This window comes from Ambystoma mexicanum, chromosome 2p (genome assembly GCF_040938575.1).
Source record: "Ambystoma mexicanum isolate Mex_15411 chromosome 2p, UKY_AmexF1_1, whole genome shotgun sequence".
NCBI lineage: Eukaryota > Metazoa > Chordata > Amphibia > Caudata > Ambystomatidae > Ambystoma > Ambystoma mexicanum.
In genome coordinates, this window is record NC_090923.1 from 909,999,195 (window position 1) to 910,071,283 (window position 72,089).

Genomic DNA, 72,089 nt, shown 5'->3' on the forward strand with positions numbered 1-72,089 from the left:
AAGCAAAGTGCAGGGGAAATGCCAGGGAACTGGAGTTCGCTTTGGGGGTTCTAACGTGGATGGAGCACTCACCCAACTGACTGCTGACATCATCTGTGACCCGGGGCGGGGGCAATTGGGGAGCCAATGTTAGAGATCCTCACCACCCACAGCATTCATGGGGAGCTTTTTCCACAACCACTTAGGACTACCCAAGGACCTCTTTCAAACACCCTTCCTGGTACCACCCAGCCCAGCATATCCATAGATGATCATGTGCCCAATGTTATTCTCCTAACCCCTGGGGGGGGTCTTGTTCACTGATATTCGTGACACTCTGGGCAATGGCTGTGAGAGGATTATTCTGGGCATTGCAAAACTCACTGGAGGTTGTGATCCCTCGGCCTCATCTTTTTGCACCGGCTTCACCTCTTTCATCTCTTGGTCCTCTATCAAGGCCCAGACCCGGTACGACCTGTTTGGTCTCAGACCCATGGATGGCACCGGCTGCTGAGGCAGCTCTTCTTCCATCTCCTTCCGTCCCCCCAGCAGTGGATCCAATGGACTTGGGCTCGGATGGATCTTGTGTTGGAAAACAGTCCAGTCCTCCCTTTAGTACATGGTGCGAGTCCATGACAGCTGTACTCTCAGGCGCTAGCTCCTTCCTACGTCCAAGCCCACTTTGAGTGTCCAAGCCCCCTACCCAAGCTAATCAATGCCTGCCAACCTCATCATCAAATGTCGGGCTGCTCCTGTCAACATATGCTCTCTGAACTGGCTGGCATTAAAAATCTATTACTGGTTTTGATTAAGGGGGTCGAAGGGGCTAAGGGGGATGGAAGGGCGGGGAAGGCTGGAGGGGACCCACCAGGGGATGGGTTCAAGGGCCTGAGACCAGCGGTTGATATAGGGTCACATCCCCTGTATCACTGCCCCCTCTTGCCTCTGGTGACCCGATTGTTCCAACTACGAAGAGACAACCAGAAGTGGACCAACACCCAATTCCAAACAGAACGAGAGAGCCCAGAAAGATCCCTGCCATGGGGTCTGAGCCCACACCACTGGTGAACCTGGCCCGAGGGTCCCGGGAAACAAGTACACAGCTGGGTGGGTAACCAATGCACCAAACACCTGCCCTGGGAGGCCTCTCCAGAGGCACTACGCCCATGAAGGGCTTAGAAGTTCCACAGTGTTCCTCCACAGGGTCCCAATATTGCCTATCGATAGAAGAGAACCAAGGGACACCCTTCTGAACAAATGCATGTCTGACGGTTTTGTTGCTGTTAAACTGGTCTTTAGGGATGACCAAATGGCAAGGGATGTTCTGGAAAAATGTAATTGCTATGGGCGGACTCGAAAAAGTGGGATTATAGCCAGCTCTTCCCCCCAACCCAGACCTTGTGGCCCTCCTTGGTGACTCCAACAGTAATAGAAATCTTTCCGGGGCGAATCTCACTCCATTCGTCCTGAGGCGTTTCGGAAGTTAAAAGGGGTGTGGGGTTGGTGGTATTGAATCTTTAACAGAGATCTGTCTGGTGGGACTTAAGGAGGGTGCTGCCTTTTTCTTTGTTTTGTTTTTTCTTTTTCTGAGAATTGATGTAATAACACACCAGAAATGTATTGCCAGGATGTACCTGATGGACTAACATGCCGAATAAAGTTGTTCACTCACTCACTCACCAATACTGAAGGAAGGATTGCTCGAACAAGTCTAGAAAAAGACCAAAGAGGTTAAAGACACCAAAATTAATGTGAGCTAAAATCCTAATAAAAGCCAAGCAGAATAATTTATAACGTGGTCTTCACACACATACCTATGATGGGAGTACAGTGTCCATTCATTAAGCTGCAGGCAGGTAGACACCTGCCGCAACTCCCCATACATTCCCAGAACGAGAGTTCCCGTACAAGGCCAAGTTCAAAGTTAGATACCCTGGTGTGGGGCCTAGGAAATCAGGGAGGGTTGCTTATTTACTTGGGGGACGCAGTTCCTTGATGTTGCTCCACCTACCACTATTTTTGCTCATTTGCTGATGACCTGGTTAATGTTCAAGGTTTGTAATACCTATTCCAACCCATCGCTGCTCCCCAAATAATGCTGCCATTTAACTGTAGCATTAGCTAATTACCTGTTGGTAAGATGATGTCTTTCTTATTCTATCATTTTAGGGGTGGGCTTCGGTGGGGCCATCAAATAGATATGTCCAATGAAAAGACTCACTCCGATGTTTCCCTCAGGTAGACAATTCCCCTAACCAATCCCCCGATCCCGTAGAATTTTGTAACTAAAATTGTGGTGTTGCATCAGCTATGACACATCTTTCATTTATAACTCATTGTTCTGTATTGTAACTCTTGAGAGCTCTTGAGACTTAGGTGCTTATTGCTGTCCGTGTTTTATATTAATTGTTAATAAAACAGGTCTTTGCTATTTACCTTGACTATTTCCATGATTGGGTGTGGGATTTCCCGGCCTCTCTGTTCCGCTAGACCTGGGACTTTCCATAGTGTTAGCTTTTCACTTCTTAAATATCATTCTTTGCCCATTGTGTTCAATGTGGAGAATGTTCAATTACACTACTTAAAGCCTTACTAAGAGTTTGGCGGTATGACCTGTGGTAAAATGGTCAAACAGAATTTCTGCTACTTCATACGTTAAGCACATGGTAACAGGAATGGTCAGCATGATTTAGTCATGTAAACCTTTCAGTTATTCCCTATTTTGTAGTCCAGTTGGACTCCAAGCGGATCAGAAAGTATGTGGTAATTACCAGTAATTACTGCATGTGGTAATGGTGTTGTGTGGAGGAAAAATCCTAAACACAAACCACATGTTGGTCCTGAGTTTCAGGACTGAAACTCTGAATTTGGCAGTTCAGTAAAGTGGAGGTAATCTCGTTACTGTCACTTTTCTCCTGCACCAACAAACGCTTAATGAAGTCCTTAGCTTGCAAAGTAGTAAATGCCAACCTAAGACCTACATGTTGTAAAAATCAGAAGAATCACTCAAACAGAGCACAGGACATGAGCATTGTGTGTTAGAAATACATGTAGCTGTGAAGTTGGGAGGGGCCATACACTGAAATTGTGAACTTCTTGGCCTTTTTCACCTTGCAATGGATCATAATATGCACTCTCATGTGTTCATTTTTAATAAATGAGTAACTGGACAGCTATAGCCGTTACGTTTGCACAACAACGCAAACGGCTCACCTCTGCCACATTTTCGTCACTTGCACTTTGGGATGCATATGTAAAGGGTAAAAGGCTGTGTACAAGCGTCTACGCTACCTTTTGCCCTTCACAATTCCACTATGCAGTGCAAAGTGATTAAATGCTGCCTGGAATGACAGGCAGCATTTACTTTACATTTTGAGCACCGCTTGCCGTGCTCGCATGGCAAGCAGTGCTCACAATTGAAATGAAATCCTCCCCGACATGCCCGCATGTCGCGGGGGGTTAATTGTAATTTTACACGCTCTCTGCCATGCTTACATGGCAAGGAGCATGTACAATGGATCCCTATTGGGTCTGTCTGCTTTATGCTGGTACCTAGAGTAGGAGGGATCACAAGCATCTGCACTAGTATGACAAGCCATGAAAATCCACGCTGGCGCAGATGCTGGAACATTTGTATGGCTGAGAGGAAGGGTGGTTGCAGAAATACAAGTTGTGTTCCGCCTTTCCTCTCCCGCTAACACATGGTTGAATATGTGGCGTGGTGTGATTGAAAAGTGTTAGACCACTACAGAACATGAGGTCGTCAATATTTTAAGCATATTTTCTCTTCTACAGGCTATGCATGTTTTGGTAGATTTTGGTTTGTGTCTTTTAATTTCCAGGCAATGGGCCTCATTACACGGTAGGAGGTAACCATGCCGCTATTAGCGGCATGGCCACTCCCTTTCCGTATAACAGGTCCGGGTAGGCGGTATGGGGACTTACCGGGTCATTCTGACCCTGGAGGACCCGGTAAGTCCCCTTTCCAAATACCATTCCCCATTCCCCTTTGAGCCCCCATAGGGCTCAATGGGAATGGGGAAGGAGTTAATAACGGTACCGCAATTTATTTATTTATTTATTTATTTATTTATTTATTTATTTATTTATTTATATATATATTTTTTTTATATAGCGCTTTAAGCCAAAGCGCTTTACAGTATAACAACAGGTACAAAAGTGAGAGAAGCATATTTACAAACATGAAACAAGTCATTAGAACAATATGTAAAACTATTTACAAGGAGGAGAGGGAGAGTGGGGGAAGGGGAGGGGGTGGGTGTAGGTGAGGTGGATTACAGTGTCTGTTTTGAGGTCAGGGGAGTGGGAGGAAGGGGGAGGGGGAGAGATGGGAAGGGAGAGTGATCTGGTGTCCTCAATGCCCCTAAGTGGTGTCAGTGACCAATTTAAGGTCATTAGGGAAGGGGGAAGGAGGGAGGGAGAGGGGGGGAAGCTGAGAAGGGGAGAGGGGTAGGAAGGGGAGTCGGGGGGGTGAAGAAGAAGTGCTTTCAGGGAGGAGTGGAAGGATGAGTAGGTAGGGGTAGAACTGATGGGGAGAGGGAGGGAGTTCCAGTGTAGAGGTCCAAGAGTTGAAAGGAGCGGAAGCGTGAGCAGGCACATGGGGCTGGGGGTACAGTGAGTAATCCCTTAGCACCTACCGTGTAATGAGGCCCATTGCTCGGATGAAACATCTGGAAACGTTGAGCCTCATTACGAGTGTGGCTGTAAGGGATTAACGGCACCGGTAAGGATGCAGGTGCCGTTAACCCCCTACCACCGCATTCCGAGGTCCCTTAGCGGGTCCCACTAAGGCCAGCTGGTTTTACCAGCCGCCCTTAGCGGGAGCTGCTAAGGGACCAGGGAGCTAATAATAGCGGGCCCATTATTAGCTCCTTCCCCATTCCCATTGAGCCCTATGGGGGCTCAATGGGAATGGGGAATGGTTTTCAGAATGGGGACTTACTGGGTCATCCAAGGTCGGAATGACCCGGTAAGTCCCCATTCCGACTACACGGACCAGGACACGGGATTGGAGGCAGCCATGGCGCTAATAGCACCATGGCTACCTCCAAAATCGTAATGAGGCCTGTTGTGTATTAAGCATGTCATTCCTGCTTAGTAAGTCACGTGTTCAATTGCAACACAAGGGTCATGTATCCTTTTGCAGCATTTTATTCTATGTCAGTGAATGAAGTTAAATTGAAGGCGCGAGGTCGTTAGAAGACCTCCGTCTGCTCAGGAGTACAGCAAATTCTTGCAAAAGGAAATGTTTCACAATGTTGCGGAACATCACACCATGGAAAATATTTTAAATCATATAGCATTGTGGAAGAGCTGCTTTAATTAAAAGACATCAACACGTGTATACATGGCATCATTTTCTCATGCAAAAGGACCAGGGTCAATTAGATTTTGATGTCTAAGGAAAGTTTGAAAGTATGTGTACACATTTCCTAAACGTTAATTTCTTGCTCCGGTGATCCAGACTTGTATCTCAAGCAATTAATTGCAGGGGAGCTAATGTTCATCAAAAGTTTAATTTGGTTTAGGGGATCCCTTACTGTTGACATACATGTAGACGGCACCGACAGCCAAATTTTCACCATTTGCACGGCGCAGTGCAAAACTACATTGCAAAAGGTGGCATACACATGTGTATGTCGCCTTTCGCCCTGCACCTTTGTACTCCAGCATGAAAAGTGAGTAAACACTTCCTGGCATGCGAGCATGCCCGTCCAAGTTTACTTTGAATTGTGAACACTGTATTCTCCTGGTTTGAGACTTATTTGTGGTGTTGTTATGCATGTGGATAGGCAACCACATATGTATTTCTGCATGCCGCCATTTCCTCATGGCACATTCCTTTAAAAACACACTATGATTTTTGATATTTTTCGCGACTCTGCCTAACAAATCCCATGTTTTTATTTGATGCACATTATTTTCTTCAACAAAGAGGTGCAGCCTTGAGAATGGATCCGGCGTCATCATACACACATTTAGTGATGGGCTGGCGAGAGCAGGCTCATGTCAAATTTAGAGATGTGATAGTGCGAGTGGGCTCATACACATATTTAGTGATGGGAAGGTGGGAGCAGCTGCAGACCTGGCCACCAGCAAATAGGAAATAAACAACAAATATATCATTGAGGGTACCTTACCTCAATTGACATGGAATGGGACTGGTGAGCTTCTGATAAATTATATTAACAAACTAAATCAGAACTTATTTAATTTTCCGTTTATATATATTGTAAATATAAATATTGTAAAAACTAGGTGTATTTTCTCGATCTATCTGTGAGAGTCAGAAATTGTACATTGGATCAACTGTTTTCAGGAAAATCACACATAACAAGGGCATTTTGCATGCAACCAGCAAACATTCAACACCCCTAAAGTGGAGTATCCCAAACAGGGAGTTTCCTTGCGTTATGCATAATTTCTCTTCAGTATCAGACTTTAAGGAGTAAGCAAGCATAGTTTCTAAATGGGTTCTGTGTAAGAAGTATCCTAAGTGCCTTCTTGAAGAGGCATGTGTGAGGGTTTTGTCACAGACACCAGTGGATCTATCAGTTGTTATAACAGTGCTGTTCATGACATGCTTTGCATACTGCCTCTCATCCTAATTGGTTAATTATGCATCACAGCAGGCACAGATTTGTGTCATGTTTAGAAGGCACAGTAAAGGATGGCGCACCCAGCAGCCCACAAGTTTGCCACTTGTACAGCAAAAACTACTATGCACTGACTTTGCATGGCAAACAAAACACTTTGCACTGTTCCATGAATCAGGGTTTTTGTCAGCAGTGCAAAGTCACTTTTCAGCCCATTCTACTGTGCAAAGAATTCCATAAATTGGGCCAAAAGTCTAGCAGGCCGATTCATGGAATTAATGTGCGCCGAAAAAACGGCGCACGCGTGCGAAAACGCACATAACAAAAGTAGGCATAACACGGGGCGTCACACGCAGAATGGGGAACAACTCGTGAAAATGTGGGCGTCACGGGGGAAGTACAGGAGGCAAGTGCGCAGAACGCCCACACGCTCGCCTACAACACGTATTCATGGAATCGAATAGGGAAAAACAGCGCACGGGCAAAGACGCGCACAGGCCCATACATGTCCGCCACACGAAAGCAGGCGGTCGCGTCCCTGCGCAGGAAAAAAATGTGCGCCAAAGTTCTACACGCGCGAGAAGTTCCACACGCGATCGTACCTGGGGGAGCGTGTGCGTGTATTCCAGAGGTGCGCAAGAAGTTTCACACGCGATCGGGCCTGGGGGAGCATGTGCGTGTATTTCAGAGGTGTGCGAGAAGTTCCACACGCGATCGTGCCTGGGGGAGCGTATGCGTGTATTCCAGAGATGCGCGAGAAGTTTCTCACACGCGATTGGCCTGGGCGCGTGTATTTCAGGGGTGCGCGAGAAGTTCCACACGCGATTGGCCTGGGCGCATGTATTTCAGAGGTGCGCGAGAAGTTTCACACGCGATTGGCCTGGGCGCGTGTATTTCAGAGGTGCGCGAGAAGTTCCACATGCGATTGGCCTGGGCGCGTGTATTTCAGGGGTGCGCGAGAAGTTTCACACGCAATTGTCCTGGGCGCGTGTATTTCAGAGGTTCGCGAGAAGTTCCACACGCGATTGGCCTGGGCGCGTGTATTTCAGAGGTGCGCGAGAAGTTCCACACGCGATTGGCCTGGGCGTGTGTATTTCAGAGGTGCGCGAGAAGTTCCACACGCGATTGGCCTGGGCGCGTGTATTTCAGGGGTGCGCGAGAAGTTTCACACGAGATTGTCCTGGGCGCGTGTATTTCAGAGGTTCGCGAGAAGTTCCACACGCGATTGGCCTGGGCGCGTGTATTTCAGAGGTGCGCGAGAAGTTTCACACGCGATTGGCCTGGGCGCGTGTATTTCAGAGGTGCGCAAGAAGTTCCACACGCGATTGGCCTGGGGGAGCGGGTGCGTGTATTTCAGAGGTGCGCGAGAAGTTTCACACGCGATTGGCCTGGGCGCATGTATTTCAGGGGCTCGCGGGTGGTTTTACAAGCAATCAGGCCTGGGGGAGCTGGGTACGTGTATTTCTGTGGCTCGCGGGTGGTTTCATATAGCGTGTGAACCCCAACACCTGTAAAACACACGCACCGCACCCCACGAAAAGCAACGCCCTTGCGCGATACGTCACAGACGCGCATACACGCTAAGGGCCTTTGGTCCAATGGAATCGCGTATGCGTGCTAACGCGCTTACGCGTTAAGGGCCTTTCCTTGAATTACACGCTGACGTGCAGAATTTTCACGTGCCAAATCACTCCGTATCAAGCTGGCCACGCGTAAGCACACGGAAGACCACGCTCCTGCCCAGAAGGCCGAACTACTGCCCCCCAGAGCCCCGAGCACGCTCCCACCTGCCATCTGCTGCTGCCTGACTGCCTGCTGCCCACGTGCCCTGCCATTTGCTGCCTGCACATCAGCCAGGGTTGCTGTTGCTGTGACCACCCCTGCTGGAACCGAAGACTCCCGACTGGGATTCCATCGCTCCACAGCCCAGCCCCAGGACCCAGTTGCCCTCCCACTCCTGCCTCTGGGGTTGTCATGTCGGGCACCTCAACATCTGGCACCACTGACAACCCCCGGCCAGAGAAGCAGAGGGGCACCAGCTTCAGTGCCACTGAAGTTGGTGTCCCGGTGGAGCAAGTCCTGGGGCAGTATGATGCCCTCTTCGGAAGTTCCCGCACCGACAAGGAAGGACGGACTTGGATCTGGACTGACATCGTGACCGCCATCAATGCGGAGGGGGTGGCAGTCCGCGACTTCCAACATGTCAAGAAGCGCTGGGAGGAATTCAGGTCCAGGACCCTGAACAAGGCCCGGCGCCTCTTGAAGGCAGCGGATGCCAAGGGGCGCCGGGGCCACTTGTCAGAAGATCAGATGAGGGTCCTGGAACGCATATCCCCAGCGCTCCACGTCCAGGTCCTTGAGAGGCAGACCCGTCTGGAGTCGAGCAGTAAGTGTACATGCTTCCTGATTGTGAGCTGTGCGTGTGGTGATGTTTCAGTAGTGTGCAGGTTGCACATCTGTTTGTATGGGGTCGAGTATGGGTGGGGGTGTACAGGGCCGTGGGGCTAACACATGCGAGGGCTGTAATGTGTGAGACATGGATGGTGCTTGTGTGTGTAGGCTTGCATGCCAGATGCAGTTGTGTGGGCACACATGTTTGGATGAATGTGTATGTAAGTAGACATGTCCGTGATGTCACGCATGTATGTTGTTTTCGGCTGCATGTATCAGCAATGTGTACATGGGCATTTGTGTGTATTTGACAAGGGTGCAACAGTGATGCAACATGGATGCATGTGACAGCGGGATGTGGAAGCCTGATTGGCAGATGTGACATGGATGCCCATCTGTACACTGCGACGCTTGGCAGAGGTGTACACATGCATGCAAGTGTGGTGGTGTGTGTACATGTGTGGTGCACTTCCTGTGTTGCATGTGATGTCTGGCTCAGCTTTGCCTGCTCATGCTGTTGTATGGGTATGGATGGTGCTGGCAGTTGCGATATGGCTGTGGTATGGCTCATGTGTGCAAGTTGAAATGACATGTGTGTTGGGGATTGTGATGGCATGTCTGATGTTTGCCAATGCCACTCATGTACAACTGTCATGTGTGTATGCGTCCATTGTACAGTGCCCTGATGCCTGTGTTTTATTTCTCCCTGTCTGCAGCGTCAACTGATGAAGAGGGCGGAGAAGGTGCTGTGGAGCACAGCGGCGGGGATCCCACCGCCAGCCAGAGACGCAAGGCCCGGCTCCCCTCCCATGTTGTCATCTCGTTGGGGAGTGAGGAGTCCGGTGCCGCGTCCCAGGCCGCAGCTGCCGGGGGGAGGTCCAAGAGGCGGAGGTTGGAGTTGGACTCCTCGGCAGCAGAAGGGGCAGCTGGGACCCCACAGGGCCGAACGGGGGAAGATGGCACAGAGTCATCCAGGTTGGTGGGGGGTTTGGTGGAGGAGGAGGCCATGCAAGCAACAGAGACGGGGTCTGGAGGTGGGGATCCCACTGGTGCTAGTGGTGCAGTGCAGGACCAGGGACAGGAGGCAGCACAGGCGACAACTGGCCTTCCTCTGCCTGCGGATGTGGCTATCCGGGTTGAGCCTGTCCTGACTGGTGTGGTGTTGCGTCAACGGGCCATGCGAGGTGACCTGCAGTCTTTTCATGAGGAGACTGCACGTCATCTCGAATGGCTCGTTGACCATGGCAGCCTGCTGGGACAGGTCACCCAGGCCGGATTCCTCCGTTTGATGGGGCTTGCTATGACCCCCTCCTCAACTGAACCCCCTACGCGCCAGTCGTCCTCCGTGCCATCTTCCCACCCATCAGTCACCTGGGTGCCCTGTGGAGCTGCTTCTGACGGTGCGGCCAGGCTGGTGGAGGAGGCATCCCTGCCACAGTCGGGAGTCGGACGTCCAGCAGGGGTGGCCACATCAACAACTGCACCCCAGCCGGAGGAGGATGTGCAGGCAGCAGGAGGCAGTGCACGGGCAGAGGCACAGCAGCAGCAGCAACGTGGTGGGAGCCATGAAGGCTCGGGGCCTTCAACATCGGAGGGGCAGGCATCAGCCGGAGGAGGACCCAGGACAGAGAGTGTCTTCCGTGTGGCAGCGGTTGGGCCACGCCATAGATGCGGAGCGGCAGCGGGCGGAAGAGGCACGGCTCACAATGGTCAGGGCGGAGAAGGCCCTGAGGCGGGCCGAGTGCCTCGAGGCAATCCGCAGGGGGTTGGAGGTGGACACGTCGACGGCCCTGCGGACCCTTGGGGCCATGGAGGAGGACCGCCTCCGGGACATTGAGCAGGTGTTCGATGATGCCCTGGGCCGGGACATCCAAAAGTGAGCCGTCAGACTAGCCCGCTGCCCTTTTACATAGTTATGTAGGTAGTGTTAGGTTTCCTTTGTTTTTTTTATTTATTTTGGACCTTTTGGACATTGGCCACATTTTTGTATATAGTTTATTTTATTAGTTAGTGTTGTTTCATTTCTTTTGTTGGGATAATGGACCCTGGCTTGTTCGTCTGTACATAGTTCACTGTTGGATTTTATTTTTCTTTCACAATTTACCCATGGAGCAATGGCTTTCAATTATTATTTCCCATTGGATTTGCTTTTGTGGACAGTGACTTTGGACACCATTACTTTGGATTAAGATTTTTGCTTTTGCTTTTTTTCACAGACATGCTTCTTTTCATTTTTGTACATTCCCATTTCTGTTTCTTTATTTTTGATTCTATTTATGTTTCCTTTAATACATATTTTTTTATCGAACTTCAATGTGTAGTATCATCTCATTGGTTTCATGCATATCATGATATGGGTTTTGAGATTCACTGACACCCATTGGGTGTATGTGAGGGACATGTGTTTGTTTCGAAACTTGCAATTGGTGTTCTGTCATGTAATTGCCATTTCTGAGTGGGTGGATACAATACTCGGGTGGGTGTTTTGCATTTGGAGGCTGGCCATAGGGACCAGGGATCTAGATTGTGATGACATGTTGGCTGGGGAACATGAGTTGGGGCCAGCTGGCAGGTGCCCCACAGTGCTGGGGGGTGGGGGTGGTGGGAGACATGGGTGGGGGCCTGGTGGAGGGTGCCCCTGCACTGCTGGGGGGTGGGGGTGGTGAGGAACATGAGTTGGACATGGGTGGGGGCCTGCTGGCAGGTGACCCACAGTGCTGGGGGGTGGGGGTGGTGGGATACATGAGTTGGACATAGGTGGGGGCCTGCTGGCAGGTGCCCCACAGTGCTGGGGGGTGCGGGTGGTGGGGAACATGAGTTGGACATGGGTGGGGGCCTGCTGGCAGGTGCCCCACAGTGCTGAGGGGTGGGGGTGGTGGGGACATGAGTGGGACATGAGTGGGGGCCTGCTGGCAGGTGCCCCGCAATGCTGGGGGTGGGGGTGCAGGGGGACATGAGTTGGTGATCATTAGTGCAAGGAGACATGTGCCTTTGCTGGGGGGCATGCCCATGTTAGGTGGGCTGCCTGTGGGACATGACCAGGGATGCAGGGTAGTCCCCTGTGGTGTGGGCTGCCTGCAGGGGCCGTGGAGGGTGTACAGGGAACACCTGGGAGGACCCACACTGCCAAATCACATGTAGCACTCCCCGGCATCCCTGAAATACACGTACCCTGCTGAAATCGCGTGTAAAACTTTCCGCGCACCCCTGGAATACACGCACGCAGCCCAATCGCGTGTGAAACTTCCCGCGCACCCCTGAAATACCCGCACGCAGCCCAATCGCGTGTGGAACTTCCCGCGCAACCCTGAAATACACGCGCCGAGGCCAATCGCATGTGGAACTTCTCACGCACCCCTGAAATACACGCGCCCAGGGCAATCGCAAGTGGAACTTCTCGTGCACCTCTGAAATACACGCGCCCAGGCCAATCGCATGTGAAACTTCTCGCTCACCTCTGATATACACGCACACGCTCCCCCAGGCCAATCGCGTGTGGAACTTCTCGCGCACCTTGGAAATACACTCGCCTAGGCCAATCGCGTGTGGAACTTCTCGTGCACCCCTGAAATACATGCACCCAGGCCATTCGCGTGTAGAACTTCTCACGCACCCCTGAAATACACGCACACGCTCCCCCAGGCGCGATCGCGTGTGAGACTTCTCGCGCACCCCTGAAATACACGCACACGCTCCCCCAGGCCAGATCGCGTGTGGAACTTCTCGCGCACCTCTGAAATACACGCACACGCCCCACCAGGCCAATCGCGTGTGGTACTTCTCGCGCACCCCTGAGATACACACGCCCAGGCCAATCGTGTGTGGAACTTCTCGCGCACCCCTGAAATACATGCGCCAGGGCAATCGCGTGTGGAACTTCTCGCACACCTCTGAAATACACGCGCCCAGGCCAATCGCGTGTGGAACTTCTCGCGCACCCCTGAAATACACGTGCCCAGGCCAATCGCGTGTGGAACTTCTCGCTCACCCCTGAAATACACGCACACGCTCCCCCAGGCCCGATCGCGTGCGAGACTTCTCGCGCACCCCTGAAATACAGGCACACGCTCCCCCAGGCCAGATCGCGTGTGGAACTTCACGATCGCCTGTAGTACTTCTCGCGCACCCCTGGAATACACGGGCCCAGGCCATTCGCGTGTGGAACTTCTCGCGCACCCCTGAAATACACGCACCCAGGCCATTCGCGTGTAATACTTCTCGCGCACCCCTGAAATACACGCACACGCTCCCCCAGGCCAGATCGCGTGTGAAACTTCTCGTGCACGCGTGTTCCCAACACCCGTAACACGCGTTCCCCGCTTTGCGTTTGCTGTTTGCCAGTCCGGTAAACTGGTACAGGGTTGGCGCAGCCCTTTGCAATGGTTTTGCGATCTTGATGGCTTTTCCTTGCGGGAGGGCGTTCTTGGGGGCGTAACTGGCACTGCTGCAGGGTCGCTGCGCCACTCTGCGCCATGTCTGCTTTTGGAGGCGAGAATCCATGAATACGCTGTGCGCAGAAATTGATTTTATCGTACGCGGCTGGCGCAGACATTCGCACGGGCACGCTGTGCGCCAGCCGCGTGCAACACTTTTGTGAGGAATTACATGAATCGGCCTGTAGATCACTAATTGCATGCCTTCTCAGATACCGCAAGGTAGTCAAAATTCTGGAAATGGCTGGCGGATCAGCTGTGCTTCGAAGGGCACAATCTTTTCACGATGTCAGAACTTCTCCAAGCACAGACAGTATTCAAAAGAAAGCAATTTCTCTCCATGCGCCCGGGGCTACGCCCAGAGGGCTGTGATATGTCCTCCTGGTGCCCGCTAAAATGGCAGTTACTACTCCTATGGGCCTCTAAGCATTCTTTGATGATCCTGCTGACTTATGGAGCTTTCTAGAGGCCACTTCAGAGAATCCTACAAATACTAAACCTCCCCACACCGGTGAGGAAGTGTCAAAGGCAGTGGGTGGGGAAAGTGACCAAAATACCAAAGGCATCCATAGGGAAGTCAAAGCTAGACTATCGCGATTTAAGTTTCAGAAGGGCCGACCGGCAGGCCAAGATCTGTGTCTTTACACGGAGCCTTTTATTTATTTATTTTTATTTTATTGGGTTTTTATAATGCACCTATACAGCACAATGGTGTTTCAAGGCGCATCAAGACAAGGGAGGGGTAGGTACAGGTTAAAAAAACAAAAACAATAATGTTCAACTAGGTCTTGAGACATTCGGACCGTGCAAGTGCAGTTACAAAAATGTAGGGGAGTGGGCGAGGAAGGGAAGTTTGGTTTGGGAAGGAACAGGGCAGAACAACAAAACAATAACGTTCCTACTAGGTCTTGAAACAATTCAGAGCATGCAAGTGAGGTAATGGAATTGAGGGGAGAGGGGGAGGAGGGGAGTAAAGGGAGGGAGGAGTAATGATCAGGCGGGAGGGAATAGGAGTGTACCTTAAGTGAAAGTGTATGGGTTCAAACACAGCACAAGGCTGGAATGAAGAAACGACATTGGAGTGGGGGCACAATTTGGAAAATCCTCACCCTATGGTGCAGGGGGCTGCATCAAGTATGCAGGTACAGTAGGTAATGATTGATTCCTGAGGGGAGTAATGGGACAAGGCCAGATCCTTACTAAAATCCAGCAACACAACTAAACTAGATCAGTCTTCCTGATTGGGACCAATCTTTTTTAACAAAAATCACACTCGTCGAGAGGAAATGAGGGAGCAGGAGCACCACCCACCATGTCCATTGCGGAGCAGGAGCACCACCCACCATGTACATTGCAAATTTAACATTTGGAATCGGAGGAGGCCCTCGTGGCAATCCCCCTTCAAACCCATGGCATGCTCTCCACATGAGCTGGAAATGGTCCCAGAGGTAGAGGGGTGATTTTGTGTTGTAAACCACTAAATGCCTCCGGTAGCAACCCCAGGGCAATTGTACGTAGTTGTATGGTTATATCTTTGTGTTGTTCCACATTCTGTTAAACACTTCACACACATCATTCATGCCTACATTTAGGCCTGCATACCTCTGCCCATCTCCATTAAATTGACCCCGATGAACTGCCATCAGATTTCCGTGGTCTCTGACAGACAGCTCAGGAACCATAGTAAGATTCGGCATAGTAACTGCCGTATTGTGCATGAATTCAGATAGGAACTATATGTGAAAAAAAACAATTGTGTTATGGAGTTTGGCTTAGCCTTTGTGGTAGACACCAACATCCTCTATTGCTGTCAATTTTCCCAGCAACCACAAACCACTGATTCAAGGATTTACGCTGACCCAAGCGAAGTAACATTTTGCTTCCCCCCACTCAGACCAGATTTGATTGCTTTTATGGCCAACATTACACTTCCAGTGTTCCTCTGCTGGGATCATCCTTTCAGCTAATTTAAACTGCCTTGCTCTAGCTTCAGTCCTGTCTCTCTGAGCAGATGGAGAGGAAGTGGGGTATACAGAAATGAATGAGGCGAGCTCACTAAGCAAATTGGAATCCATGAACCCCATTGACCAGAGGAGGGGGGTTTTGTGAGAGAGAGAGAGAGAGAGAGAGAGAGAGAAAGAGAAAGAGAGAGAGAGAGAGAGAGAGAGAGAGAGAGGGAGAGAGAGAGAGAGAGATTGCACTTGTTCAGGATAATAAAATCGAAATGACATACACATTTGAGGCAAACCTTTAAAGGTGGGACAGGCCTAGCAATAATGATGTGGTTGTCGTTTTGTAAAAAGTGCACATTTACATACCAAGGGACTTCCAACATTAGCACTTACGTGCTGTTGGGTCCTTTGCATGCAATTTTCAAAATGCACTCTTGTGGTGTAGTGGACCCTATGTGTGTGTTGCCCCTTTAAGGGGATGTGTCCCTCCCCAGTGTATTGCCCTTTTAAGATGGGCCATGACTTTGTCATGGCCCAAGCTAATAAAAGGGAGCCCTGCAGGCACGTGCGTGAGAACGGCTGTAGACTCCTTGAAGGTTGGTCTGAGTCCGTGTCTCATTGATGATGTAGGCCGCAGGCCTACCTGTGGGAGGTACAGGCCTGCAGGCCCTGTTGCCATGGGACTCTCGTGCCAGGACGGTGGCCGAGGTCCGCATGGTCAGGACCCTGACAGGCTGTGCCCCCACCCCGATGGCGCTGGTGTCCCATAGCGCCGCGGGGCCTGCAGGATGGACATAGCAGGCCCCAAACTCCCACAGGCGCTGGGCCTGTTTGGGTGCTGTGAGGAAGCAGCACCCCGGGGTCGCCTGCCGGATGGACATGGCCGGCGACCCCACCACACTGGCGACGAGGAGAAGAACCCAGGGGAGGACTGCGTTTCCCCGTTATTCTAAAGCTTTTCCCTCCCCTTTGCGGGTGCTGCAGGAAGCTGTTTCCCGTTAGGGTGATTGTGCATGTGGCGGTTTCCATCGCCGCAGAAGGAGGAAGGGGAACCCTGCCGGCGATCCTCCCCCGCAAAAAGTGAGAGAGGCATGCTGCCTTTTCCACCATAGTGGAAAGAAAAGAAGTGGAGTGCCAGCCCACACCCGAAGGAGACAACAGTGCGCTGCTGGGAAGTTAGAGTGGGATGCCCGCCACCCCCCCCCTGAAAAGAAAAGGAGGAGATGTGCCTGCAACCCCTGGCCGCGGCCCTCTGAGGAGGGTGCTCGTGCGGCTGGGTGGGAGTCGCCCACAGGCCCTCTGCGCATCGATGCTTTGAAAGTCAAAAGAAAGGAGGTGAAGAACTGAAGCTCCGATGCGGAGCGGAAAGGTGGGTGGGGCCCGCGGGGCCCGTCCCCACATCCGAAGCAGTTGTGGTGATGCGGGAATGCCCCTGCAAGAAGCAGAGCCGAGGGACAACCTACTCACCCTCCCAGTGAGTGGAGAAGAATAAAGCGGCTGTAGCCGCAAGGAGGGGTCAAGTGCCCTTACAAGCCAGACATCAGCAGCACCATCCTGCATTGTGCCGACGCTGGGGCCCCCACTAAGACCGGGGCCCTGCGGCGGTGAAATGAAGCTCCGACATCGAGCTGCAAAAAAAAAAAAAAAAAAAAAAAAAAAAGAAAGTGAGGGTCGGGTCATGCACGGTCCGTTCCCCATGGCATTTCGGGCCCGTCAAGGAAATCCACATCAAAGACCGAGGCTGCCCGCCTGCAGTAGTGATGTGGGCAGCACTCTGGTGCACCGGCAGCCTCTGCTGCTACAAGACCAGGCTGCTGGTGGGGAAAAGCACATGCCTGAGGAGGCACGATCTGTGGCCTCTGCGACTTCGCAAGAGAGGTGACCCGGCTGGGGAGCCTCAAACAAGCTGTAACACCATCTGGCATTGTACTCCAAAGGAAAAGGGCCCCATTGTAGATCCCTGGCCTGGTGGGGATGGCGAGCATTGAGCACATCCTTGCACAGCAGTGCCAGCAAGCCCCATAGTGATCCGGGGGTGTCGGAGGCTGAAGAGCAGCATGTTCCACATCAGAACGTGCATAAGAAGACAGGAGTGGCCCTGGCAGAACCCAGCCATCTGGCAGAGCTGGGTCTCTGCTCACACCACAGGAGCAAGAAAAAAAAAGAAAAGAAAGCGCCCATCCCGCAATGAAGATCCAGGGTCAGTCAGCAGAGTGCGGGCTGGGCTCGGGGAAGTTGGACTCATGTCAGAACAAAGTGGCAGCAGCCAGCGGCGTGATCCTGGGCCAGCTGGCACTGTAGTTCTGTACGCTCCTTGCTGGAGCTGTCCAGAGGAAAGTCATGCGACCTGTGATGCTACAGCAGCAGCCCAGCCCATCCACAGGGTCCACCCTGCAGCTCCCACCGGCACCTGCCCCGGCAGAAGGAAGAACCACCGGAAACCCCCCCCCTAAACCTGCGGAGCGAAGTGGGGAGGTGGGTTGCAACCCCTGCATTGTGGTGCTGCCGGAGCTCATCGGCATGAGCCCGGGCCCGCGACAGAGGACTGGAGATATTCCGGTCGGAGCACATCGGAGAGGTAGGAAGGCGACATCCCCGCCAACATCAGTGTGCCAGAGCCCACATAGAGGGCAGTATCTGCCAGAGGAGTGCCACGCCCACACCAGAGACTTATTGAGATCCCCGGCCCGGTGGTGCCAGTGAGAAAGAAGGCTCCGGGCTAGAGCACTAACGAGGACAGCCCAGTGGGCACCCGGGCCAGGAGGCGGTGAAAAGTGTGGAAATGGTGGCATGCTCTGGTCTGGAGCAGGGCTGTATGGACGGCTCCAGCATCAGAGCGGAAGTGCCCTGCGGTGTATGGCAACTGTGTGTGGCTGGGGCCGTGTACTCACACAGCGGGGAGCAGCTTCCCCTGCGCTCCCAGAGTGTTTGCAAAGCAAAGGGGGCAAGGGTGGTCATTCCAACGGCAGCCCTGCAGGGTGAACAATACAGTGGTCCATGTGGAATACGTGATCTGCGCACCAAAGCAGCCACGTGTCAACGTAGCAGAGTTTGGCAGCAGCACCCATGATGCACCAGAGACACCAATCAATTCCTGCACTGTCTGCCAGGCATCTCCCGGCACCGTGCCATGGAGAAATCAGGACCACCCTACCATAAAAGACAACTTGTCGGCCCTATGTGCACCCTGTGACACCGGTGTCACCCTGCCTGTCCCGAGGGTGGCACCGACACTGAGCCCCGATGAGTGGGCCCCGCCACCATGCCACGAGGATCCCCTACCATATCGTCGGAGGACCAGGGAGCTCATGGCCCTGATGGCCTGTCACTAACATACCTGGCATGCTGCACGGAAAGGACCCGACAAGGGTAATTGGCACGGAGGGTACTAGGCAGAAATGGGACTAGCATTGAACCACAGAGGTTCCCGGACTGCCTGTCAGTAATAATACCCTGCCCACACTGTAGGTGGCCCCAACACCGAGTGACAGCAGCCACCCTACCTGGTTGCCCTACAAGTGGCCCTAACTGACTACTACTAATGACACCCGGCATGTCGTGCCATCAAAGGACCAGGCCAACGTGGGTCCCCCGCACTCCCAGAGTTCAGCCAATACTGGGTGGCTGACCAAACCAGGCAACCCTGCCGCCTGGAAGAAGTGCAGCGGGCAGGGTATGGGTTGCAGCTCACCATGAGTGCTTGTGCGCCCTCCTATGCCCTGGAGGAAGAGATAATCCTGACTGGGGAAGCACCACGAAGGGAGTGAGTGATGTCCTGTCACCCCGTGCCATACCCACAGCGGATGGAGCAGGTGGACGCCCCGAGACCTGCGTTTTGCGGCCCTGCCCTGAATAGCAGTGGACGGTGCTGAGGTGGACCCTGGCATCCGACTTGTGCGGCTTTGCCGGCTGTGAACTGTACCATCAATGGACCTGGACCCGGGAAGTGGCTCTTGAATGGACACTCATGGAGAACGAGTTGGTGTCCTGCAGTCCTCCTTTTGCTTTAAGAGGACTCAGTAAATATGTGTTTTGATGCTGTGAACCTGCATAAGATTGATATGCTTAAAGTGGTCTCAGTAAAGGACAGTAATGTGAAACTGTGTTCCTGCAAGCGGTAGGGGTGCTCTAAATGGTACCAGGGGTCATCCGCGAGCATCATGCAATGGTTGCAATTCCGTACCCCAGGTTAATAAAGGGTCTGTAACATGTGGTACAACTGCTAACCATCCACCGGGGTGTACCCCTGTGACCGTCACCTGAGGGTGATGGGTTGGGGGGTGATAAGTAGATAAGAATGTGTGACCAGAGGTGTGCCAATAGCATATCTTGTGTGAAGTTGGCTCCCCCGAATCTGAAGTAATATCATTCTGTAACAGGTGTGGGAAAATTAGTTATGTTGTATTTTTAGTTGTTTTGTTCCTTATGAAAAAGGAGGGATGTGGTGTAGTGGACCCTATGTGTGTGTTGCCCCTTTAAGGGGATGTGTCCCTCCCCAGTGTATTGCCCTTTTAAGATGGGCCATGACTTTGTCATGGCCCAAGCTAATAAAAGGGAGCCCTGCAGGCACGTGCGTGAGAACGGCTGCAGACTCCGTGGAAGGTTGGTCTGAGTCTGTGTCTCATTGATGATGTAGGCCGCAGGCCTACCTGTGGGAGGTACAGGCCTGCAGGCCCTGTTGCCATGGGACTCTCGTGCCAGGACGGTGGCCGAGGTCCGCATGGTCAGGACCCTGACAGGCTGTGCCCCCACCCCGATGGCGCTGGTGTCCCATAGCGCCGCGGGGCCTGCCGGATGGACATGGCAGGCCCCAAACTCCCACAGGCGCTGGGCCTGTTTGGGTGCTGTGAGGAAGCAGCACCCCGGGGTCGCCTGCCGGATGGACATGGCCGGCGACCCCACCACAACTCTCAGTTCATTTTCAATAAATGAGTAATTTGACGGCGGATAGCCTTTATGTTTGCACAAAAATGTAAACAGCTCCCGCCGCCAAGTTTTCATCATTTGCACTGCGGGGCGCAAATGTAAACGGAAAAAGGCTGAGTGCAATGCCACCTTCGCCCGTCATATTTGCATTCCGCAGTGTTTGCTATTCTTTGTGGGCGATGCATGACATGCTCTCATGGCAAGCAGTGGTCACAATTGAAATTAAATCCTTCCTGACATGCTTACATGTTGGGAGGGTTAGTTTCATTGTAATTGTACTTGCTCCCTGCCATGGCCACATGGCAGGGAGCGTGTTCAATGGATCATTGTGGGGTCCGCCCGCTTTATGCTTCTGCATAAAGCAGGAGGTACAAATAGAGATCTCCAACATCTGCGCCAGCATGAAAATCCATGCGGGCGCGGACGTTGGAGCATTTGTATAGCAGAGAAGAATGGAGGCAGTGGAAATGCAAGTTGGTTCCGCCCCTCCTCTCCACCATGCAAATGATTGGATATGCAGCGTGTGGAGATTGAAAGGCGTTAAAGCCTTACTCAGGCTTTTCCCCCTTTCAATCACGTTACGACACTATAGAATATGAGCTCCTCAATATTTTCAACTTTTTTTCTTTTCTACAGGTTATGCATGTTTTAGTAGAATTAGGATTGTGACTTTTAATTTCCAGGCATAGCCTGGTTAAAAATGGTCATGTCATCTGTGCTTCGTAAGTCACGTGTTAAATTGCAAGGCACTGGACCATGTATCCTTTTGCAGCGTTTCATTCTATGTCAGTGAATGTAGATAAATTGAAGGTGCCATGACACTAGGTCATTAGAAGACATCAGTCAGCTCAGGAGTACAGCGAGTTCTAGGAAAAGGATATGTTTGAGTGTTGCGGCACATTGCAACATGGATTATGTTTTTAATCACATAGCTTATTCAAAGTGCTACTTTAATCAAAAAACGTCAACAACTATATAAATAGCATCATTTTCTAATGCAAAAGGACCAGGGAAATTGGATTTACATACCCAAGGAAAGTTTGAAAGTATGTGTACACAATTTTCAAAAGTCTGTTTTTTGCAATGGTGATCCTGTACCTCAAGCGATTAAATGCAGAGGACCTTATCTTCATCAAAAGTGTATTATGGCGCTGGGGAGCCGTTACCTGTTCATATACAAGTAGGACGCTCTCTGTACCCAAATATTTGTCATTTGTACGGCGTAGAACAAATGTGCAGGGCAAACGATGGCGTACACACATTTGCCTTGAACTTTTGCACTTAGCCGTGCAAAGTCAGTAAACACTTCCTGGCATGCTTGCATGCCTGGCAGCATTTAACTTTAATTGTGAACACTGCTTACCATGCTCACATAGCAAGCAGTGCTCACAATTACAATTAAACCCTGCCCAACAAACTTGCATAACTGGCAGTGGTTAATTTTCATTATGATTACTGCTTACCAAGCAAGCATGGTAAGCGGCACTCATAAGTAAACATCTTCCTCCATTATTCCAAAATGACTCACCTGTGTCCCAAATGGGCCCATTGCTTCCTCCATTTCTCAAGGCAAGGGAGGGAACAAGGGAACATACAATGACATTCTTACAGGCCATGAACAGTAAGGATGTGAAATGATCATACTTGACGACATTGCAGATAGTGCAAGAGCTAAGACATAGATAAGAAGGGGAGGGGGGAGTGGGAAGGAAATGGAAACAGACAAGCGACTACCGTGCTAGGCCTGACGACATTTCTGGTAGAGCCGGAGAAAAACAAAAGGTGAGGGAGATGGGTGCAGAAAGGGAGGGGAGGAACAAAACAAGCAACTTTCATACTAGTCCTGACAACATTTCCTATAGTGTAAGTGCACCAAAGAAAGTAAGGGGAGCAGGGGAGGAGATAGGACAAGGGAGAGGAGGAGAGAACAGAGAGTAAGCAGTCAAAAGAGTGGAGAAGCAAGAGAGGAGAGTGAATACAATTGCAGAAGGCAGTAGTAATACATAATGTTGCAAGTCAGGAAACATTTCTAACTGTGAGCTAATCTCACTTCGAAATGATGTTGTGGGCTTCCAAGGGGTTCCAGAACCCTGAATAACTCTCGTGAGTGGATGCTATGAGTTCCACATTGGTCTCCAAAACTGGTTGCCCAACCTAGACCACAAAGGTTCCCCAAATCAGACTCACCATATCCCCTACAAGCTGAAGGGCTAGATGAGATTCTCGATTGCTGAGATAAAGCAACGGGGAAGGTGTTGCCATTTCCTATCCTAACACACTGGTTGCCATCTGGGCCAGGTACCCTCCATCTAAAAAGCTCTGGGCTTCTCACGCTTGGTTGACCTGCTTCTTCATTAGCCTCCTTTCCTCGGTCTAATTCCTCCTCCCACCAAGCCCACCTATCTTAGGCCAATTCCCTCCTTGATCCTTCCTGATTTGTTTGACTTGGGGTCTGCCCTCCTCCTCTGGTGTTGCTGTTACCTCTGCTGCTACCATACCCCGCTTTGCTGATAGCACCTTCTGCTCTACCACTTCTACCTTTTGTCCCCAAAACCTCTTAACACTCCTTATATCCATAATCAACATTCTCCAAACACCTGCCATAGCCTTCTCCATCAAACCACACTGGCTTACATGCATACCTGAGATTTATATTGCTCTCCATTTGTTGGGATCGTGGTGAGTGGCTCCAACCTGTGACTGCCACTTGAGGCATGGTTGGCATTGACTGCTGCTCCCGGGTTCACCTGGCCTTACTTTTTGCTAAGAAGGCCAGACCAAATCTTCCCGTTGCATCTCTGCCATCTAAAATTATAGTCTAATACGTGTTATTTGGGTCATTTTGCCACAGGGATCAGTAAAAGTAATTGGTGGTATGCCCATTTAACACCAAAACTGTTGGCTTTATCAAAGATGGATATTTCATACATTTTAACGTGTGTAATTGGTTGTAATAGTTTGACGTAGCACACTTTGCCATTAATCAACTACAAATGCCAAATCTTCTGGCTGTGGAAATGTATGTCGTTTTGTACATTTTTCAACATTGATTGGACATAGTAATTGAAGAAATTACCATTTGTTTGTCCATGAACAACAACAACTGGCAAAACGATTTGCTTAGTCAATGCTTATTATTGTTTCACAGTGATTGGTCATAGTAACTGAAACTATAACCATTTGTTAGTCATTGAACAACCGCAAATGTCAAACCTTTTGGATTTGCCAATGCTGGTTATTTTGCACATTTTTACAGAAATGATAATTCTTAGTAATGTAAGTTTGTTTGTCAATGGACAATTAAAAATACCAATATTATTGGCTTTGATAATGATAGTGTTTTTGTACAGTTTGGGCATTATAGGGCAATATTCAGCCACTTGTTTGTCAGTGAACTACCAGTGGGAAAATATGTTGCTTTGGCAATGTTTGTTTTTGCATACATTTTAATACAGCGATTGGTCAACATGATTGAAGCTAGGACCATTAGTTCATCAATGAACAGCCACAAACGCTATGTAAATGTTTCTCATTTCATTCATTTTAACACATGGTTGTTGGAATTGAAATAATTACCATTTGTTTGTCAATGAAAAACTACAAATGCAAAAACTATTGGCTGTAACAACGGTTGTTATTTTATACAATGTTACGCAGTCATTGGTCATAATGATTGAAGATTTTCCCATTTGCTTGCCAAGAGCAACAACACAGACAATCTATTGGCTTTGCCAATTATTGCTATTTCTTAAATTGTTACACAGTGATTGGTTACAGTAATTGAATCTGCAACCATATGCCAGTCACTGAAAATTTACAAAAGACAAAGGTTTAGGCTTTGCCAATTATTTATTATTTATTTATTTATATAGTGATGGTCGCTCACAAGCATATGGCCCCTAACATATAGAAGGTTGGTACAAAACAAGTAATCACAAGACAATTTGCTCAAGTATGTGGTTGGGGTTTTTGTCTGGTACGCAGTGGTTTATTTGGAGGGGTGGGTCTTGAGTTTTTTCCGAATGCTTGATATTTTATAATTAATACAAAAGTGATAGTTCTTAGTGATGGGAGTTTTGACATTCACTTATCTAAGAACTATAAATACCAAAACTATTGGTTTTGACAATGCTTGCTATCTTGTACACAAGTTACTGTTCTTAGTACATTAGGCTGTTTATTGTTTATAAATTAGCAACTACAAAAACAGAACTATTGGCTAGGCCAATGCTTGCTATTTCATACATTTTAATACAAGTGTTTCTTCATAGCAATTGAAGCTATGACCAATCATTTGTCAACAAGCAACTACAAATGGCAAAACATTAGTCTTTGCGAATGCTTGCTATTTTGTACATTTGTGCACGCTTTACTGTAGTAACTGAAACTTGGACCATATGTTGTCAATGAACAGCAAACACCAAAACTGTTAGCTTTACAAGTGCTTGCTGTTTCATACATTTTTACACACGGATTGGTCATAGTAATTGAAGCTATGACGATTTGTTTTTCAACGTACAACCACACATGTTAAGCTCCTGCTTTCCAGAAAAGCTTATCTCAAAGACTCATCCTTGCTACACGAATGCAGTCCTCACTGAATTCATCCTTCCCACAGGAAACAGCGTCTCATTCCTTCCTGCAGGCTGCAACAATTTTGTCACTGTGCACAATTACTTTACTTTGCAACAGTGACTACAGAGTAATTTTGCAAAGTAATGCTGCTAAACCTCTCCAACAGTGCCATCCTAAAAGTACATGTGGCAATATTGCTCCCCCTCAACATTTCAATGGTGGCTGCTCCACTGCTCAGCCCCGTCCTCGCCCCACTACCCCATTAGTAATCCATTACATTAGTGCCACCTCCCTCTCCTTTGTCTTAGTACCCCAAAATGAATCAATTACATTACCTCTACCTCTTTCATCCACAGCCCAGTACTTAAATACCCCACCTCTCTATTTCTCATCCCAGTACTCCAGTATCCCCACCTAACTCTTCCTCATCCCAGTAACCCATTCATGATCTGTTGCATTGCCCCATCTCCCCATTCTTCATCCCAGTACCCCATTAGTAATCCCTTGCAAGTACCCCACATCCCTCTTCCTTGTCCCAGTACCCCAGTAGTAATTCACTACATAATTGCAACCTTGCTCTTCCCTGTACCAGTACTCCATTAGCCCCGCCTCCATCTTCCTTGTCAATGTACCCCATTACTAATTGATTACTTTACCCCACCTCCCATTTTCCTCATCCCAGAACTCCATTAACCCACCTTTGTCTTCCTTGTCTAAGTACTCTGTAACCCTGCATCCCTCTTCCTCGTTCCAGTAGCATAGTCATAATTCATTGCATTACCCCAACCACACTGTTCCTCATCCCAATACTACACCAGTAATCCACTGCATTACACTATTGCCTCTTTTTTTCTCCCAACACCCTAATAGTAATGTTAGCATTACCACTGCATCTCTCTTCCTAGTCCCAGTACCCCATTAGTAATATGTTTCATTGTCGACAACTCCCTCTTCATCATATCAGTTAGCCATTACCAGAGCCTTCCTCCTCGTCCCAGTACACCATTACCACCACATCCCTCTTCCTTGTCACAGTAGCCAATTAGTAATCTGTTACATTACTGCCACCTCCCTCTTCCTCATGCCAGAACCGCAATAGTATGCTGAATTGTTAATCCTACTTCCCTCATCCTCTTCCCAGTAACCCATTAGTAATCAATTTCATTATTGGCACCTGCCTGTTCCTCATTGCATGTATTCCATGACAACCGCTTCTCTTCCTCATCCAAGTTCCCCATTAGTAATCATTGACATTACTGCCACCTCCCTCTTCTTCTTCCCAGTACCCCAATAGCAATCCATTAAAACTCTCCTCCTCTCCTCCTCTACTTTCTCTTCTTCCTCTGTTACCACCCTTGGTACGTCTGAGGCGGTCTCTCCTACTTTCTCCTCCTTTCCCCTGTTCACCCCTGACAATGTTTCTAGACAGGTCTGATCTATGAAAGTCTTGTCAAAGCAGGTTCTCCCCTGCTCATCCACAACCATCAAGGACCACATGTACACCCTTGCTCCACCCTTGGCCAATTTCTGTAATCACTCCTTTGCCACTGGAGATTTCCACTCCTCCTCCAGCACACCCTTGTACACCCCCTACTAAAGAAACGCTTGGTGAATCCTTCCTCTCTAGCTTACTATCGCCTGATCTCCATCACTCCTATCTTGGGAAAAAATCCTTGAAAAGCAGGCCATTTACCAGCTTAATCTGCATACACTGGCGTAATTTTAGGGGGGGACAAGGGGTTTGTCCGCCCCCAACTTTCGTGGCACACCATTTTGTCCCCATTTATTTGGCAGGGGCACCTTTTCCTTTAGATCTCATGTCCCCCCCCCCAACATTTTCAGCAATGTTACTCCACTGTCTGCATACTGTCTTTGTTGGTTGTCTCCATGAGCACCAGTCTGGCTTCAGAGCTGTCAGAAGCAGAGAAACTGCTCTCCTGAACACCTGTGAAGACCTGCTTTCCAATCATGACTCTGATATCCCTTCTGTCCTCATTCTCCTCAATCTATCCTCTGCTTTTGAAATGGTCAACCATGTCATCTGCTCAATTGACTTGTGACAACCTGGGTATTACAGATCAGGCCCTGACCTGGTTGACCTTCTTTCTCACAGACTGCTCTCTCAGGTCCAACTGTGGTCTTTCCTCTCTTCTATCTCTCTCTCTACTTGTGGCGTTCCCCAGTGGTCTAAACTCTCTCCCTGGCTCTACAACCCCTACTTGGCACCTCTTGCCCACCACATTGCTACTTTCTGTACCAATTTTCAGTGTTATGCGGATGACACCCAGCTCTCCTTCAGGCTCCCCTCAGCCACCTCTTCTCCTTCTCTCATACCAGACTTTCTTGCACAATTCTGGAATGGTGTGCCACCAATGATCTTTGCCTTAATGCCAGTAAGACTGAGATCCTCCTCAATGGGATGCCTGCTCCCTCCTTTCCTCTCTCTCTCTGGCCACCCCCCTTGGGCCCTCCTCCTGTTCCTTCCTGTGAGGCTAAGAACTTTTGTGTCATCTTCAACTCTACCCTCTCCTTCTATCTTCACATCTCTGATGTCGCTAAGAAGTCAAACTATCAGCTGCACCTCCTTAGAGGTATTCTTCCTTTTCTCACCTTCCCCCAGAAGCTCACTGTCTCCAGAGCTCTGGTCTTCTCTAGGTTGGACTACTGCAAAAGCCTCTTTCTAAATCTGCCTGCCTCTACTCTTCGACCTTAACAGATTATTCAGAACAGGACTGCAAGCCTTGTCCTTGGTCTCAAGCCCAGGGATCGTATCTCTCCAGCCCTAAAATCTCTTCATTGGCTCCCGGTGGCTGCAAGGATAAAGTTAAAGACCCTCTGCATTATCCACAAGGCTTTCTAGGGTCTGGGACTGCTCTACTTCCAAATATCTCTTCCTAAACATCTTCTTTCTTGGGCTCTCTGCTCTACTGATTGGCGCAACACTTGCATATTGTTGCATACTTGTCGCTTTCTGTGTCTGGCGGCCGGGGACCAACTCCCCTTTCCCACCGCTGATCTCTGTCCATTGGCTGCTTCAGCCGTGTCACCTGTTAAGAGACCACGAATTTGAGCTTTGCAGTTCTGAATCATGAGGATTTCTGGAGCTGGTCCCTTTGTCGTCTGGGGATTGCAATGTTATCTGTTTCTCTTGACCTTGGCTGCGTGTCCTATCTCTCACGTCTTGTTCTCTGTCCAGCCTGAATCAGCTCAGCTCGTCTATTGCTCTGAGGCCTGCTGTAATTTCCCTAAACCTTATAATGCAGTTTCTACAGTGTCCATGCTTAACTACATTTCCATAGGTTAGTCACACTTGGCTCTCTGAGGACCCCTAGGTGCAGGGGAGCGAGTTGGATTGAGCAGAGTAAACAGAGGAGGAAACACGCTTGTAGCTCTCCCATGTGCTGAACGTTGGCCCTGTCGATTAAGGTGACCTTGTTGCCATGTGAGGCTGCTGCTTTGTAGGGCTTGACACCCGCCAAGTGGTTCCAGTCCATCTTCCCTTTGAGTTTGACAGCACGGTCTGCCACTTTCTCCACTAGGTGCGGACCTGTGAATCTTGGCGCATTCCAGTGCGGTGCTAAGTTTCCGAGGAGGACGATGTCCCCCACACTCACAGGGTTTTTGAACTAATAGTCTTGTGGTGCACTGTCGCAGTTGCTCTCTTCTCTGTCTTCTGGAAATCGCCGGTGTCGTTGTATCTGGCGAGAGATAAAAGAAGCTCTAGCCACCAAAGAAGTAACATAGTCATTCATTTCCTGTCCTAACACATCTTCACTATCCTCACAATCCTTCAGTGCTCTTGTGGGAAGAGCCATGGGAAGATGCATGCCCCATCCAGTCACCACCTCACAGGGCATTAAATGGTGGTCGGACCCAGGCTTATTGCGCAATGCATAAAAGCAAGAGGTAAACAGTGCAGCCAGTTCCTTTCGGTACTCTGCTGTGTTTTGGCTATGCACTCTTTCAGGAGGCTGTTCAGGCATTCACACACCCCATTTTCTTGCGAGTGGTACGCACAGGGGAACTTTTGTTGGACACCCAAGAATGCTGTGATCTGCTGAAACACTTTGTTGGCGAAATGAGGCCCATTGTCAGACCACAGGACCTCATACATGCCACATTTTGGGAACACCTCTCTGACGAGGAATTTGCCCACTCTAAGGTCATCAGCCTGTGAAAGGGGCTGGTCTCGATTCATCTAGAGAATGGGCATACAACCACTATCATGTAGCGGTACCCTTAACAGACGTGGATCATGTCTCCATAATCCACATGTAGAGGCTCGAATGGGCGTACTGGTCTTGGTATGGCTGCTATCAAAACTCTCAGAGTATGCCCTGCTGCAAACTGCTGGCAAACCAAACAAATGCTCACACATTCATCCATGTGTTCTGCCAAATTATGACAGAACCAAGTTTCTCCAATGCGTGTATCAATGGCTTCCTTCCTGTGTGTGTTTGATAATGCAATTGTGTCAATGCATTGTTCAATAATGCTAGTGGCATTACCACTTTCCCTGTGTTATCATGCCGCCATAGGGCATCTGTCGGAGACATTGAGCATCCCCTTCTTACCCACAGTTCCTTTTCTTCCCTGGCTGCCTCCAAACTCGGAATGAGGCCCATTGTATGTGAAAGGAACCACTTCCCAAGCTCCAGATAATCCTTGAGTGTTCATGACATCGCCTGACAATCTAAATGTTCCTTCTCTAATGCAGTACCTAGTTGCCCCTTTGTCAACAAGAACGGAAAAGTTTTGTCACTTATCGCCAACCCTATGTGAGGTTCCTTTCCAGGGTTGGGTGTGACTGACAGGATGGGACACATGAAGTTCATCTGTGGGCTTTCCTATTGAGGATACATGGGTATCCCATTCCCTGTAAAGGGGTTGCTCCCCGCCATGGAACTGTCACCACTGTGTCCACGTGTGTTGGTGCGCGATTGTTCTGTATCTGTGCTAATTGCTGTCTGTTTCCTCGAATCTGTGGCACTTGTGCATACTGTGTTACTGGTGCTGGCATTTGCAGTACTTGCAACTCCCGATTAATCAGCTCCACTCAGTGTTTACCCATGTTGGCCTATAATGACTGCCGCAGACAACCAGCAGCAATTGATAGGGTAAGAGTGGTTTGGGTGGGAAGTACAGCCATTACTGTACTCCAGTAAAACCCCTGCACTCTTATTACCTAATATCTACAGGCATTTAGCCTACTTTTGTAAGTTAGTCTTCTTCTGCATTTAGCCTAATTGTGTAAGTTTGCATTACCTTGCTTTAGCCCATTTGTTTAAGGTAGCCATATCTCGCATCTAGCCCAATTATTTAAGTTAGCCCTCTTCTGCACTCCGCCCATTTGTGTAAGGAAGCCCCTTTCTGAATTTAGCCTAATTGTGTAAGTTAGCGTTGCCTTGCTTTTAGCCAATTTGTGTTAGTCAGCCATATCTCGCATTTACCCCAAATGTGCAAGGTAGCAGCCTTACCTTGCTTTTGGCCTTTCTGTTAAAGGTTGCCATATCTCGCTTTTAGCCTGATCCTGTAAGTTAGCCTTACCTTGCAGTTAGCCCATTTGTGTCAGCCATATCCCATATTTAGCCTAATTGCATAAGGTGGCCTTACCTTGATTTTATCTCTTTTGCTGTAGGTAGCCATTTCTCGCATTTAGCCTATGTGTATAAGGCAGCTTTACTTTGCTTTTAGCCCATTTGTGTTAGCCTTAGCCCACATTTAGCCTAACTTTGTAAGGTAGCCTTACCTTACCTTTAGCCCATTTGTGTTAGTAAGCCATATCTCACTTTTAGCCTAAATGTGTATGGTAGCCTTACCTTGTTTTTAGCCCTTTGTTTAAGGTAGCCATATCTCACATTTAGCCTATATGTGTAAGTTAGCCTTACCACGCTTTAGACAATTTGTGTTGGTCAAATATATCTTGCAGTTAGCCTAATCGTGAAGGTTAGCATTACCTTGCTTTAAGCCCATTTGTATTCAGTCATATCTCGCATTTTGCCTAATTGTGTAAGGTAATATGCATTCATCTAGCACTTAGATCGCCTGTGAAAAGTAGTACTGCTCCTTTCACTTAGATGGAACCCAGGAAGTAGACATTGTTGTTGGTACAGCTAACCCTTATCGTCTCTCGCACACCACTCCTTCGCAACTTAGCGGAAGGCACTGGCTCACCTCTGCACACCCTGCACTCACATAAAACACAAACACAACTGCACATCACCTCTGCCATAAGAATGAAGCTACTTTTAATGATACAAATTTGAACTGTAGCATCCCACATGACTCTCTATCTCCTTAAACACAATGCCACCCTTTAGTCCCCGGTATACCTTTGAGGCACCGATACATATTCTACTGAGATGTGGTTGACTAGCAGAATCTTGGCCACCTTCGCATAACTTTAATGGCTGAAATGCACACACGCATAATAGCACCTTCCAAATTCTCCTAAATTTGGGACTCTGGTCCCTTAGAGGGCATTCAACCAAAAGCACGATGCGACCATAATTATGGTGAAAGGCGCATAAATAAATGAATGAATAGCATCACTTTCTTTCTGGTCGGTATAAATTTCATGCCATCTATAGCTTCAGTATAGTTTTTGAAAAGTTTGTGCCATTGTCTCCAAGGAATTGCACACTTACCTGGATCCGGCAAACATGGTGCTGGAGGAGTCACACTCAGCATTCTGTATTTTATTTTCAAAAAGAGAGAATATTACTAACGTTCACACCATCAAAGACTTTCTTAATTTAGTACTTCTGTCCCGACTCCTCACCATTGTGATGGTCTGAAGCACCCTTCGATAAGGTATGACCACTCGGGCCTGGAGGATAGCTCTGGGGTAGCCCACTCTCGTGGGGAACAAAACAATGCCTTGCAAAATGGGTTTGTATGCTGATGAGAAGCTGGAGAACCTGGCAATCAGTGTAATGTAAATCACCCACAAATCATTCCAGAGACTGGATTGCCAAGAACTAAGCTGGTTGTGTTTATCAGTTTCATTATTGATCAGTATCATGCTATGAAGTATATCATTTCATCAGCATGGTGTAATAGTGCGTAGAAAACCACACACGTTCAGAGCCCTGAAGCAGTGCATCTATCTTCTTCCAGGCGTAAGCCTTCTCTGCCTCCCTCCAGTGCTTCCCACTTCCTCCCACAGTGACATCATGCGCTCAGGAGGGGGTGGATAGAAGAAAGACTGAGTGCCACAGGTGCGCAGGAGCTGAGTTGGATACCAGTAATGCTGTTGTCTGTCAGCTTTTCTGCCTTCCACAGCAGTTGCACGACATTGTGACTGTTTATTCGTCCAGGGAAAAGACGCGTTTTGGATGTTGCCTGCCCAAGACACCCCATTATACTAAACCTTTGGGATTAGGTATTAATTTGCACGAAACCACTATATCGTCTCAAAACAGCATCTGTGAGGGGACGCCTATGTTTCCATTCATTACCGATTTTCGTGAGAATTCTGGCTCCCGGTACTGCTTCAACCTCTTCACCGGCCATCTGAGGCCAGTGTCCTACTCTGTGTTGTCCTGATCCAACTGTTCCCGCGTCTCAGCAAGAGTAGCTAACCTTCTGCATTAGTATTGCAACATGTTTCTTTGTTTTTAACTGACTTTCTAACGCAAATACAGGATTCACCATGACTCATCCGGCTGTTTTCCTTTTGTGTCGCCCCCTTTTGTTCTCCTGTAAGACGTACCAGGGATTCATTAGCCTTTAGTAGGAGTTGCTTCATGTTTTTCCTTGCCTGTGCTTGTAAACTCAGTGCTTATATGAATAGGTGTGGGCGTACCTGGATCACCACAGAAAGTGGACCAGCTAATTTATTTTGGGTCTGGAAGCTAATGACTAACTATCACAGATCTCTGCTCATTTCATGGAAGCAATAGCCCCTGATGAAGGCTGTGCCCCTGACTAAACCTTTTCCTTGGGTGATTTGCTAACTAGTAGGCCATTGAAACGACAATGCTTGACACTTCCGAAATAACACAGGATTGTTACAAAACGTGGATGTGTTGATCTTATGTGCTTTTTAAGAATGACTGAATGTGGATTAATTACACTTGGACGTAATCTTCTTGTTCTTGTGTGATTGTAATTTGGATAAATGTGATTGTTATGAATGAGTAATTCTGTTTTTTAATTCGTCCTTTGCAAATGAAAGAAAATGTACCTTTCGGCATGACCTTCTCCGCTTAAATTGTTTGCCTCACAAATCTATAAATGTTTAGAAAAACGGTGCAATTTACTGTATGCTTTTGCAAAAACCTCCCCTATGCTTCAGAACACTAATAAAATACTGATGATTGATTCCCAGTGGATTCTATATTTAACTACATGTCTTATATTTAGGTAGAGGAAACTAAACGGAAAGCGTGACCGCTTATCCGAAGCTAAGAGATCCGCTCACTGGCTTCCGGGTAAGGATAGCATCAATTTGAAGATGTCCATCACACACCACTGCCTCTCCAACAACACACCCTCCTCCCTTGCAAAAAAAATATCTAGACACATTACAAAACGGCCACAACGTACGGCCTACAAACACTGCCTTTTCACCCCCTGGATTTAACCGCAAAAGGAGAGGGGGGAGCTTCCTATCCTGTGCTCCTGCACTCTGGAATGAGCTCCCTGGCCAACTCAGTGACGAACCATCCTAGGGCAACTTCAGAAAGAAGCTCAAAACTTACCTCTTCAACTAAGACTTACTTCTCCCACCCCTTGTGTCCTAGCCCCTTTTTTCTCTTCTCTCCTGTCAGAATATAACCTGCGCCCAGATGCCCTTGGGCTTGGTGCACTTCTATAAATGTCTAAATAAATAAATAAATAAATAAATATACAGCAGCATCTGACCTTTACGCAGTGAATTTTCTTTTATCCTGCTCTGGTTCATCTTCATAGCTGCGTATGAGTACCCCATAATACACCGCTGTATACCACTCAATACATCACAGGATATACCAATGATCTGGTAGTGAAGTGGTCTCCTGAGAGTGATTGGTTTACCAGAACTGCTGCCCGAGGTGTATCTCCTCTACATCCTTAGTTCATCAGGCTGGTACAATTTATACATTTTTTGTGCATACTATTTTCTTAGTCCAAGAAATGGGTTTAATAAATCCTTGTTCAGAGTCAACTTTCCAATAGTATGGTTATCATTCACGTTCATTATTAATTATTTGATGTTATAGTGATTATGGGGCCACATATGTTTGTTAATATGCATATCCAGCATTCTAAGCGCGTGCACAGATACAAGTTGAGAAAGCCCCAACCAGCTAAATATTAGTCCTTTAATGTTGACATGGCTGTGACATAAACAAGTGTAAGTTGCCTCATTATAAAAGAGCTTTAGGAAGATATTTAAATATGCACTCAGCAACATGCACTCAGCAGAAAATATACATGCAGCAAAGTATTGAAACACGCAGGTAGAAAAAGCCTTTAAACATATTAGGGCAGGGCGTTTTACTTTCTTGAAGTAAACATGCCTTTCTCTCTGTGTGCATTTCTTTTAAAAATAAAAGTGCCTTTCTCTCTGTGTGCATTTCTTTTCTTTCCTTTATACGCATAGTGTTATATTAGGTCACAGAGTTGAGACATGACACCATTATGGGGTTTGTGTTTGGGCAGTGTGAGCTGGCCTCGGTCATTGTGAACAAAAGAGAGGCCCTTTTGGTATAACAGCAGGGTTACAGGCCTTAAATGTAACTATGTTATTCTGCTAGGTTGCCTTTCAGAACTAAGGCCCTTTAAGTCTAATTTTATTTTGTGGTCAATGCAAGCGCCTCAAGGTCAGGATGTTTTGGTAGGGAAAGCAGACATTGATTCATTGTTGCAAAGGAATCAGCCCCCATAACTTGAAACCCAATTCTAGACAAGCAGGTGCCGTCCAAGGGAAAAGCAAATAAATACACAAGGATGCAAGGACACGACATGGCATTAGTGCCAATTTATAAAGTAAGAGCGTGAACACAGCGCCCCCAGTGCCACGACAGGCCCAGCTTTTGTGAGGTAACTGCCTTGATAATTTGAAGAAAATAGACAACAGTAAATTCGAATAGCGTTGCCTCAGCTTGGCGATTCATCAAAAAGATAGCGAGAAGGTCATGGTGTACTGGTGTGTTGCTTGTGTCGAGATGGGAGTCTCACGGCGTGCAGATGTACAGCTTGGAAAACAGAGAAACCCAATTATAATGTTCAGGAGCTTCACAACATATCTGTCCTCCCTATTGTTTCCCGCATTCCCATTGGTCAGGGGACGCAAAGGCTCAAAGTTATCTAAAAAGTGTTATAGTCCAATTAGTACAGACCTTTTTTGTTAGGAATACCTCGTACAGGCAAGCCAATAAGTACATGGTCCGAATATAAATGAAGTCATGTTTTGAGGGTGGGGATTTTTGGGGAGGCAACAGTGAATCTGCCAATGAGTGGGCAGGATGTATAGTGTTCTATAAGGGTTTTGTGACACGTAGACAATGATATTATAGGTTTTTAATTATTGTAACACTTGTCAAATAGGCAAAATGTGTGGTTTGCAGCTTTAAATTGTTTAGCGCTGAATGGGCGTATGTGACGGTGTCCAGTTTTTATGCTGTGAGCTCTCTCCCAGCTCTTCCGGAAATAAAGCTGTGATCCTCCTGCCGTTTGTGTGCTCAATTTTTGAGCATTTCTAGTCTCCTAATTTTAAATAGTTTTGGTAGGGACAGTGCCACCTTTACGTTTGGAAGCCCCAGCGAGATCCTCCAGTTGCCTCCGAGGGGCTGAGCTACTGTACCTCAGGCCTGGCAGAAGTGACTTTGGCCTAAAGATACCAGCTTCCTATGCACACATCCTGAAGAGGAGCGCACGCACCCCTTTTATCGAAAAGGCCTGCTCGATCTCTTGAGGCTGAGCAGCTGACAGAGGCAGTGGCGGCAGTTGAGAGGGGGTCTCAGCACTGAGGGCGCTCAGAGGATCTGGAATGACACGGGTACACTTCTGCATGAAGACGCGATAATGTGTATATATTTTGTAGATTACTTTGGTATTTTGTAGTATATTGAGGAGAAAGTGAATCTCCCTTCTACGAAAGGGAAGTGCCACATTGCATAGTAGTATTGTATGCGTTAAAATGGTATTGCAGTGACCCTCTGCGGCTGTGGGAGATGGTGACGTGATAATAGAGCAGAACTGTATATTGACGTGGGATATCTCCTCTTATAAGGGGAAAGACAGTGCTATGTAGAAGTAGAAGTTTTATTTTCTTCCTGTAAGAGGGACAGTGTTCTTGCTTATTTATTTTGATTTTTTTCTATGTAGGGGATGGTGTTTTCGGTTTGTTCTGGTGGGGGATATGAGGGAGCGATTACAATTAAGAAGTGTTTTTTTATTTGGTATACTTGGAGTTTGCTAGATGTGTTCCTACTGCAGTTTGCGTACTCTATATTTGAGCATTTTGTGTCTCCTCATGTTGGGTCATTTTGGGACAGCTCCACCTTTATATGTTATTAGTCTTAAACTAGTAACTGGTGTGAATGGGCCAACAGTTCATGTACCACCAATGAATACACATTTAAAGCCAGTGTTCGGAGGAAGCAGATGGCTCTCCTGCACTACTGATGCCTATTTCTTTGACAACTGCTTCATTAGTGCAGGAGAGCCATCAGCTTCCTCCGAACACTGGCTTTAAATATGCATTCATTCCCCATCTCCAATCCCAGAGCCTCCCCTCCCTACCCGCCCTGCATCCACCTTAACCACCAGGTGCTTCCTTACCTTATCCGTCGTCCACCCCAGCTTCCTCCATTGACAGGGCTACCATGGACAGCAACAAGGGGCTCGCTCTCAAGTCTCTTTCGTTTGTATGGTGACTATCTTTTTGGTGGGAAAGCTCCTCTTTCATGAAAAGGCACAAAAACACATGTGTTGGGGTCGACATTTTAGGTCCCAACACTGGAAAGTCCATGGTGCAGCTGGGTTAGATGCGATGTTGCAACTAAAAATGTAGTTAGAAGAATTGAAATGAGCATTACTTTGTGGTTTAGTTGGATACATTTTTGAGTCAGCAACATGCTCACCAGTAGCATGGATGCAATGTGTTGTGCAGTGTACAATTTTTAGCACTGAGAAGTATGTAGTGGTGAGGTTTATGCATGCAATAGAGTAGTTCATTGAAGGGGAAACTAACATGCAGGAATTCAACATTGGTTTAGATTCCAAACACATTTACGGCAATGGGAAAAGTGGTTTTATTTTGGGTACATGGAGACATCACAGAATGCAGGTTTCACCTACTTGGAGTTTTAGTGGGCCACAGAGTCCCTGGATTCACAGGAATGGGGTTTTGCAGGGTTTGGAGAGCTGAATGACCAAAGCGATGGAAGGGGGTAGTAAGCGAGCCGCATATGGGCAGTTGTGATAGCATTGAAAACGGTTGAAGGCAAGAACGGACCGGAGAGCCATTTGTTTGATGTTTATAGCTGGATTGAGTTCTTAGATGCAAAGTGTAAATTCCTTGAGAGCACATAGGCTTGTTGTTTGATTACCAGAAAGGACCAGTTACATGGAGGGTTACATTGAGAGCTGATGGTTTATGTACAATGTATGCCAAAGGCTATATGACCTGAGTTGCCAGTCGCAAATAGGATCACATGAAGGAATGCAGAGAAAATAGTATGGGAGCCGGGGCATCTGGGAGGATAAGGATTTACTGCTGCTTCAAGGGAGTGCTTATTTATTTCTCTCCCTCCCCTTGCCTTGAGGTGTTTCTGAAAACCCTTGCACAGTCACCATCTGGGTTAATGGTTTATGTCACATGGTCTGAATAATAAAATGAGTTATTCATGAATGATAAACGTATTATGTGTAGTACGTCATAGCTGACTATGAAAGAAGATCATATGTCAAAGGGGTTGTACTTTGTGAATGTATGCAATGGGGTTTTAGAGTTAGAGAATGGACGGTATGAGATATGACTTAGTAACAAAATATTTGTGATTATATAAATTGTCTAACTGTGTATAACCTTGTTGTCATTTGGAGAGAATCCGTTTCATTTTCAGATCCATGCAATGGACTAACCTGTAATGCTTATCTCTGGTGCCCTGCAGGAGCATCTGGTCTGGACTGTCTGGGGAATCCCCCCTCTGCAATGGGATGGGATGTCAATGGGGTCCAGACCACTCCCTCCTGCTGTCCACTGAATGGCTATAGCCCATATGCAGTTGGCAGTGGCCTGGTAAAGCTTTCCGGACCCACTAGTAGTTATTATGAAACGGCTGGATGAGGGCCTATGGCCAAACAAGTCACAGGTTTCAGTGTGTGTCCTCCTACTTTCCCCCCGCCTCCTTTCTATGCCCCCAAGCTTTGCTGACTGACACAAGCACCCTGGCACACTGTTGATATGAAGCTGTTCTCCAACGTCACCAGGTAGTCATTAAATCCATTTACTTCACTGGAGAAGGTGGCCCAGGCCTGATGCAGTGCATGTGATGCTCTGGAGAGTAAATGTCATGTCAAGGGGTAAGTATTTTCTCTGTATTCAGACTGCTTGCAGCACAGAGTGCACATAGGGTTAATAAAGTTCTATTCCTTGTTGGCTGTCTTGTCTCTTTGGTGGCTCGCAGCGTGGAGCGCGAGAGCATTAGTTTATGCTAATGTGTCCCTGCTTGCCTCATCTTTGCAGGTGCGTGATCGCTGTATCTGCTTGGAGCCGTGGTGTGAGGCGCCTCCGTAATCTTGAGTGAGTGAAAAATGATGACAGCGGTCACCGGTAAGCAAGTTTCCAGGGGGTGCAGGGTATTTGTAGGGTTTTCAGGGTGGCGTTGTTATGGCTAATGGGACGCTTACTGTGTGTCTCCTTTGCTGCAGGAATGAAGAGCCACTGCAGTAAGAAGCATTCCGTTTCTCCGGTTCAATCGGGTAAGTATGCGCAAGACATCTGGAGCATGAATGGGCTGAATAGTTCGACTGGAGCAGGATATCCAGTGCGCAATTATTCCAGGAAGCTGAAGTCCTCTGAGCACATGAACTTGGAGAGAGCAGGAGCGGTAAGCATTACACTGCTTACTTGGTGAGCAGAAGAAAAGCTAAGCACAGGGTGTGGCCCGAGGTGTGGTTTTATAGCCTCGGGCTGCACCCTGCAACACTAGACTACCATAGATATTAGAGACACAGGTCATCTGGGGCCATCTTAAGTTCCATACCATGTCTCAACTTGTCAGCCACGTTGGTGGGAGCTGCGAATAGTTCCCAATGGGTGATTATACCAGCTGGCAACCCTTAAAGTCCAGGCCTTGCCCATAGTGTTGTGCCTGTTCCTAAGGTTATGTGCGGATGTGTCCTGTCTGCTGTGAGGGTTCATAACATAGCCCCTCCCAATCATAAGCATGCAATAAACTTGCTTTTCTGTAAAGTGCATTCATTTCTTCATGGAAGCCATTCTTTCGCATTGGAATCTTTGAGTCAATTCATTACATTTGTTTATGTGATTTCCAGGCTTTTCTGCTATTGGATGCCCTGCTGCACACACTCAATTGCACCTCTTATCTGGAGAGTTATCAGTTTCTGTGCATAGCAAAGAAATGGCCTGCCGGCACCAATTTAATTGAAGACCTGTCTGCTCAATCAGCTGCAGATTCTTTGAAAGGGTACTACTTCAGAAAGCTTCAGAGGTCGTCTATTTTGTAAGTATGAGTGCATACTTGTGAGAAAACTAATTAGGGAGAGGGAAAACAGTTATTTTTTTAATTTTGTGGGATTGTACACGAGGTGTGTGGAGTCAGAGGGGTTGTTGAATTTTGGAAGTCTGGAAGTCAATTGAAAGTGAGAGATTTTGACTAATGGGTATGACGGTAGGATGAATTGTTCCATGTTGTAAGTCCTTTTCTCATCTTTTTTTCTTTGTTTTTTATTTTTGGTAGTTAAAGCAGTGAAAGAGACCTTCCTGTAGCCAGGAGAAGACAGTGTTATAGTCAAAAATCCTATGTTAGAGAGAGAAAAACATGGTGTTGTAGTAGAAAACACCACACTCGAGCAGAGGAGATTCGTTGATAAGGAACCATGTTCTTGTGTTTTATTATTGAAAATATGCTGTCATCTGTGTAAGAATGCTAATGTGGATTAGTGGTCATTCTTTTGTGTTGAGAGTGTGGAAGATGTGAGTGATTATTTTAAGAGTTTTTAAGAATTTTGAGGAAAAATTTACTTTTGGAAGGGAATTTCTTGCATTTATTTTGGCACAAGACAAGTTTGGCTTTGTGTTTATATTTCAGTTTTTCGATTAAATAGAGGATTGTAAGGGAGTACAGAGACTCTGCTTGATCATCTGTGGCAGTTGCTTCAAAGATACAAATGAAAGATTTAAAAATACCATAGACAATAGGTAAAAGAAACTAAGGGTAGAATGTTTAAATCTTGGCCCGAAAAAAGTACACATGTTGCAGGGATGTTGGAGAATATTTATACCTTCTTATCAACTAGGTATAAGGGTAAGAAAATAGATAAAAAGGCATCACCTTTTGGAATTGTGGAGGATGTTTGAGGAGACAGGAAAGGCCCAGGAAGTTAAGACTGGGAAAGTAGGGCAGATGCAGGAGGGCCGAGACCACTTCCGCCCCTCCACCATATGGGTGCTTTCCCTTATCACCCAGTGTGGGATATACTAATACCCATTATTTGCCTCCATCGTCTCAATCCTGCACCTCAGTAGATGCGTCTCCAGTGGCTAGGATAGAAGAACGATTAAGAATGGAAGTGGAGAGCCAAGTGTGCAGAAGCTTGGAGGAAGCACGGCAGCAAGCGGATGGCGATTTAGCACAAGTAAGGTGGCAAGGAAGAGAGGAGCAGGGAGAAGGCAACAGGCGGGCAGCAAGAATAGGATTGGTTCAGTGGAGTTTGGAACAGTTCCTTTTTAAAGTAGATAGTGCAGTTATAACAGATCTTAAAGTGGATTTTGCCCAGGGAAGCATGTCCTTTGAAAGGGAACTTGAGACATTAGTCCCAGAAACTGTGCACCATGGTAACGTGGGCTACGATTCAGTGCAGTCAGAATGAGTAAGGAATGTAGTGGAGGAAGATGAAGAGGAATGGGAATCAGACAGAGAACAGGCAGAGCAGAGTGCCTCTGGTCCTGAGGTAGTTGTTAGGGCTATTACACCATGGGGTTTTAGGACGTACCTTGGAAGTCGTGTAACAAAACCCCAACAAAGGTACGGGGAAGACAGTTTCCGTTACTACGGAAAGGGTTGGGTAGAGCCCAATATGTCTGTTGGCCGTACATGAACCGGAAAATTCTCATGAAGTCACTACCCTCACTTAGGGCAAGGGTGGAGAAGTGGATTTATGCATTGGAAAAACAGACCGCAGCGTTATGTTGCCGGCGGGAGACATGGAAAATGTGCTTGCCACCCTTATAGGAGAGAAAGCAGATGAAATTTTGAGGAAAGTGGGATATCCAGGGGTACAGCTAGACACAAATAACCATGATGGTGCACCCTTTAATAATTGCAGAGCAAAGGTGTGGGCAGCGTTAAGAACTATGTATCCTGATACACCAGACATTAATTCGATCATGGCTTGGACCATGAAGTTAGATGATGATCCTGCTGCATATTTACAACAGATTCAAGAGATGTGGAGAGCAGAGACGGCAATGGCATGGGGTATAAATGTGGCTGGTTCTTGTCACATGTTAAAGAGAGGACTCCCCAAGGATTTAGATAAAGTTGTAGGCATAGAAGCAAAGGGTTGGCCAGAAAGTCAAGCACATTTCGTGCACCATTGTAAAAGGTTTCAGTTGAAAGAAAAGGAAATAGCAGAACAGGAACAGAAAGCTGAATCTAAGATAATTCAAAAGACGTTGGCCAGGATACACTTAGAAGGAGCCATGATCACAAGCTACACTGAAGGACAACTGCGGCAGCAGGGACAATTTGAATCAAATATGGCACAAGGGTGGATGGATGGATATGCTCCTGATCTCAGAGTCATGGGAGGTTATTCAAGGGGCATTGGAAGTTTCCCGAGGGGGCGTGCATTTGGTGGATTTAGAGGAGTGAGGCCTAGGCTCAGTGAACAAATGGGAGGCCAGTTTGGAGGACCATATGGAGTCCAGTGTTCATCATGTCGGTGAATAGAACATTTTTCATGGTATTGTAGGAGTAGACTCACACACTAATCCCAATGGACCAGCAGGTAGGTTTGTGGGTTATCCTTCTCCACAGGTGTAGCCCCCAACCATACCTTGTGCCCCAGGATCTGTGTAACCACAGCAAGCATGGGTAGGACAGAACCCGGAGTCTAAGGCGATACAGACCTATGTCCCACAGTCAGTTGTGCCAGTACAGGCATCAGTATCGCCATGGGAAAGGAATCCTTTGCCTCAAGGTACCATTACACATTACCAGAAGTAGGTGTTTTGGGTGGTAGCCACTTTACCTTCCTGGGTACAAGTTTATACCCAGACAGGGCAGCCGACAGAGAGCTCTGACATGTCCAGTCCTCTCTGTTACCAGAGATCCAGAAGAGGAACCCCAGGTAGGTGTAACGTTAGGTGATGAAACTTTTTTCATTCATGGTCGATACAGGGACAACTAAAGCTTGCATCAAGGAAGGTCAGTTTCCCATTTCAGGAAAAATGGAGCACAAGAAGGGATTCTCTGTGACTATTATGTCAGTTCCATACACAGAAGATTTACCTATTAAGGTAGGTACTCAGGATTTATCAGCTTTGATGTTGTACTGTACAGACACCGCAGTGAAGCTCTTGGACAGAGACTTGTTGAGTAAACTGAATATGATGATCTCATTCACAGAACAATGTAAAGTATGCTCAACCCTAGGTTTGCATCATGTAAGAACTATGGTGCTTTTGCAAACATGTTGCAGTGACAACACGATAAGGGGGGTGTCTGCACATTCGGATTTGTTTCTCTATGGGGCATTGGTAGTACTGGGGTGGATTCCTAGGATTTGAGATAAAACATTACAGATACCAGCAGATTTTTTGTTTTGACCCACTGTTTCATCAGAGAAAGCACCAGGTACTGTTGTCACAATACTAGGAAGCAATTGTTAAGAAGGACAAAGTGGTTCTCTCAGGCACTGATGAGGACGGAGAGGAAGGGAGCACAGTTGTGTGCATTGATCTGAAACTATTATTGAGGTAGGTGTCTGATGAACAATTTTATGAGGATGCCGAGGACACAGGAGAAATGGTTTTTGAGGTTGGTAGATAGCCAGATAGCAATAGACCATAGGGAGATAGACTATGTTTGGTTTATAGTCATTCTTTCGAAAAGAAAACGTTTCGAAACACCAAACCTTCAAAAACAAAGTTTAAAAAAAAAAAGATTTGACAAGCTATATTTAACATGAAAAAGTGCATTTCTATCGAAACCAATCCGTCGACAATAGACATGGAGTGGTTTCAATTAAAATGTACTTTCACATGTTAAAAGTAGCATTTCAATTCTTTATATTTTTTTTGTAACTTTGAAATGTTACATGGAGCTATCCAGTGCTGTAATTTCAGCACTGGACAGCTCCATGTAACGTTTCAAAGTTTTTGTGTATATTGGCATTTCAATGTTTTTTTTTGTAACTTTGAAACATTACATGGAGCTGTCCAGTGCTGTAATTTCAGCACTGGACAGCTTCATGTAATGTTTCAAAGTTTTTGTGTATACTGGGCGGGTTTCCTCGTGACCCCCCAACACCCACGCCACCGTCCCACCCCCAACCCTAACCTCGCCCTGCACTAATACTTACCATCACATGTCGACGGCACTTTCACATTTTTTTCAACGAAATTGTCATTCGAAAGAATGGCATTTCGACAAAAAAAATGTGAAAGTTTGCCATTCGAAACTTTGCCATTCGTAAGAATGACCGGATACCACTATGTCTTTTGTTAGAACTACATCACCATGTTTGAAGGAGGATTTTGAGACGGTGCCTCGTCACTTGTGGACTAGTGATCGTCATATCGTTGGGTTGCTGAAGAGCATATGATGAGGATAAAATTGAAGCCTAGTGTGATATTGCCATGTCTGAGAAAGTACCCCATATCTAGGAAGGCGGATGAAGGGATTTATGATACCATTATGGTGTTGTAGAAGCAAGGTATTATCCAGCCTTTTGTGTCCCCATGTAACACGGCTCTTCATCCTGTGAAAAAGGCGAAAGGGTCCAGTTGGAGAATGTTACAGGATTTGCATCCTTTGAATAATCTTGATGAAGCTGAGTTCCCAGTGGTTTCAAATCCTGCTACCATATTCTCAACCATCCCTACTGGATTCACTCACTTTACTTAATTGATCTGAAGAATGCATTTTTCTCGGTTCGTTTGCACCCTGATTCTCAGTACCTCACTGCATTTACATAGAGAGGTAAAAGATTTCAGCACACAACATTACCACAGGGCTACTTTGAATCCCTGAGTATATTTAATCGGGTGGTTCTAATGAATTTGGGGAATCTGCACTTGGTCAGTATGTTGATGATTTGCTAGTATGTAGCATTTTGGAGGAGCAGTGTTGAGGAGATTCAATCACGCTTCTCACTCTGCTCACTGAGAAGGGGTACACGGTGGACAAGGCGAAATTACAGTATTGTTAGACAGGTATTGTACTGGGGCAAATAATATCACCTGCAGGAAGAAAGGTAATGCCTGAGAAAGCTGTTGCAGTACAAAATACACCATAACCAGAAACCATAAAACAGATGCAACAGTTCTTGGCACACTGTAAATATTGTAGATCTTGAATTTTCGCCTACTCTAGTTACACAAGGCCCTTGTTGCAAGAACTCAAGGGGGCACAGAAAGAGAAATGGCTGATTGAGTGGACAAAAGATATGAAAACTTGTTTGCAGAGCTTTGTAGAGCTCAAGACTGCAATCAGTAAAGCTCTAGTCTTAACGACCCTGGATTATTCAAAGCCATTCTATTCCAATGGCCAAGTGATTACAGCAGCCCTCACCCTGAACACATTGTTGGGTCATAAGCCTTTGGCTTATTATAGCAGACTCCTAGATCCAGTTATGCAAGGGCAGTTCCCTTGTGAGCATGCGTGGGTGGCAGCTGCCTTTCCTATTGAAATGTCTTCAACCATTAATATGGGCTGCCCGGTGATACTGTATGCAGAACATGCAGTTCTCCTGATCTTGGAAATAAAACTAAATCAACCCTCACCACACAGAGAGCATTGGGATATGAGGTAATCTTGTCAAATACCCCCATACATCCAGGGAGGTGCCATACAGTCAATTCTGCAACATTCTCAGCCGAATCAGTGAAACCTGATTATGTTGTGCATGATGGTGCGACTTGTGAGGAGAAGGAGATGAGAGTATGAAGGTCAGGGAAAATGCATTAGAGGGAGAGGAGGTGCTCTTTGTTGATGGTTCATCGACAATCTATAGGACACAGATGAAAGGCAAACAGCAGCGGATACTGTGGGCCTTGTGGATGCTGAATACTAAGTCAGAGTGAAAAAGTGATTACTTTCACATTATTCTGCGGAAGCGGCGGAACTGGTAGCACTCATAGAGGTGCTAGAGATGAGTAAAGGGAAGGCCGTCACTATTCACTCTGACTCTGCATACAATACGTCCACTGTGCATTCAGGGTTGTTCGAGATGGCAAAAGAGAGGATTTAGGAGATCATATGGGTCCCCCATCCAGCATGCTGTGCTACTACCCAGACTAATGAAAGTGTTAACACTACCAGCAGAGATATCCATGGTTAAATGCGCTGCGCATACTAACCATACTGACCTAATTGTGCTTGGGAATAATACAGCTGACAAAGTGGCAAAGGAAGCCATGTATTTACCATTTATAAATTCATAGATCACAGAAACCATGTCCCAACAGGTACAGTTACCAGTCTCGTATACTGCAGTTCATCTGATAGAAATTATGGAAATACAAGAAAGAGCATCAAAGGATGAGACATGGCTGTGGGTGAAATGGGGGTGTGTCCTCTCACTCATAGATTTGTTGTGGAGACAGGAACTTACAAGTGAAGTAGTAATGCCTCAGAAGTTCCTTATTGTGGCTCTGGAGCAGCTGCATTAACCTTTGCACATGTCTCGGTGACCAATAAAGGTGGACCTCCAGGCAGGAGGATTGGTTTGTCCCTAACTTACAGGAACAGGTAAGTAAGTTCATATCTAACTGTGTGGTTTGTCACCAGTTCAACAGTGAAAATACCATGAAGACTATGAAAGGCACTTTTCTCTCACCTTTTGGGCACTTCCGAGGGCTCCACATTGACTATTTGGACATGATAAACATGTGCAGTAAATCAGCTGCCGCATTCTTGGTGGCAGGGGTATTCCCACTGTGGGGTATATGCTAAGTCTTGAGGTCTGACAGTGGAACACACTTTGTTAATGAATTTGTCACCGAGATGTACTTCTTTATTGGGTAAAAAGCACAGGTTGTGTTTGGTGTATCACAAACAGGCCAACGGGATCATGGAAAAAAAGCATGACTGTTAAAAAAATATCAGCTGTGTTGTGAACTTAAAAAATCATGGCTGTTCTGCCTTCCCCTGGCACTGTTTTATTTAGGGACTCAGCTGGGGAAGGATCGTCACTTATCACCCATGAGACAGTTACAGAGAGAAGGGTACATGCACCACTCTCACCTACACGCACATCATTAAGTCCTCAGAGATTCTAGGAGAGGAGTTTAGGGCTTACCTTAGGGACTTAACCTGAGTTGCCAGAATTATATCTTCACAGGTTACTTGCTCACACCAACAGCCAGCTGAAACAGAAGGCCTTGATCAAGATTCCTAAATTCAATCTCAGCCACAGCTCTTGCCTGGGGACAGTGTGCATGTCAATTAGTTTTTCCAGTGCTGGATTGAGAGTTTCTTGCGTAAATGTTTAAGAAAACGAAACCAGTTATAAGATGTCATGAAATGTTAAAATCCCGAACAAAAAGAGACACTGACCTAAATGACATTGTAAATGAAGGGGTTGTTTGGATAGTGTGCTGAATGTGCCTGGCTTTGCACTAGGCAATTTGTCGTATAGGCACATGAAGAGGGTGGCGGGAGACAAGGCAGCAGACTCTTGTTATGTCTGTTGGCTCATCCCACACGCTAATGACATTCCAAGAGCATGTATTCCTGACAAGTTGTCACCACAGATAGTACAATGTGTGGTGCACCCATCTTTGTGCAGAGTGAGGGGCTCATTTCTGGGACAAGCAGTTCAGCCTACCATCATGCCAATCGATGGACATGAATGTTTGGAAAATGAGAAAAAGGAGAATGAAGATTAAGATGTAGCCTGCAATTACAGTTGGAATTAGTTGGTTATGTTTTCATACACAATGGATGGGAGCGGGGGTGAGGAGCTATAAAGCGGGAGTAATGAGAACGTTTACTCAACAATAAATGGAGAACATTAATGAAGAATGTTGAGAGATATATGTAAAACAATTGATGTGGCTTAAGCCTGTAAGAGTATTTAGCATTTTTTTTCATGCAGCACCACTGCATGGGTTTGGTGTATTGCTATAATGCGGTACAGCAAAGCATGTGTTGCCAGTGTGACATGGACATGTAAATGAAAACAGGCTATTCAGTCAAAAACGATTTCTACATCTAAAATGCAAATTTTTTTTTCACAGTTAAAAGCATATCTTTTTTTCTCACCTGAAATTCCTCTGTTGCAGGAGACACATTTGAGGATTAATGAACTAACCTCATTAACAATACTAACGATTCTAACTCATTAATAATATAACGTGTTCTCCAGTGCAAAATGAGATGGAAAATGACAGGCTCTGAAAGTCATTTTAAACGCGCATCCAGATTTTTTTTTCTTTGCTTCTATCTACGCTCTGTCCACAGTATTTGCAGGAAGCAAAGACCCGAATAAGCAGGAAATCAGTTTGGTTACAGTTGCAACTGTATAAGCCAAGCCATTGTTAAAGAAAAGGAGGGTAGGACATGATAGAATTTCATTGGTTGAACTCGTTTGGCAGGCTGTAACAGAGCTTTGCTAATGAATCTCGGGGAAGAAGGGAGGAGAAGACATTTTACACACCTGGGAGAAAGACCTGGCTGGTGGCTGGGGATTTTCCTGATTGAAAAAGCAAATTCCAGTGCACTGCTGCAGAGACTGGGAATTCCAGTCAATAAGCCCCGGTTTGAGTGACGGCAGATGCTCGTCCTTGCTGGGGTGATTTAAGAAGAATTCATTGAACCACTTCCAGAAGGCGACCAGCCGACGAATTTCACATGCTGGTTAGGCCTGGTAATTATATTACAAAGTGTGGGGGCAGTGTGTATGTGTGTGAAACTGTTCAGTCAGCGTGGAAGAGGGAACTCCAGTGTTTTATCAACAGGTTTAATGTTGCGAATTGAATATGTTCTCGCCGCTCTCTTCTCATTTTGTTACAGATAAGGTTGTTACTGTGCAATTTCCATTTATTTCTGTAAAAAGAGTAAGATCGTGTTGAAATGCAATTTTTTATAATACACAAAAAATATCTGAAAGCAGACGGATAGTGTGTTTTATTTTTCTCTTTTATTTGTGCATCTACCATTACAGTACTGATAATATGGGGAGAGGTTTAGACAGTGCAATTGTCGTTTTTAAGCTAGCTAAAAATAAGACTTAGCGGTAGCTGTGTTCATGATTCCATTCAGTATATAAGCGTATGTTTTCTGAACGGAACATAATAATAATATAATGAAATAGACTGCTGCTGGAGGTACATGAGTCAGCAGAAAGAGAGGCCCTGGATATGAGGTAATCTTGTCTTGTCGATGTAGATAGGTTGGTGATAAATACCGCATGTTAGCTCGCTGTCGTAGATCAGTCAGTGAGGACAGCCCATGGTGGCACTCCAATTGAAAATGTGGTGTTCCTGAAATGTAAGCCTGAGGCCTCTCTAGTGATCACACGAACAAACTAAGCAAAAATAAGGGGTTCTGGATATTGGGGCCACATATAAAACAAAGGAATTATGCTCACCAGAAATACCACCAATAACGCATACCAACATAATGTATACCACTAAATGTATCAGTGTGCTGAAATAATGTATGTATACTGTAGTACTATATACCAAATCTAATCTGAATGCAAACAGTGATTATTACTGAATTATTTTCATTTCGGCGGTAAGAAAATACTGCTAGGCCCCAAATACTGCTAGGCCCCAAATCTATACAAAATACCTTACATATTTATGGTGCGTTGCAGGCCGGGAAAGTGATCATAGAGCACCTACTGGGCGTGGCAAGTGTGTCTCACACTGCCATCTGTACATTAAAGGGAACCCATTTCATAATAACAGTGTGTCACCAAAACGAATTTCAGAATGTCACAAAGGGAAACCATATTTTCAGACCTAGTGCAATATTTAGAGGCAAAGTTATATGCACATGGGACGTGGTCATTAAACAGTACCTCAGAATGGCATGACCGCATTCAGGGTGAGGTGCAGAAAGAAAAACTAGACAATATTTTTGCAGAAGGCAGCATAATTCAGGTCTGCCTTACAAGGTTATTGAATGCAGCCGATAAAAGTGCAGAGAAAGACTGTTTAATATGGCTATGCGCCAAAATATGGTTTATTAGGTTTATTAGGTCCCTGCGAATGCAAGAAAATGATACCCAGCTAATTAACAGATTAAAGACTGACTTAGATGGGCGCAAGTAAAAAAGAGGAGTTGTTAAGAACAGAATTAGAAGGATGTCAGAAAGACATGCAATTAAAATGCAGAGATTTTGATATTCAGTTGTCCAAAAGCTAGAAACAGTTTGAAGACAGTGAGCAAGAATTGGTACACTTAAAAGCCTTAGTGGATCACATTAGACAGGATAAAGATGAGATTGTTTAAGAAATGCAGATTTTACAAAAAGAACATTTTGAAAAAGAAAGTGATCTCCAAGGAGCAGAGCAAGAAATGGTTAAAATGATTCAAGAAAGAGACAAGAGAAACAAAGAATTCAATGAATGCCAAATGCAAATGTGCGACATGCAGGAGGTAATAAATAAAATGAGTGATGAAAACAACTATCTGCAAAATGAAGCACACAGGCTCCTTAAAAAGTGCAAAGACTTAGAACAGCAAATGTGCATTCCCAGGTCCCAGGAGAGGCGGCAGGGTACTACATTCAATGGAGTGGAGGTGAATTCTAGTTCTGCCCAAAGAGCTAGTGCTCCAGTGACTGGGCCGGTGACTGAACTTGGTTGCAGCGCCCTTGGGGGATTTGATACTCCTATTGGGGGCAGCCACCAATCCCATACACCTGGAACCAGGATTGAGTCACCAAGTAGTGCAATTCCATGCATTGCAACAAGTAGCCCCATAAAAATAATGAAATCTATTAAAGCTCTGATCAAACCATTTAAAAAAGGAGGGGAATGCTGCATTGAGGATCACTTAGAAGCGATTCATGACATTTTTAAAGCACTCCAGATACCTAAGGAACAGTACAGACAATATTTTCATTTAACTTTAGATGCTCTGACGGCCAGTATCATAAGGGGATTAAATGAACAGCAGAATATGACATGGGTGGAGTTTGAAAAAGAAATTAGGTGTCATTTTTCTCCTTTCCAGTCATTACAGGAGGCAAGGCAAAGAAAGTAAGAAAGTTGCTTACACACTTACTGCTGGGCCTAATACATCCCCTCGCCAGTTTTACAAGACTTAAAAAGAGCATTTTCCCGCTTTGATGTATCTTTTGACCCCAATTCTAATGAATTTAAAACCGCCTACTTCTATGGGCTACAGAAAGACATCATATCCCAATTGGTTTGTGAATTTGATCGTGACAAGTCCCTTGAGTGGATTGTGCATCAAAGCACAAAACTATATGAGGTACTCTATTGTCAGGGTAGAGAAAGTGATAAAATGAAAGATACTAGACCTAAATCTAAAGAACCATCAGCAACAGTGATGGAAATCAGGTCAGCCAAAATGTCCCTTGAGTCTGCTCAAAGTCAAGGTAAAAATAATTTGGCACCTGAACAAAGGGTTAATCAACAAAGGTCATCACACTCTGCACCAATGTTTCGATCACATGATCCTAGTAATAGGGAGAGCTACATCAGTCCTAGGTATTTAGGAGATAGGCCCGGGCAGCCTATTGGCCTGATATGTCAGGTATGAACTATAATCAGAGACAAAATCAAGATCAAAGAAATGATGGTCCCTACCAGACATTGGGGTCACAGAGCAAATTTGATCCCAACACCATGATATATGGTAATCAAGATAGACCCCGATATGTGGATCAATTTGCTGATAATGGGAATCAACATAGGGGCCAGTACCCACAACATGAGAGACAGGACATGAGACAGAACATGAATTATACTCCACGTCAGTACAATGATTCCCCACCAGGGGACTACAACCAAAGGATGGGTGCACCCCGCTCCCCTCCACAAATGAATCAAGAGTACAGAAACTATCCCAATAGAAATCACTCACCTGAGAGGTATCAGAATAGATCCAATCAGGGAGAAAGCAACCAATATCGAGCTAGGCCACACAGGGAGGATTCTAGAGAGATGGAAAGGTTCCAGTGCCTTGAGGCCCAAGTGAAAATGTTAGCTGAACAAATAGGGAAGCTTTGTACAGCACAAACACAGTCATCAAAGGAGGGGGCTGATGGCCATAGCAATGACCGGGGCTTCTTCTGAAAAGTACTCATGATACCTACAGCGCCGAAAAGACAGATTGCTCTGATGTAATTTTGCATGATGACTCTGAGATGTCTAATGATTTCAAAGTGAAAATGCCAGTAAATGAACATGTAACAGAAAGTGCAAATACTTCTAAAAGAGAGGTACGGTTTAACCTACAGCTAAATCAAACATTGGAGATTTGTACAAATCAAATAAGAAAACCTGAAACTCCAAGAGAACAAAGAGACAGATTTAAGAAAAATGACTCATGCATGGGGAATACCAGTAAACAGGTGGGGATGCTATGATTTCTTCCCTGGGCAGTCAAAACAATGGCCAAAGACAGGCAGAAAAAGGAAATACTCCAAAGGACGGTACATGCCAATCACCTGAAGAATTCTTTGAGCCACATATTTTTGAAGAGGCTGAAAGGGCTGGTACCACACTAAATGATCACAAATGCACAGAATTAAACAATGACAGAATGATGTTGTTACACATGTTCAGTTGGAGGGTTGTAATGTGGCCTCTGATGATACCTGGATGGATAGGCGAACAGTGGCCACACTCCAAAAAACCTCTGAACATGGAGAAATGAATAAAGTCTCTCACGCAGAAAAGGGTAAAAAGGAGGGAAAAATGTCTTTCCTTTTACCAATGAGCTTAGCCAAAAGTGAAAAAGGCCTGAGAAAGGTGAGTCCTGAAATCAGTAAGAATTCACACTTCTTATGTGTATTAGAGGAAGTTGAGGACAGGTATTATGCTCGCATTACTGTAGAAGAAAAATGCCAAACATTTGCAATGATTGACACTGGCGCACAGGCCTCAATTATATCCAAGGAGCTGAGGTACATGGTTCAAAAGTGTTTACCACATTAGATCTCACCTCTGGATATTGGCGCATGCCATTGGCAGAGGAGATACAGAATGTATTTTCCTTTACATTTGACAGGACTCAATACACATGGGTTAGAACTCCGTTCGGGGTACGTTAATAGTGGGAGTGAATTTGGAATATTTTTGAGGAAGGCCATGCCTGATGCAGCGGAAAGAGGAACCATAGTTTATGTGGATGATGTCCTGATAAAAAATGAAAGCTTAAAAAACAATTTGATGAAATAAGGCATGTGCTTGGCCAATTGCAGAAAGCAGGCGCCAAAGTGTCTTTACAAAAAGCACAATGGTGCAAGAAAAAAGTGAATTTTCTAGGCCATGAAGTAACTGAACATGGGCTAAATCCACAAAAGAAGAAAATAGAGGCCATACAAAAACTAAAAGACCCTAAAAATGTGGAAGGGGTGAAAAGTTTATTAGGAATGACAGGCTATAACAGAAAGTTCATTGAAAATTATGCTGAAATCACTCAACCATTGACTAAACTGCTAAAACTGAATACGCCCTGGAAATGGGAAAAGAGCAGTCTGAGGCAGTAGCCAAATTGAAAGAATGTCTTGTAAAGGCACCATGTTTAGCATACCCCATAAAGGATAGGGATTTCTTTATAGAAATAGGTTTCTCTGAACATTGTATGTCAGCAGTGTTATCACAAAAACATGATGTGAATCACAAAACCATTGCCTATGCAAGTAAAGCATTTTCCCAAGTTGAAATGAAATTCAATGAATGTGAAAAGGCCCTATTAACCACTGTGTGGGCGCTACAACATTTCCACCCTATTGTTCAGGGAGAAAAGGTGATTATTGAAACAAATCATCAACCTTTGCAATTCTTAGAGAGTAAAAGAATTAGGTCAGGTAATATAGGGCAGTCCAGAATCACTTCATGGACGCTAGCATTACAAGGTTTTCCTGTAGAAGTGAGATATGGCCAAAATAAAAAGAGCCCAATTGCTCAAAGTTTAGCAGATTTACACGACTGTGCAGCTGAACAAGCATCAAACGTAATGGAAATAGAACCTAATTTACAGGAGTTTGAACAATCACCACACAAAGCTTTTGATGAAAAAACATGCAAGGACTTGCCAACTGTATATGTCGATGGTTGTGCTTTTCACATTGAAAATGACAGTAATAAACAATTAGTGTCAGGAATAGGAAATGTCTGCTTGAAATGTGAAGGTATCCCCAGCATAGGGATGAGAATTGGAGCTAGGAGCAGTCAAGTAGCAGAATTGGCAGCCATTTTTAAAGCAATTGCTACTGCAATTGATAATAAATTCAGTGAAATTGTCCTGGTGACTGATTCTGACTATGCACGAAACAGCTTTGTGGAATATCTACCTGGCTGGAAAGCGAGAGGCATGATTACATACAACAAAAAGCCACTTAAACATGGAAAAATGATACAAGCCATAGACAAATTAGTGTCAGAAAATAATTTGACAATATACTGGAGAAAAATTCGTGGGCATTTAAAAACTCCAGGAGAGGATAAAGAGGGGAATGATAAGGCAGACCACCTGGCTAAAATTGGGGCTGTGATGGGAGAATTGCTACCTATTGAACATTTACTGGGTGAAATACAGATTGATGCAGTAACACGTTCTAAAGCACCAAAGGAGACAGAACAATCAGTGGCACAATGGAGTTACAACACTCCAGACCAAGATTTGATTGAGGCACAAAAGAATGATCGAATTTTGGGAATCTATTATAACCATTTGATAGATCCTGGACAAAACCCTTTAACAGAAGATGATTGTGTGGGAAAAGAGGAATTGAGGGTGCTATTAAAGAATAAAAAACGAATTAGACTACAGGATGGACTCATGGTTAGAGAGTCCATAACAGGACAGATACAATGGGTGGTACCCCTTTCATTTACAGGGCTAATGCTACACCATGCACATGATGCCATAACTGCCGGCCACAGAGGTTCACAAAAAACATTGGAAATACTAAAAGATTATGCTTATTGGCCTCATATGTCCCAAGATGTGGAATTGTATACTAGAGGATGTCTTGTATGTGCCCAATTTAAACCTGCTTCACCAATGCACAGAGCTCCACTAATGAAAAAAGGCCTAACCCTTCCATGGTCAGATTTGCAAATAGACTATGTAGGGCCTTTAAAAAGGTCGAGCAGAGGAAACCGTTATATTTTGAGTGTGGTATGTTTGATGTCGAAGTGGATTGAATGTATTCCTGCACCAGATTGTAGAGCGCAAACAGCAGCCACATTGCTAGTGAATCATGGGTTCTCAAGGTTTGGGTTGCCACAAAGAATTGAGTCAGACAGAGGAAGTCATTTCACAAGTGCTCTAATGAGCAAGGTATGGCAAACACTGGGTGTGAAAAGGAAACTACATATCGCATATCGGGCGGCTTCTTCAGGTGGAGTTGAACGGGGTAATATGTCTGTTGTGGACATTTTAAAGAAATTTGTAGCTGAAGCAGGTTCCAGCTGGGATTTACGTTTACCGTTGGTTTTGATGGAAATCAGATCAACACCTGCCAAAGCAATAGGTATTAGCCCACATGAGGTCTTGACAGGTAGGAAAATGGTGTTGCTGCAACACCTGCTATACAGAACACATGAGCAAACACTTGTAAGCGCATCTACAGTTCATGAATACATTGATGAGCTGAGGAAGCATTTACAACATGCATTTGCTTTTGTACAGAGAAATCTGGAAAGGGCTGCTGACAGTGCTAAAACATATTATGATAAACAAGTCAACAGTAAAGGAATATTGTGTAGGGGATCAGGTGTATAAATTTAATTTTGGAAAAAGTAAACAGAAAAATTCCAAATTCCTAGCAGCCTGGCAGGGGCCATTCCGAATTATAGATAAAGTCTCTCCTGTAGTTTACAAAATTTTAAAGACTGAAGGTGAAACAGCAACAGAACAATTTGTGCATGTAAACCAAATCAAGCCATGTCATCCAAGACATGAGATAAAAAATCTGGAGCGTGTAGAAACAGATAAAGTCCCTTGAACACAAAAAGGTAAAATAAATGGGTACAGTCAGGAGACAGTGACAGAGAAGTTAAATAAAGATGTTTGATTATAATGGCACATAAACACTGTAATATATGTAAATATATATTTAATATAAAAAAGAAGCTGAAGTTTATGGAGTCGGTGTGCAGAATGAAAATGCATTAAATACGAATGTTGTTTTATGTATGCTTGTTCTCTATAACCTGTGCTTAATTTCAGAAGGCTAAAGAAAAAGGGTGAAATGTTTTACAAAGCATGTTTAATTTTTGGCAAAAGGGTGAAGTTAGTATTGTGCTATATTCTTAATCTGTTTCTTTTCTTTTTGATTTAGGATATTAACATATTTGTACCGGAGGTCACGGGTGATGATGGAGTCCTGGAGCCCACGTGGACGGATTCTGGAAAAGCCCCGAAGGGGGGCGAAGACCAAGGCTGCAAAGCGATCAGCGTTGAAGATGACACTAACAATATGGTTAATGAGGATGATATTCGGAGGAATCTTCAAAAATTCAGAAGCACAGGTTGTCATTGAACCTGGACCAGCATCTGGTATCGCGGTAGAAGAGGCACCAGGATTCATCATGAGTGATAGAAGGATGATTTTCCAGAATATCTATATACCATTGAACCCTGAGATTTTGATTGAAAAGCATTTGAACCATACCAGAATTAAGATTGAACAGAATAAAGAGTGGTTGGAAACAAGAAAGGAGGACTCTAAGCAGTCAGTAAGAGATATATTGATGCAATTGGAAAAAACATTTGTGAATTCAGCAGACATTAAGAAGAGGAGAGGAAAAAGAGGAGTGGTGATGCTCGCGATATCATTGGTAATGTCTATAGTTGGAGCCATAATAGGTACCACAATATCAACAGCCAATGCCATTTCGGTAGGAACGCTGAGTACTAAAGCACAACAACTGAGTGTTGACCTAGAAATAATACAAAAAACATTAGATGGGATTAGAGGGGGATTGGATGAACAAGTAAGATTCATAAATGAAACTGCAATCATTCTAAATGAACAAGCGGATGTGATGCAACGGGCGACTAAGCTAATTATTAAGCATGGCAGAACTTTAAATGAAATATTGAATATAATGAGTTCTGTTGATAGACTATTAACGAATTATATGAGAGAAGTTCAAACTGCAGTTTCACAATTTATTCAAGGACATATTCCCTTGTATTTTGGTTCGCAGGATATTATTCATCAAATGATAGAAAGATTGACCAGGAGGGAAATTAATGTGGTACAGGTAAAAATTGCATTTGAAATGGGTAATGCAATGCCATTATATGTGGACCTGGAAAGGTTGGAGATTGGTTTGTTATTATGCATCCCATATGTAGCTCCTGAACTTATTTATCAAACCAAGTGGGTACACAACGTGGGGTTTTGGCAAGAGGACAAATTTATTAAGATTAAGACTCCAGAAGTGGTGGCATATCAGTCACGGGAGCCTGAAATTTACTTAATACCTAACTTGGAAACGTGTGTCAAATTTAAAGAACAAAATTATATGTGTCCAGGTAAACCGTTTGTTCCTGATTCCACAGATGCTATTTGTGGTTTGAAATCTGACCCAAGTATATCAGAAGGATGTGAAGTGATCATTAGCAATATGGGGAGTGAAGAACTGGCACAGGCTAAGATGGTCAGAGGTAAATGGTTGGTCAGCACCTATTTAAAGAACATGACAATAGTACATTTGAATCATGGAACATATGTGGTTAAACAGGTGAAATATAATGTTTTTTACTTACAGGTTCCGAAGGATACAATTGTATCAATTGGAGGGTTAACATTGTTTCACGTAACAAATGATATTTGGGAAAGCCAAGTAGAAAATATCGATTTTTTTCAAAGGGACACAGTTCCAATAGATCCGGATGTGGAGTTTTTATTGAATCATAAAGAAAGACATGTAATGAAAATGAATCTTAAAAAAAACAATATTACAGTTAGTAACCTGGGTATAATGGAGGTGGAAAGATTTAATTGGGGAACATGGGGGGAACATTCAATAGTGGGTTTAGCTGTCCTGGTGCTAATCATGGGTGGATGGTTGATTGTGCTATCAGTAAAAATGAAAATGTTGCTAATCTTAGTAACTACGTCAGGAAGAGAAAGATATCCCAATATGCATACATTTTAAAAGAAGGAAGGGAGCAAGTTGATTTTCCTCTAATTATGGCTTGGACTGCCAAATTCTCAGAAAAAATGAGGGAATATGTAAGAGTATTTAGCATTTCTTTTCATGCAGCACCACTGCATGGGTATGGTGCATTGCTATAATGCGGTACAGCAAGACATGTGTTGCCAGTGTGAAATGGACAGGTAAATGAAAACAGGCTATTCAGTCAAAAACGATTTCTACATCTAAAATGCAAATAATTTTTTTCACAGTTAAAAGCATATATTTTTTTCTCACTTGAAATTCCTCTGTTGCAGGAGACACATTTGAGGATTAATGAACTAACCTCATTAACAATACTAACGATTCTAACTCATTAATAATATAATGTGTTCTCCAGTGCAAAATGAGATGGAAAATGACAGGCTCTGAAAGTCATTTTAAACGCGCATCCAGATTTTCTTTTCTTTGCTTCTATCTGCGCTCTGTCCACAGTATTTGCAGGAAGCAAAGACCCGAATAAGCAGGAAATCAGTTTGGTTACAGTTGCAACTGTATAAGCCAAGCCATTGTTAAAGAAAAGGAGGGTAGAACATGATAGAATTTCATTGGTTGAACTCGTTTGGCAGGCTGTAACAGAGCTTTGCTAATGAATCTCGGGGAAGAAGGGGGGAGAAGACATTTTACACAGCTGGGAGAAAGACCTGGCTGGTGGCTGGGGATTTTCCTGATTGAAAAAGCAGATCCCAGTGCCTGCTGCAGAGACTGGGAATTCCAGTCAATAAGCCCCGGTTTGAGTGACGGCAGATGCTCGTCCTTGCTGGGGTGATTTAAGAAGAATTCATTGAACCACTTCCAAAAGGCGACTAGCCGACAAATTTCACATGCTGGACAGGCCTGGTAATTATATTACAGAGTGTGGGGGCAGTGTGTATGTGTGTGAAACTATTCAGTCAGCGTGGAAGAGGGAACTCCAGTGTTTTATCAACAGGTTTAATGTTGCGAATTGAATATGTTCTCGCCGCTCTCTTCTCATTTTGTTACAGATAAGGTTGTTACTTTGCAATTTCCATTTATTTCTGTAAAAACAGTAAGATCGTGTTGAAATGCAATTTTTTATAATACACAAAAAATATCTGAAAGCAGACGGATAGTGTGTTTTATTTTTCTCTTTTATTTGTGCATCTACCATTACAGTACTGATAATATGGGGAGAGGTTTAGACAGTGCAATTGTCGTTTTTAAGCTAGCTAAAAATAAGACTTAGCGGTAGCTGTGTGCATGATTCCATTCAGTATATAAGTGTATGTTTTCTTAACGGAACATAATAATAAGATAATGAAATAGACTGCTGCTGGAGGTACATGAGTCAGCAGAAAGAGAGGCCCTGGACATAGTTCACCGATGTAGATAAGTTGGTGATAAATACCGCATGTTAGCTTGCTGTCGTAGATAAGTCAGTGAGGACAGCCCATGGTGGCACTCCAATTGAAAATGCGGTGTTCCTGAAATGTAAGCCTGAGGCCTCTCTAGTGATCACACAAACAAACTAAGCAAAAATAAGGGGTTCTGGATATTGGGGCCACATATAAAACAAAGGAAATATTCCCACCAGAAATACCACTAATAACGCATACCAACATAATGTATACCACTAAATGTATCAGTGTGCTGAAATAATGTATGTATACTGTAGTACTGTATACCAAATCTAATCTGAATGCAAAGAGTGATTATTACTGAATTATTTTCATTTCGGTGGTAAGAAAATACCACTAGGCCCCAAATCTATACAAAATACCTTACACATTCCTGACAAGTTGTCACCACAGATAGTACAATGTGTGGTGCACCTATCTTTGTGCAGAGTGAGGGGCTCATTTCTGGGACAAGCAGTTCAGCCTACCATCATGCCGATGGACATGAATGTTTGGAAAATGAGAAAAAATAGAATGAAGATTTAAGATGTAGCCTGCAATCACAGTTGGAATTAGATGGTTATGTTGTCATACACAATGGATGAGAGCGAGGGTAAGGAGCTATAAAGCGGGAGGAATGAGAACGTTTTCTCAACAATAAATGGAGAACATTAATGAAGAATGTTGACAGATATATGTAAAACAATTGATGTGGCTTAAGCCAATAAGATCCAGTTGCTTATGCATATATCCTTTTACTTTAGGGGCGATGGCACCATACCAGTTGGGACTAATACTAACTGTAGCAGAACTTTGAGGTTTTCAAACTTGGCTGGTGGGACCTCTTGCCATCCATGATCACTACTGGGCCTGCAGAACCCTAGCTTACCTTCAACTCCCACCAGTTTGGAAGGGAGTGTGCAGCATTTCTACCTTGCATTCCCCAGTCTGGTAGTTTCTAATGTGCCGCCCCAATTCACTTTTGTGCCCCTAGTTCCCCCTTCCTCGATGAGTGCAACTGGACTTGAAATGGCTTAACCTTTCAGACAATATACCTGTAACAACTACCTTTCATCAGCTTCTTCAGAGGTGTTAAAGAAGGTACCTGAGCACTTTACATTCTTAATAGGATGGAGATCGTCTTCACCTGGCTCCAGGTGTCCAAGCCATTATCAACGCTAAATGGCTCCAGATCAACCAATATGAACTCATTCAACTGGTTAATCATTCAGGGACTGCCTTTAATGCCATACGTGAGGTGATGAGGGCCATGCGCGTCATGTAATGCTCACCTGAGTCCCACGGAGGAGCTGATCCCGGCTGGGCTGCTATCGTTTCTTCAATTGAGAAGCGTAGAGCTCGGACGACTCTCAGGACTGGGCTTCCTCTTATCGAATGTCTGACTTGCAGGGTAGGTTTTCTGCAGGTGGAAGAAAAAGGGTTAATCACCGTTTGATGGGATTCCTTCTCCCACCAATCGCCAGTTTCTCCCACAGCCTAGCTTTCTACTTGTCTCGGCGAGCTCTCACCTTAGGCGTATAAATGCTGAGCTCTCCATCCTGCGTCTGGTGGAGGGGTGCGTGGATTCCAGTTACGTCACTGGATGAGTTCAGTGTTGAGGCTCAAGTCTTTTGCGGCCTTAGTTGTGGCACTGGTGCTGGGATACCAAAGAGCGATGTCGCCGTTACTGCACGAGCGGATGCCTGTAAGTATACTGTAGTCTTTAGGCTTTAAAAGATGGGCACCTCAATAATGTCCCTTTTCCTTTGTTTCAGGCCTCGGGATGCTGTGGGCGTAGTTTTCCGTTGCCGCTGCACGTGCGATGCACGTAAGTATAATGATCGTTGGCCGCTTTTAATGGCACCTCAAATAATGTCTTTTTCCTGTTTTTCGGGATGCTGAGGTTGATGCGGCTGCTACTGCGCGTGCAAAAACTGGTAAGTTAAGATGAATGCGACTGCCTTCACCCAAACCCCTTTTTAATTATGTCCTTTGCCTTTCAGGTGCAGAGAAGCTGCCGAAGAGAAGGCCGCGGTTAGCTCCGTTGCAATCACGGACGATCAGGTAAGCGGGCGCGGCTGCGAGCGAGTTGCACTTTTCTAACCTTATGTTTATTCTTTGCAGGTTTTGCCGGTGACTGGATTCCGGGATCTGGTAAGTATTGTTCTGTGTCTTTCTTCATCCACAAGTTGCTGCGCGGAAGCTGAAGATGACTCTGGACCTGGAATGCAGGAGCCGACTCGGTGAGCGTCCTGCTGCTGCTGCAGAATAACGCAAAGCACGTGTTTTCCATCGGGCGTGGTTTAAATAGCAGAGAAGTGCTTCCAGTGTGTGTTCTTCCACCAGTTCCACCCAGGTAAGAAAAGAGTTCCTGAATGGAGGGAATAGTTCCTCCCAGCCCTGATGGCTGGGGACTTAAACCAGACTGGTTTGTTCTGGGTAAATATGCAGCATGGTCTGCCTCAGGTAAATCCACCCAAGCATTATTACACTGTTTATCAATATGAGCCCTACGCCTATGGCGCCGGGACTGAAACCCTTCATGAGCCTGGCGCCAAAGGTGCCAGGACACGGTCCAAAGGGCCCCTGTAGGGGTCTGCTGGGTCCGGAGTAGTGGAAGACGGGTCTGCTTCCGAGGGCGCTGGGCCAGTCCTGGCCCCTCGGGAGTAGCGCCCATGAAAGCACCCCCCCTCAAGGCCCCTCCCAAACTTGTCCTCCCCGGGGGTTTTGGTTTATCGGGAAAGGTTCGGTGAAATTTCTGGACTAGACGAGGAGCATGGACGTGGTCATAGGGTTCCCATGACCTTTCCTGAGGTCCGTAGCCTTTCCAGTCGATTAGGTAGAATAGCTTCGATCTGATGATTTTAGAGTCCAAAATGTCTTTTACTTCAAATTCGGGCTCCCCATTCACTTGAATGGGCTCTGGAGGATTGGTCAATCTGGTTCCAGGTTGCATGGTTTTCAAAAGAGATACGTGAAATACAGGATGTATTCTCATATGGGTTGGCAATTCTAATTTTACGGCCACTGGATTAATTATGGCTGTAATTGGATATGGTCCCAGGTATTTGGGGTTGAAGGTGCGAGGCCCTTTAAGCGATAAATGTTTGGTGGACAGCCAGACTTGATCACCAACCTGGTATTGAGGGGCATTGCTTCGGTGTTGATCTGGTCCTTTTTTGTACCTCTCTTTAGCTTGTTGTAGATGTGCAGTCGCTTCCTTAAAAGCTTGGGTAATAACGGTGTGCAATTGATCCACGGCGGGTATTCCAAGATCTTAAGGTGGATCAAGGTTGGAGGTTCGAGGATGAATCCCATACAAGATGTAGAAGGGACTCTTCCCCGTACCCGAATGAACTGAATTGTTGTAAGCATATTCAGCTATCCAAAGGATGTCCTTCCAGTTACTCTCCGACTGTTGTAGCATGCATCGTAAATATTGCCCGAGAGTCTGGTTTGTTCTCTCGGTTTGCCCGTCGGTCTGGGGATGATGGCTGGTCGAAAGTCTTACATCGATTTGAGCTAATCGACAACAGCTACGCCAAAAGTGGGAAATAAACTGGCTCCCCCTATCTGAGATTAGTACTGACGGGAAGCCGTGTAGCCGGACGATGTTTTCAAGAAATACTTTGGCTAGGACTGATGCTGAAGGTAAGCCTTTTAGCGAAATGAAGTGGGCCTTTTTAGAAAACAGGTCCACAATAACAAGAATGGTGTTGTACCCGGAACAGGAGGGTAAGTCTGTGATGAAGTCCATGGAAAGGGTATGCCAGGGACACGGTGGGATGTCTAATGGTTGCAGAAGACCAGCCGGCCTCTTCTTCTGACCCTTGTTTTGAGCGCACACACTGCAGGACATCACAAATTCCTTTATGTCTTTTCTCCACGAAGGCCACCAGAAGTGTCTCTTCACATTTTCTGTGGTTTTGGCAATGCCAGGGTGACCCTCAATTAATGAATCATGATAGCAGGAGACTACCTGTCTTTGTAAATCGGCGTGTGGTAGGAACAATCGTCCTTGGAAATAAGGAAAGTCATTGCTTACGGTGAAACCTTTTCCTTTTTGTAACCAGTTCAGTAAGTCTGGTGAGGTTACAAGTTGTTTAGTTTTTTCTTCAATATCCTCAATGGATTGTGAAGAAATCAGACCCACGATCCTTTGTTCAGGAATTATTGGTACAGGTTCTGGATTGGCAACGTTATCTCCCATTCCAATTCGGGAAAGAGCATCCGCTTTGACGTTCTTGTTGCCGGGGCGATAAGTGATCACGAAGTTAAATTCAGCAAAGAATAGAGCCCAGCGAAGCTGTCTGGAGGATTGAGCCTTGGCGGTTTTCAGATACTGCAGATTTTGATGATCTGTGATCACTGTGACGTTTTGTCTGGCCCCGAGGAGATAATGCCGCCATGCCTTAAAGGCTGATTTAATCGCTAGAAGCTCTTTGTCTGTGATGGTGTAGTTGATCTCAGGCGCCGAGAACGTCCGAGACCAGAATGCCACAGGATGCAGTTGGTTAGTCTCTGGATCTCTTTGTGATAGGACTGCTCCCATTGCTAAGCTGGAGGCGTTGGTTTCAACAATGTAAGGGAGGTCCGGGCGTGGGTGTTTCAGTATTGGCGCCGAGGTGAATTTAGCCTTTAGCTCTTGGAAGGCTTGTTCTGCTTCTGCGGACCATTCAAAGCGTTTATTTTTTCTTAAGAGGGCGGTGATGGGTTGTACCACTCATGAAAACTCTGGAATAAATCTACGGTAAAAATTGGCAAAGCCTAGCATGCTTTGAATGCCTTTCACGGAAGTAGGAGACGGCCATTTGAGGATAGCGTCTACTTTTCTCGAGTCCATGTGGACTCCTTTGGGTGTCAGAATAAATCCCAAAAATTCGACCTCAGTGACATGAAAAACACATTTTTCGAGCTTGGCAAAAAGTTTATGTTGGCGAAGTTTTTCAAGGACCGCCCTAACATGATTTCGATGGTCAGCTTCTGAAGATGAGTACACAAGAAAATGTCATCTATGTAGACGACAACGCAGACATCAATGAGCTCTCTGAGGACATCATTCATAAAATATTGGAAGGCAGCCGGTGCATTGCATAGTCCAAAGGGCATCACTTGGTATTCAAATAGCCCATACTTAGTGCGAAAGGCCGTCTTCCATTCATCTCCTTCCTTGACCCGTACCAAGTGATAAGCTCCCCGGATATCAAGCTTAGTATAAATACAGGCGTTTTTTACCTGGTCAAGGAGTTCCGGGATCAGAGGGAAGGGGTACTGGTTTTTTACTGTTATCTGGTTCAGAGCACGATAATCTATACAGGTTCTGAGGTCACCTTCTTTTTTTGGTACGAAGAACAGAGCCGAGGATGCAGGGGACTTCGACGGACAGATAAAGCCATTGGCCAGGTACTGGTCTAAATACTGTTGCAGATGAAGGTTCTCAGGCTCGGTAAGGGCGTAAATTCTACTGCAAGGGGGAGTTGCACCGGGTAGCAAATCTATCTGACAATCGTATGATCTGTGGGGTGGCAAGGTGTTAGCCTGTTCCTTTTAAAAAACATCTTGGAACTCTCGATACTCTAGAGGTAATTGTGTACCGTCAGCCGTTACTGACGCTAGGCCAATGTTGGGTCGTGGATAACAAGTTGGTGTGCACTCTGGGAACTTTATCGTCTTTGCTCGCCAATCAATCTGAGGATTGTGTTTCTCCAACCAAGGAATCCCTAGAATTACTTGGAATTGAGGCGCCTTGATCACGTCAAACACAATTACCTCCTGATGCCCGTCTTGGCCTAGTATCGTCACTTCAGTAGTAGTAAGGGTCACTGGTCCGGAGGCGATTTCCGTCCCATCCACCGTGGTAATGACGTCTTTAACCACCTTTGGACAAAGAGGTAAGTTCATCCTGGAAGCCAATTCGCGGTCCACATAATTTCCAACTGCTCCGCTATCAATGTATGCCTTAATTGCATGCAAACGATCCGGTTGATCTGGGTTTACGAGGACCATTGGCATTATGAAGTGCGAGGTCAAAGAACTGGTTTTTACGCTCGGCAAGCGGACCTCTACACTTGTCAGGCGAGGTTGTTTCCCGGCTCAGGCTTTTCAGAACTCTTATCAGAAGCTCCCACTGTCTTCTTAGGTGGTTTCACCGGGCAATCTTGAAGAAAATGTCCTGAATTTCCACAATAGAGACATAATTGCATTTGTCATCTCCTGTTGCGTTCTTTCTGAGTTAGGGGACCCTTTACAACCCCAATTTGCATAGGTTTGATGACTTCAACTCCTTTGGTGTGACTTTGAGGCTTAGGGAACACTCGTGTTTCAAACCTGGATCGATCCGCCTTTCTGTTTTGTAGTCTGTGATCCAATTGGACCACCAAATCAATGTACTCTGAACAATCCTGAGGAGGATTCACTACCTGGGCAAGGACGTCTTTGAGTTCTCCACGCAAACCCCGGTGAAAAAGCATGATTCTTTTGTCCTCAGGCCATCTGGTTTCCACGATTAGCCTATTGAATGATGCAATGTAGGCCAAAAGATCTTGATTGCCCTGTCGTAGGGAAAGGAGTTTGTTGTCCAGGGCCTGCCCCTGGGAATGCCTTGCAAAAAGTCTTTCCATATTTGCCTGGAAGGTCGGGAAATCATGAAGGATCGGGTCATCCTGTGTAACCAGAGGGATCGACCAATCAGCGGCACTGCCGCTAAGATACGAAAGCACAAAGGCTACCTTAGTCTGGTCAGTCGGAAAGGCTGCAGGTCTACAAAGAAAGTGCAATCGGCATTGATTTATAAACACTGCAAACCTTTTAGGGTCACCAGAGAAGCGTTCAGGCGGTGCCAATGGCACATTTCCGGGTAGGTTGATTTGAACAGGATTGGCTGAAGCCGCTGGGATATAGCTCCCTCCTGAATTAGGTAGTGGGGTTTGCCCCGCTTGTGACTGTAATAACTGTCTGGCGAGATCATCAGTTCGTTATTTTGATATTATCAATTCCCTCCTAAGGGCATTCGTTTCCTGGCGGGCAGCATGAACTTCAGCTCTTAATTCCCCTAATAACTGGGCCAGTTGGTCTGTGTCGGAAGTTTCCATAGCGCCTGGGTAGGAGGTTATTGTTAGGCTTCGCGTTCTGTAATGCTCACCTGATTCCCACAGAGGTGCTGATCCCGGCTGGGCTGCTATCGTTTCTTCAATTGAGAAGCGTAGAGCTCGGACGACTCTCAGGACTGGGCTTCCTCTTATCGAATGTCTGACTTGCAGGGTAGGTTTTCTGCAGGTGGAAGAAAAAGGGTTAATCACCGTTTGATGGGATTCCTTCTCCCACCAATCGCCAGTTTCTCCCACAGCCTAGCTTTCTACTTGTCTCAGCGAGCTCTCACCTTAGGCGTATAAATGCTGAGCTCTCCATCCTGCGTCTGGTGCAGGGGTGCGTGGATTCCAGTTACGTCACTGGATGAGTTCAGTGTTGAGGCTCAAGTCTTTTGCGGCCTTAGTTGTGGCACTGGTGCTGGGATGCCGAAGAGCGATGCCGCCGTTACTGCACGAGCGGATGCCTGTAAGTATACTGTAGTCTTTAGGCTTTAAAAGATGGACACCTCAATAATGTCCCTTTTCCTTTGTTTCAGGGCTCGGGATGCTGTGGGTGTAGTTTTCCGTTGCCGCTGCACGTGCGATGCACGTAAGTATAATGATCGTTGGCCGTTTTTAATGGCACCTCAAATAATGTCTTTTTCCTGTTTTTCAGGTGCCGGGATGCTGAGGTTGATGCGGCCGCTACTGCGCGTGCAAAAACTGGTAAGTTAAGATGAATGCGACTGCCTTCACCCGAACCCCTTTTTAATTATGTCCTTTGCCTTTCAGGTGCAGAGAAGCTGCCGAAGAGAAGGCCGAGGTTAGCTCCGTTGCAATCACGGATGGATCAGGTAAGCGGGCGCGGCTGCGAGCGAGTTGCACTTTTGTAACCTTATGTTTATTCTTTGCAGGTTTTGCCGGTGACTGGATTCCGGGATCTGGTAAGTATTGTTCTGTGTCTTTCTTCATCCACAGGTTGATGCGCGGAAGCTGAAGATGACTCTGGACCTGGAATGCAGGAGCCGACTCGGTGAGCGTCCTGCTGCTGCTGCAGAATAACGCGAAGCACGTGTTTTCCATCGGGCGTGGTTTAAATAGCAGAGAAGTGCTTCCTGAATGGAGGGAATAGTTCCTCCCAGCCCTGATGGTTGGGGACTTCAACCAGACTGGTTTGTTCTGGGTAAATATGCAGCATGGTCTGCCTCAGGTAAGTCCACCCAAGCATTATTACACTGTTTATCAATATGAGCCCGGCGCCTATGGCGCCGGGACTGAAACCCTTCATGAGCCTGGCGCCAAAGGCGCCAGGACACGGTCCAAAGGGCCCCTGTAGGGGTCTGCTGGGTCCGGAGTAGTGGAAGACGGGTCTGCTTCCGAGGGCGCTGGGCCAGTCCTGGCCCCTCGGGAGTAGCGCCCATGACGCATCATGACACTTCAAAATCGTTACACCCTAGACTTTCTTAGTACAATGGAAGGCGAGGTGTGCCAAAAGATAGGGGTCTCATGCTGCACATTCGTGCCGACTAACGATTCAGAAGATGGGACCCTATCGAATACAATCAAAGCCGTGCATATTCTGCATGATGCCATGGACAGAGAGGCTGGAATCAAAGATTACACTTGGTTCGATTCACTCTTTGCCTGGGTTCCATCATGGCTGTGTCAGACTATGAAGATACTGATGCCACTTTTACATTTTCTGCTTGTCCTGTACTGTTCCAGACAAGTACTTTTAAGATGCTGTTCTGCTAACTTACCTCAAACAGCTGCTATTACGTTGGTCACTCTGTCCACAGGTAGGGGCACTTCCATCTCAAACCATATAGTCACATAGACGGAGTCATGGTTGACTGGGCCTCCATGTGTTATTTTGTGTCCTCCACTCGAACTAGATAATTATGTGAAGTGCTAGGTTGTGGGTGGTTGTTTTGGCTTGTATGCCAGAGGAATATTCCCAAAGTGGAAAGAGCATGCATGATGTTTGTAAGGTTTGGTTCCCCAGAGAGGGTTATGTCAAGGAATGAGAAATTAATTTGGTAGTTTAATTAATAAACTAAATGGGAGAATGTTGGGGTAGATGTTTTAGGTCCCAACACGGCAAAGAGGGTTGCACTAGGTGAATTGTACTAGGCCATGGTACAGCTGGGGTAGATTTGATGTTGCAACTAAAAATGTGTTCAATGTAGTTAGAAGCATTGACATTATTGCTACTTTGTGTTTTAGTTCGATACATTTTCGATTGAGGGCAAGCAGCAACATAAGTAGCAGTTGCATGGATACAATGTATTGTGCAATGTACAATTTGTCACACTGAGAAGTATATAGTGGGGAGGTTTATGTATGCAGTAGAGGATTTCATTAAAGGGGAAACTAACATGTGGGAATTCAACAATGGTTTAGATTGCATATGCATTCAAGGCACTGGGAATTATGGGCTCATTTTGGGTACACAGAGACATCACAGAATGCAGGTTTCACCTACTTGGAGTTTTAGTAGGCCGCAGAGTCCCTGGATTAACAGGAATGGGTTTTTGCCTGGTTTGGAGAGCTGAATGACCAAGGACATGGAAGGGGGTAGGAATGCAAACCGCATATGGGCAGTTGTGATAAAATCGCAGAGGGCTGAAGTCGAGAACGGATTGGAAAGCTATTTGTTAGGTTTCTATGGCTGTATTGGATTCTTAGATGGAAAGTGTAATTTCCCTGGGAGCACAAAGGCTTGCTATTTGATGACCAGAAAGTTCCGATTAGATGAGGGTTAAATTGAGAGCTGATGGTTTATGGGCTTTCACAGAAATAAGTTGAATGTATGCCGAAGGTTATATGACTTGAGATGGCATGAAGGAATGCAGGTAAAATAGAATGGGACGTCGGAGCATTTGGTGCTTATTTATTTCTCTCCCTCCCCTTGCCTTGAACTGTGTATGGAAAGCCTTGCACAATCACCATCTGGGTTAATGGGTTTCTGTCAAATGGTCGGAATAATAAACAGAGTTATTCATGAATGATAAATGACTATGAAAGATCACGTGTCGAAGGGGTTGTATTTTGTGAATTTATCCAATGGGGTTTTAGAGCTAGGGGGATTAAATTAATTTGTAATAGAGTTAGCGAATAGGGGTTTGGTGGATGACAGATTAGCCTCTCCTGATCGTTAGCATGCATTACAGTTGCTTTTATGACAAAGTGAATTCATTTCTTCATGGAAGCTGTTCTTTTGCATTGGAATCTTTGAGTCACTTCCTTACACATGTGCCCCTTCATCAAAGGGAACATCTTTCCATTTTTTTTCAAATCTACACGTTTCAGCACCATGGGCACAAAGCAAGGGTGCTAATAGCTTTAACCCCTACATATAACGGCGGTCATGGGCATTAATGGGCCACACCCCTCTCCAAGGCCTTTTCATCACTCACACATACTTTGGCTTGTGCTCACTGGTTGTTAATGCCCAGGACCACCCACAAATGCTAGTAGTAATGCTATATGTGGTCACATCTCTCCTGCCTGATGGAGGACACACTCATGTTGCCTGTCGGGATCACTTCTACACTGGTTGATAGGGCATGAAAATACTGCCTGCTGGGAGTGCATTCCTAAATGACTAATAGGTGTCATAGATAGGTTCACACTTGCCTTGTGTCATCTGCTGAAGTCAGCTCCGGCACCCATTGCGTACTGCGCAGGCCTGGGGATTACTTCCCTGCTGGAGATGGCTCACAGAGGTATATGTGGTTTCATTGGTGGCACTCACCTGCATGGTCACCACCAGTCCTCTTCCTCTGTCTTGCAGGCCTATTCGGCTGGCACCAGGGTTGTGGGTTGGGTGCCCCGTTCTCCTCGCTTCCGGTGCAGCAGGGCGCTGCCATATTTGCCGACCCCTCTCTCTGATGTCATCACATCACAGCACGATCAATGACAAGCAATTGGAGGCGGAGGCCATGGTTGCTAAGCAACAACCACAACGTTGCCTTGTTCTGAGCCCTGGACATAAAACGCCAGAAATCACAGCATTCTGCGAGTCTCAATGTTCTTGTTGCCACATTCTCCTTCTGCCTACATTTTCTCAGTTAATTAATTCTTGACGTTTCTTTGCTGTACCTTTTTCCCGAACTCCACTTTGTTCTTGTATCTCTGTGCCTCAACCTTCTTTTATACTTTTATTCTTGATCCTTAATACTTACTGCTTTGCCTTACTTGGATACTGAGCCCAAGGTGCCCCAGTCGGGTGGTTTCCACCATCCTTGTACCACGTTAATCTTGAGTACCGCCTCGTGGTACAGGGAGAGCTATCCTACACACGTTCCCTCAAGGATAACGTGTTTTAGGGAATATTGGTAGGGTGGTTTTCTCATGCTATCCTTGCTTCTCATCTGTCATTGGATAGGACCTCTGGACAACATCGTGGTGTTCCATACTAAGCATTCCTCATCAGATACATAACAATCCTGTTCAACTGTCCTTGAAACCTTGTCTGAGTAGGGGGCACACCCAGCAGTCCATCCAGGGGAATACTAAAAGCATGCTACCACTACATGACCAATTGATTGGGGTTTCCAAGGCTTGTTTTTTAATCATAGTGGTCATTTTTTAAGTTTAAGTGATGTATATGTGAGTATGAAATTATATTTTTTGTATCCTAATGAAAGGCTGTGCTGAATCTGAGATTTCCTTTTATACTTTGACACCAAACTGCTTGTTGGCTGTGAATTGCCTGCATTTCTTGAAATGGTTCAAAATGACCCACACTTGTGTCAGAGGTTTGCTCAGAGTGGTATAATATCTAGAAATACTTCCCAATAGGCAATTATTTATTATACACCATTTTCGACCAGTGTGCTGTATTGGGAATGGGGTAAACAGAGATTCCTCCATTTGTATGTGTCAATATTTTGGGTGCTCTTCATGTTGAGGTCTCATAAAGGGAACTGATGTTGTCGGGCAATGTGAAAGTACATGAGAGAGGCCTATCACGCAGTCGACTGACTGACCAGAAGAGACAAGTTTGGTTGGATATCACAGATTCATAGATCGGTTGGGACTGGGGTGGGGTGTGTTAGGATTAGCATTGTTTTACCAGCAGATCAGATGGCAAAGCTCAGTTGTGTGGCTTTGCTGGGAACAGAGATTAGTTTTGTGTGGTGAGTTCAGGTGATCTAGCTTCTCAGAAAAATAGGGTTGTGAAGGAGATTCTGCCAGGGTCTGAGCAAGGGCATGGAACAGGGCAGACGTGTATGAAGAACCTGCCTAATTGTGTATGCTTGTACTTGTCTGCTGCGCTAACTGGTTTCCTGGCCACCCTCTGAACCTTAATGGGCACCAGGCTCCTACATGACCAGGAGCCCCTTGCACTGCCTCTGGGTTTACCACACATTTTGGGACTGTGTCTGCAACCATACAGTCCCCTGCCTCCTTACACTTAACCCAGCGGCCCTTACTTGAGCTTTGCCTATTGCACCACCCCCCTATCCCCCTGGCACTTCTCCTCTCCCTTCCCCCTTGCACTTGCACGAGCTGAATGACACAAGGCCCAGTAAGATTGTTAGTTTTGTCCTCACTTTGTCTGCCTTTCCTTGTCTTGTCGCGCCTAGAAACACTTGTCTACAGATGCGATATAAATGACATATCATATCTTAATCTTATATCATATCATGCTTTCACAACACGGACATATAAGGTGCATGGCTTGTCTGAATGCCTAGAGCGACCAACCTATGTAATGATTCTCAGACTATAAAACTATACTGCAGAATGTTTAAATGCTGTGTCCATAGGGAATAATGAGAGAACAAGTGCACCCTCCCTCAGTAGCCCCACCGCCCCCCACATCAGTGTTTTTTTGGGGGAAGCTGGTGGTCTTGCCCAGGCAAAACTCTCAACCTCCAATCCCAATGGACAATGGGCTGTCTTGCAGAACCTGTCTGAATTTCTGGAGAGGTTGTGAGTGCCCTCAAGAGTTCAGGTGTTAGTGGAGGTCGACTCTGGTTACCACTCAGCATATGTCTTCCCTATTGTTGA